The sequence below is a fragment of the Ranitomeya imitator genome, chromosome 2, assembly GCF_032444005.1.
Source record: "Ranitomeya imitator isolate aRanImi1 chromosome 2, aRanImi1.pri, whole genome shotgun sequence".
In the NCBI taxonomy this organism is placed as follows: Eukaryota; Metazoa; Chordata; class Amphibia; order Anura; family Dendrobatidae; genus Ranitomeya; species Ranitomeya imitator.
Window position 1 is genome coordinate 39,734,039 of NC_091283.1, and position 72,089 is coordinate 39,806,127.

General features: G+C 45.8%; 3 protein-coding genes across 4 annotated transcripts; 1 reads left to right on the plus strand and 2 right to left on the minus strand.

The window, feature by feature from the left end:
- Positions 1–3,448: 3,448 nt before the first annotated feature.
- Positions 3,449–11,434, plus strand: LOC138667161 (cytochrome c oxidase subunit 7A1, mitochondrial-like). The gene is made up of 4 exons (XM_069755457.1): positions 3,449–3,587; positions 5,757–5,846; positions 7,285–7,369; positions 11,305–11,434. Exons 1-4 carry the CDS (start codon positions 3,573–3,575, stop codon positions 11,358–11,360), a joined length of 246 nt encoding a protein of 81 aa, XP_069611558.1. The 5' UTR covers positions 3,449–3,572; the 3' UTR covers positions 11,361–11,434.
- A 1,980-nt stretch (positions 11,435–13,414) lies between these two features.
- On the minus strand, positions 13,415–43,893 carry LOC138667162 (synaptosomal-associated protein 25-like). Its single transcript, XM_069755458.1, has 8 exons — positions 43,781–43,893; positions 36,365–36,467; positions 36,099–36,140; positions 27,023–27,071; positions 22,311–22,422; positions 21,780–21,905; positions 14,790–14,934; positions 13,415–14,711 (listed from the first exon to the last, which is right to left on the minus strand). The coding sequence occupies exons 2-8, from the start codon at positions 36,431–36,433 to the stop codon at positions 14,643–14,645; spliced, it is 612 nt and encodes a 203-aa protein (XP_069611559.1). The 5' UTR covers positions 36,434–36,467; positions 43,781–43,893; the 3' UTR covers positions 13,415–14,642.
- A 4,260-nt stretch (positions 43,894–48,153) lies between these two features.
- Positions 48,154–65,190, minus strand: CAPNS1 (calpain small subunit 1). 2 transcript variants are annotated; one of them, XM_069746510.1, is made up of 11 exons: positions 65,085–65,190; positions 60,541–60,666; positions 60,123–60,156; positions 57,913–58,002; positions 57,054–57,111; positions 54,882–54,946; positions 54,233–54,301; positions 53,155–53,233; positions 52,601–52,717; positions 52,164–52,222; positions 48,154–48,441 (listed from the first exon to the last, which is right to left on the minus strand). In XM_069746510.1, the coding sequence occupies exons 2-11, from the start codon at positions 60,651–60,653 to the stop codon at positions 48,415–48,417; spliced, it is 711 nt and encodes a 236-aa protein (XP_069602611.1). In that variant the 5' UTR covers positions 60,654–60,666; positions 65,085–65,190; the 3' UTR covers positions 48,154–48,414. The 2 variants fall into 2 exon arrangements, with proteins under 2 accessions (XP_069602611.1, XP_069602612.1); XM_069746511.1 differs by having other exon boundaries at positions 60,541–60,662; positions 65,085–65,180.
- Positions 65,191–72,089: the final 6,899 nt, after the last annotated feature.

Below are 72,089 nucleotides of genomic sequence, written 5' to 3' on the forward strand. Positions count from 1 at the left end.
CGTTGTATGTTTATTCTGCATGCCGTTGTGGGATTCACCAACAAGGGTATTTATACATCTTCTGCAGAGCACGGATTATCTTTCATTTCATGTTCCGTTTGGGCAATTTGCACATATAGCGTATGGTACTGTGGTTATTTAACCGATATGCTGTCCATATAGGTGTCCAATCCAAGGGTAATTGTTTAGGTGTATTTGTATGTCCTATGAGTTAGGCGCGGGTTATAGCTTTATTACAGGCTTAGTTTTGTGCATACGGTGTTCGTATGAAACCTTTTTAATGTTTTTAATGTGTTTAAATGTAAGTGTCTTGTGAGTTTAACTTCAATAAAAGCTGTGTATATTTTTGCTCAATCCTTGTCCATGGTGGTCCCCGTTTTATGGCCTATTCTCGTTTGGCTAAGTATGGAACGTAAAACAGTACGTAAAAAATCTGTCCAGCATTAATAAGGCCCAGGGCACAGGGACATGTTATTACTGCAAATGTCAGAAAGGGGTTAATTGTTCAATATTACACATCTTTTCTGGCCAATTAAAGAGTTGTCGTTAACGGGGTGGTCACGGTGGCAGAGACCCGGTCCGTGGCCCTGGGCGCCCAAGTAAAAGGGATAGTTTTTAAAGGGATTTGTAAAGCAATAAAAGTTTGTGACACCACATGTGGTACTCGGTCAGGGGTGACTGACGCTGCATAAAGGGGTACTCTGGGGGTGATGGTACAGCAGCAAGATAGTATTGCTTCCCACAGGTGAAGCTGGCTCCCCAGGGCCCCCGGTGTGCTGTGCAAGGATGGTGTGGTGGATGCTGGCAAATAAATGGAGGACACAGGGTTGTAACATCTTTACCTGGTTAACTAGTTGGATCAGGCCACAGTCCAGGGTACCAGCCACAGGTGGTGATGTGGCTCCCTGACAAAGTCTTCTCTCTCCTGTCCTGGGACAGTTACCTGTATGGTGGGCACTGCAGTGCGAGCCTTTTTATACGGTTTCTATCACGAACTGGGCTCTTCATGTACTGCTATATCTTCAGGTGTGGGTGCGGGCAAAACACATAAAGTTCTTTGCCCTCCGGTTCTGCTGTGTGACCTGGAGTACAACACAACCTCAGGCTCCCGGTGCCCGGTTCCTGCACTTCGGCTCAGAGGGTGTCCGGTCACAGTTCCCCTACAAGCTTTTTCCTTCTCCTTTGCTCCTTTCCTCAGATGCTCACTACATTCCAAACCTTCAGGTTATCTTACTTTCCTGAAACTGCAGCTCACACGTGGCTGCACGACCCCACTCTCTGCTCTCCTTTTCTGTCTCTGCACTCTCCTCCAGTGAGCTGACTAACTCCTCCTCCAGACCAGAATATATATATATATCTTGGGGAAGCTCCCCTGAATACGGGTTTAGAGCTCCCCCTTCTGGCCTGGATTCAGAATGTCTTGTATGTAGGTGCTTTACCTAATAAAGGGAATCCTCCTTGCCTCCAAGCATGACATCACACTCACCGGAAGGAAGGCAACATCACTGTAACAATCGGTTACCTGGGGTGTTATATACACAGCAGGGGAACATTTATAAGATTATCTCAGCACAGGAACATTTTATTTAATCACATCCAATTGTGGAACTTATTATTATTCCAAGATCTATTGATTAAAATGAATCTTCTGTTCATGGGAAAACCCCTTTCAGTTTTACAGCCAGATGTTTTAACCCCTTCTCACAGACGCCAATTTATATTTTGCACTTACGCAACTTTGCAATATATCTTACAAAACAAATCTGCTTCTTTCTCCTCCTCCTCCTCCTCCTCAACTGATCTTTCATTCTCAAAATTCTCAATTCCTGGGAAAATATGTATTCAGTGAAGACAGATTTTTACATTATTGAGATAGGAGATGACAGTTGGTGCTTAAAAGGAACCTGTCACCCCCCAAAATGGAAGTTGAGCTAATCCCACCGGCATTGGGGGCTTATCTATAGCATTCTGTAATGCTGTAGATAAGCCCCCGATGTAACCTGAAAGATGAGAAAAAGAGGTTAGATTATACTCACCCAGGGGCGTTCCCGCCGCGGTCCGGTCCGATGGGCGTCGCGGTCCAGCGCCTCCCACCTTCTTACGATAACGTCCTCTTCTTGTCTTCACGCCGCGGCTCCGGCACAGGCGTACTTTGTCTGCCCTGTTGAGGGCAGAGCAAAGTACTGCAGTGCGCAAGCGCCGGGCCTCTCTGACCTTTCAAGGTGCCTGCGCACTGTAGTACTTTGCTCTGCCCTCAACAGGGCAGACAAAGTACGCCTGCGCCGGAGCCGCGGCAAGAAGACAAGAAGAGGACGTTATCCTATGAAGATGGGAGGCCCCGGACCGGACCGCAACGCCATTTCACTGAAGACAGATTTTATCCAGGAATTGAGAATTTTGAGAATGAAAGATCAGTCCGCGAGGAGAAAGAAGCCGATTTCTCGGATAAGATTTTTTTGCGCGCGTACTATTGATTTGTATAATAAGAATGGGAGTGACAGTTACTCTTTAAGCCCTCGGCATAGCCGTATAAGAGCTTGGGTTTATTGCCAGGGGAATTTTAGTTTTCAATCACAGCATTCATTTTACCATATAATATCAGGCAGAAAAAAAGGGGAAAAAATTCAAGTGCAGCAAAATGGTGAAAAAAAAAACTTAATTTCTCCCATTTTTTTTTTTTTTTTCTCTGTTCATTGTGCAGTAGAAATGATCTTTCATTATCATTTTTTAAGGTCAGTATAATTTTACAGAGATACCAGACTGAGTATTTTTTTTTCTACTTAAGTGATGGGGAAAAAAAATCAGCACTTTGAAAAGAAAACTTAAAAAAATAGAGAATTCTGAAAAATCGTTTTCTGAGATTTGTAACATTTTTACTTTATGCCAGGACCCTGAGACTGCACCAAACATGGGAACCCAACATAGGATGTACTACGACGCTCTATATCGGGAGTATTTTGTTGTTTGGTTTTTTTTGTATGTATTTTTCACCTTCCCATATTATGAGGATTTCTTTCCTTTTTTTTTTTCATATGTATGCAAACACACGGTGTAGGCTAAATTTGGAGCATCGTTAAAAAAAAAAAAACAAGAGAAATTGTAAATGGAGTGAAAAAAAAAAACAGCAGGAACTTCAGACAGAAGACAGATTTTTTTGGGGTGGCGGGGGGGGGGGTCTTGAAATAGAAAACATCACGATTGTTGATGACGTTTTGTTAAGAACCTGAAGGCGTAAATTAAGCTGGTTGCAAAGGAGATAAATCGCACGCCATGAAGAATCTGAATATCCTTCGTTGTGGTCTGCGGCGATGGGGCGACGTCATGTCAGGTGCGATAGTAGAGCCTAAAACTTTTCCGTAACTTTCTCAGTCCAAGGGTTTTATTTGTTCCCTACGATCCCTCCCCTCCTGGTACTCCCCCCTTTCCAGCGTCACGGTTGCAGAATGTAACATGCAGACATTTTTGGCTGCCCTGCTTCGTCTATTTCTGGCAGGGAAGATCATCTGTGCGCGTCCTTGTCAGATGACCCAGAAAGGACGAGTGAAGCACAGATCAGGACGACTGTCGGCACCATGAGGAATTACCTGGTAGGTGGAAATCTCCCTTAATGTGACTTCTAGAAGTTACCCAAAAGTTCTATTAACCCTTGTACCATCCTACTTATAGTCGAAACGCACTCGGAGCAGATTTGCTGCAGACTTTTCGCCAGCTTTTCCATAATAAAATCCACTTCATACATGAGGACCTCGCTGCGGATTTTCTTACGGATTTCTCGCAGATTTGAATTCCATCTACTTTAGCTGGTTCCGTATTATGCTGTGGATTTTCCATACAACAACCCTTGAGAAAATCCACCGCAGATATGTAACGTATGTTTCCCTCCCCGTTTTTCTTAGCATAGCTACAAATGGGGAAAATTTATACAAACTTTTCATGGACTAAGTCCCAAACCAAAATCCCCCCCGGAGCACGCCTCTTCATAAACGGGCCGCATCTTCGGGCTGTCCACACGTACATCATAGAAAAATTGTTGTGGACGGTTGATCACACAACCTTCTGATAAGCCCTGCCTGTTTTGTTTTTGTTTTGTTTTTGTTTTTTAGAAAAGTGATGAGGTCTTCGCAAAGTGGCAAAAAGTTATAAAAGTTTGCAGGAGGGGGGCACTTAACTCAGTTTTCTTTTTCTTTTTTGTCTTGTGGTTTGGTTTTTTTGCAACAAATTCTTGAATTTTGCAAAAAATCAAAAATGTTTTTTTATTTTTTGTCTTTAATGAAGCATTTTTTTTAATTAGATGTGTGTATATGTGCATGTAATGTAGTGTAAGTGTAAGAATATACTCACCTACCGCTGCTCTCTCCGGTGCCCAGCGCCGTTCTTCTCCTCTTCTCAGTGACGTCACCGTAATTGGGACTATCCGGATCACTGTATACGCTACGCCTGAGCTGGAAGTCTCTTTTACAATGAAAGTCTATGGAGTTTCGCCCTGCTGCTTCATAGGCTTAAATTGTAAAAGTGACTTCCAGGTCACGTGGAGCGCAACGTGACCCGCGGAGTTTGCAGAGCGGCGACGTCAGTCAGAAGAGGAGAACATCGTTATGTGAATATGTTAACACACTCATACTACATTACATACACATATACACACATTTAATAAAAAAATATAGATAGCAGTGCTTTTTTACCCTATCTTGCAACCATGAAACATCATATATTAAACTAAAATTTGTCAAAATTTGTACAAAAATTTCGGTAGTATGTAAAATTAGACCAAAGAGGGACTGGAGGGTATTTGCATAAAAATAGTTGTGATTTTTCAAAAAGCTGAAAATATCAGTTACAAAAATCTGAAAGCCACAAACCCCAATCACATCATTAAACATAAAAAAAAACAGAAAAACAGACAAAGACATATAAATTCGACTTTTAAAGAGAAGAATTAGGCAGAAATGAAAAATAAACAAAAACACTGAAAACGAAACAAAAAAAGGTGCAAATGCAAGAATGGATCAGGCCTCTATTGACCACATTGTGGTAAAGCCAAACCATTGGCTGGCCTTCAGGCCTTCGTAGGAGACCATCATTTTCAATATTTACTGCCATTCTATAGTATTTAGTATAACCAATCTAACAATCGCAATTTCAAGTCCCCTAGGAAGACTAAAAACACAGGAATAAGTTTTTTGTTTTTTTTTAAAAGCATAAAAATTTGACTGACCTATATTTAAAAATAATCAAATTTAATAAAATGTTGATAGAAACAAATAATAATTTGGTGTCCGCAAAGGTCCTATCTATCAAACTATAAAACGATCTAACCTGTAAAATAAACAAATAAACTTAAAGAATGAAAAATTGCCTTTTTTGTGGTGCGCACACATTTCCACGCACTTAGATTTTTCTTCCTGTTTTTCAGTGCATTATAAGGTAAAGCGAAAGGTGTCATTCAAAACAACTCAACCCAAATAAAATAAGTCATGTATTGTAGTATTTTCTGATTAAAATCCATACAAAGCCTCAATAACAAAACCAATCACCTGAAGGGAATCCGGACACATGTTAGCTTCAGAATTTCTCTGTAGTGCAACCTCAGGCTTTGGACCTTTGAACCTTTAACTACAAGTGATCATACTTCAATATAGAAGTAACATATAGACTGTATAATGAGGGCCTCCACAAGTGTCTGGACTTAGTGTTTGTATCTCATGACTTGTGATGATCCGTAGGAACTCTGATAGAACTTTTTGAACCCTCTACAGGTTTTGGGACAGAGGATCTCACGGGCCTTCACCACATCTAGTCGTGCACAGATGCAAAACCGCGTCCCAGAGAAACAGAAAATATTCCAGGTATTGTTCCTTCAACAGCTCAGTTTTCATTAAATATTGTACAATACAAAGTCATTAATGACCAAGGGTCACAGTCACCGGGCAAAAGCAGCTTTCAAACCGATCGCTAGAAATTGAGTGTGAATTGATTGTTTATTTGTTAATGGCCTACAGGTTTTTTTTTCTTAATTTAATAAGAATTTATTTGAAACCCAAAGGGACTGTCACAACAGAGCAGCATTTCACCCATGTGTTTGGTTACAGCTACGCCCTACCCTTAAATCTTTGATGATCTCAATTGATCCCAGCTAAGATTAGGTTGTAGAACTCTTTCACATTTGAGTTCTAGCCTCAATGAGACAAGATGGGAAACTGATTCTTCACTTTAAACAAAGACAATGCCACCAAAATAGACAGAGAGGATGCCACTGACTTGCTTCAGATTATTCCAAGACAGAGATGATGCCATTAGGAAGACAGAGTTGATGACACCACATAGATGGAAGTGATTACACCAAGAATAAAAGAGATGTTGCCACCCAGTAGATCTAGATTATTCCACCAAGATTGAGATGATGCTCCAAACAGGCATAGATAATGGTACAAAATAGACTGAGATGATTACACCAAGTAGACACCAAGCAGATCAATATGATTCCACCAAGTTGAGCTACACTAAGCAGGGAGAGAAGATACCACCAACTAGATCAAGATGATTCCACCAAGACAGAGACAGATGATACCACCAAATAGGGGGAGATTATGCCACATAGTAGATCTAGATTGTACCAAGTTGACCAGATTACTCTAATTAGGCAGAGAAGATACCACCAACACAGATATGATGGACCTAGGTAGAGAGATTATGACACCTAGTAGATCTAGATTACAGCAGGTTGAGCTACACTAAGCAGGCATAGGAGATACCACCAACCAGCTCAAGATGATTCCACCAAGAGAGTGAGAGATGATATCATCAAATAAGAGGAGAAGATGTCACCTAGTAGATCTAGATTACACCTAGTTGACCAGTTGATTACTCTAAGTAGGCAGAGAAGATACCACCAACACAGATATGATGGCCCTAGGTATAGAGATTATGCCACCTAGTAGATCTAGATTATTACACTAAGAGATGATGCTACCAAGACATATATCAAGATGTTTCCACAAACTAGGCAGAGATGATACTTCTGAGATGATTCCACCAAGGAAACAGAGATAATGGCTTTAAGTAGATTGACATGATTCCTCCAAGTAGATTTAGATGTCATTAAGTGCACAGAGGTGATGCTACTAAGTAAATTGAGATGATTCCACTAAATAGACACAAATGATCCCATCAAGTAGATCACTCTGTCTACTTGTTGGAATAATCTCCACGTTGCCAAGTTGTCACTTGATTACTTTACATTTCCAATGCACAGTGTACAATTAATGATTTCCTTGCCTTTTCTAGGCTGACAATGACTTGCCGGTTCACCTGAAAGGAGGCTCAGGAGACCTCATCCTCTACCGAATCACAATGGGCATCACCATTGCAGGTATAATATATAAGCAATGACTAATGACCGTGGCCAAAATGGAATTTAGCAGCCACTGCATAAATATACAATTTATTTGATTATAATCTCATAGATTTTATGACTAATTGGGCACAAATTCCCACAGACATTTGCCAAAATTTTGGGGAATATCTTCAATGAATAGTGATGACTAAAGGGAATCCAACTCCATATTAATCCCCTACGTCAGTGTTTCTCAACTCCAGTCCTCAAGACCCCACAACAGGCCATGTTTTCAGGATTTCCTTAGTATTGCACAAGTGATAATTGCATCACCTGCTCAAGCATTAATTCCATCGCCTATGCAATACTAAGGAAATACTGAAAACATGACCTGCTGGTGGGTCTTGAGGACTTTAGTTTAGAAACACTGCCCTACGTCTTGATATGGGATGTCATCAGGCCCACATTGCTGTGATGGTCAGGTGTCCAAATACTTTTGGATATATAAAGAATGATTTATTGTTAGTTTTCCACCTAAATTGTGATGTTATTTATGGAAAATAAATGACTGATAACACCTCTATATACAGTAGATAACACAGGCTCCACCATTCACAATAGGTGATGTCACAGCTCACCTCCTCCTCCTGTACAATGACTGATAACTGCTCCATATACAGTAGATAACACAGGATCCACCATTCACAATAGATGATGTCACAGCTCACCTCCTCCTCCTGTACAATGACTGATAACACCGCTATATACAGTAGATAACACAGGATCCACCGTTCACAATAGGTGATGTCACAGCTCACCTCCTCCTCCTGTACAATGACTGATAACACCTCTATATACAGTAGATAACACAGGATCCACCATTCACGATAGGGGATGTCACAGCTCACCTCCTCCTCCTGTACAATGACTGATAACACCTCTATATACAGTAGATGACACAGGATCCACCATTCACAATAGGTGATGTCACAGCTCACTTCCTCCTCCTGTACAATGACTGATAACACCTCTATATACAGTAGATAACACAGAATCCACCATCCACAATAGGTGATGTCACAGCTCACCTCCTCCTCCCGTATAATGACTGATAACACCTCTATATACAGTAGATAACACAGGATCCACCATTCACAATAGGCGATGTCACAGCTCACCTCCTCCTCCTGTACAATGACTGATAACACCTCTATATACAGTAGATAACACAGGATCCACCATTCACAATAGGTGATGTCACAGCTCACCTCCCCCTCCTGTACAATGACTGATAACACCTCTATATACAGTAGATAACACAGGATCCATCATTCACAATAGGTGATGTCACAGCTCACCTCCTCCTCCTGTACAATGACTGATAACACCTCTATATACAGTAGATGACACAGGATCCACCATTCACAATAGGTGATGTCACAGCTCACCTCCTCCTGTACAATGACTGATAACACCTCTATATACAGTAGATAACACAGAATCCACCATCCACAATAGGTGATGTCACAGCTCACCTCCTCCTCCTGTACAAGGACTGATAACACCTCTATATACAGTAGATAACACAGGATCCACCATTCACAATAGACGATGTCACAGCTCACCTCCTCCTCCTGTACAATGACTGATAACACCTCAATATACAGTAGATAACACACAGGGGCGGACACAGACTGCAGAGGGCCCCTGTGCAAGAAATCTTCCTTGGCCCCCCCCCCATACCACAACATATAATGCTCCATACAATTCATTATTGAATATCGCCCCATAGATGCTCCCTATAAAGCTGTGCCATATATAAATGCTGCTGCTGCAATAAAATAAAAAAAATTACATACTCACCTCTCGTCTCTGCCCGCTGGTCCTCACCGTCCCGTCTCTCCGCACTGACTGTTCAGGCAGAGGGTGGTGCGCACACTAGTACAGTACGTCATCGCGCCCTCTGACCTGCACAGTTACAGCAGAGGACGCGGAAGATGGAGCGGCGCCCGGCGTGTGGATCGTGGACAGGTAAATATGATACTCACCTGCTCCCGGCTCCTTTTCCCGGATTGTGGACAGATGGTCTCCGCAGACTCCGGGCACGGCAGCTTCTTCACCAGCGGTCACTGGGTACCGCGGCGCTCATTACAGGATTACAGGTATCACAACAATGCCGTGTATGTCCGTCGCCGTGGGGGCCCCCTCTCCTGCTCTGGGCCCCCCTCCCGCTCTGGGCCCCGGTGCGATTGCACCGGTTGAACCGGCGGTATGTCCGCCCCTGCTAACACAGGATCCACCATTCACAATAGGTGATGTCACAGTTCACCTCCTCCTCCTCCTGTACAATGACTGATAACAACTCTATATACAGTAGATAACACAGGATCCACCATACACAATAGGTGATGTCACAGCTCACCTCCTCCTCCTGTACAATGACTGATAACACCTCTATATACAGTAGATAACACAGGATCCACCATTCACAATAGGTGATGTCACAGTTCACCTCCTCCTCCTGTACAATGACTGACAACAACTCTATATACAGTAGATAACACAGGATCCACCATACACAATAGGTGATGTCACAGCTCACCTCCTCCTCCTGTACAATGACTGATAACACCTCTATATACAGTAGATGACACAGGATCCACCATCCACAATAGGTGATGTCACAGCTCACCTCCTCCTCCTGTACAATGACTGACAACAACTCTATATACAGTAGATAACACAGGATCCACCATACACAATAGGTGATGTCACAGCTCACCTCCTCCTCCTGTACAATGACTGATAACACCTCTATATACAGTAGATGACACAGGATCCACCATCCACAATTGGTGATGTCACAGCTCACCTCCTCCTCCTGTACAATGACTGATAACACCTCTATATATAGAAGATAACACAGGATCCACCATTCACAATAGGTGATGTCACAGCTCACCTCCTCCTCCTGTACAATGACTGATAACACCTCTATATACAGTAGATGACACAGGATCCACCATCCACAATAGGTGATGTCACAGCTCACCTCCTCCTCCTGTACAATGACTGATAACACCTCTATATACAGAAGATAACACAGGATCCACCATTCACAATAGGTGATATCACAGCTCTCCTCCTCCTCCTATATATTGAGTGATAACACCTCTATATACAGTAGATAACACAGAATCCACCATCCACAATAGGTGATGTCACAGCTCACCTCCTCCTCCTGTATAATGACTGATAACACCTCTATATACAGTAGATAACACAGGATCCGCCATACACAATAGGTAATATCACAGCTCACCTCCTGCTCCTGTATAATGACTGATAACACCTCTATATAGAGTAGATAACACAGGATCCGCCATACAGAATAGGTGATGTCACAGCTCACCTCCTCCTCCTGTACAATGACTGATAACACTTCTATACACAGTAGATAACACAGGATCAGCCATACACCATAGGTGATGTCACAGCTCACCTCCTCCTCCTGTACAATGACTGATAACACCTCTATATACAGTAGATAACACAGGATCCGCCATACACAATAGGTGATGTCACAGCTCACCTCCTCCTCCTGTACAATGACTGATAACACTTCTATATACAGTAGATAACACAGGATCAGCTATACACCATAGGTGATGTCACAGCTCACCTCCTCCTCCTGTACAATGACTGATAACACCTCTATATACAGTAGATAACACAGGATCAGCCATACACCATAGGTGATGTCACAGCTCACCTCCTCAGTGTAATATTAGGCCTAATGGCCAATATAAAAATTACAAGAATGAAAAAAAAATCATTAATGTAAAAAAATTACATCAACATAAAAGGCCTTTCTCTTTAATGCCTCCTGTGTTATGGCTAGAGGGTAATGATGGGGTCACTTTCTTTCCACCACAAGGCAAAAAGTACCAATAATCCGCTTTGTATTGCAGGGAGCCTCCTGGCCTTCGGTAATATTGTCATGGCATCTTTACCGCACAAGAAGTGACTGTGACGAGAACTTCTGCAACATTCGAGAGCCGGACAGACAATTATGTTTCATTAAAAGTTGTAACGTGTTCACCATTTGTCACTGTCTTACTGTCGTCGATGTAAGATAATTCCGTATTTATTCTACAAAATCAGAAAAATGGACATTACCCAGGACTGACACATCTACAAAGATATTGAATCTCCCCGCCTTATCATTTCTACCAAGTAACAGAAGTTACAGGGTTTTCTAACGTCAGACATTCATGGCAGGTCAATCGGTGACACCAGTGGTGGTCAACAAGCTGCAAACCTACTTTCTTAAGAAAGAGAATGCCTCAGTCATTCTCAAAGCAAGACAATGGTTTCTGGTTTAAAGACTAACCATCATTTTAATTTTTATTCCATTAATCAATAGTACACATGAAATTAAGCAACTTTGTAATAGATCTTATCAGCGAAATCTGCTTCTTTCTCCTTCTGGACTGATGTCAAAATTCTCAAATGACAGCTAAAATGTGTCTTCTGCAAATACAGAGTCAGGAGAAGACAGTTGGAGCTCGTATAGTTCTATGGAACTTCCAGTAGAATGATGGCCGGCCTCCGGCTCCTCCTCCCTCTGTAGAATTTTACAAGCACCAAATGTCATCTTCTATCTCAGTAATTGGAAAATGTGTCTTCGCTGAAACCAGATTTTACCCATGAATTGAGAATGAAAGATCAGTCCAGGAGGAGAAAAAAACTGATTTCTCTGATAAGATATATTACAAAGTTCCTTATTTTCATATCTACTATTGATTTATGAAATAAAAATTAAAGTGAGTTACTCTTTAAGACTGTTAGGACTTGTTAGCCAGTCAAGGGTCAAGGAAGCTGCCGAACCTTTGGGACATTACAGTATTTCCCAAGGGCTGATGGCCAACTGCACACTACACTTTTGGGCCAATGTTCGGGAAGAATTCAGGATCCCTCCGTTTGTTACAACCCAGAGCAGAACCTGCAAAGAAAATGTGATGAGTCCCTCAAACCCAGAGTAATAAAGTGTTGTCCAATAACTGATGGCCTGTTCATTAGATAGGAGATCAATATTAGGTCGGTGGTGGTCCAATTCTCGGTACCGTTGCCAATCAGTTTTTTTGTAGGGGACATGGCGTTCTCACCAATCTAATATTCATGATGAGAGGCTTAATGGCCCAGATACTTATAACATTTCGATTATCTTTGAAAACTATATTAGATTTTCTTCTATTTCAAACAGACCCATCAACGAGAATTGAGCAAGAAGATTCACGTTGTCTTGGTCCTCTGTGGCAGCCGGACCAGGACAGTCTTCATTTCTGCACCCGACCTCCTAGGCGCCTTTTACATTTACTTGGCACCACAATTTTAAGATTTTGCATATGGCATAGTGACTGGTCTTCAGAGGACGACATGACATTGCAGGGTCTAGTAAACCCAAGGATCGCCAAGGATGCCGGTGGAGAGGGTCAGGTGCAGAAGTGACGGCTGCTCTGGTCCAGCTTCCACGGAGGACCAAGCCATCGGAAATTGTTTGGTTCAACTGTACCATCAACCATTTCAGCACAGAAAAAAATAAAAATGATGATTAAAAAAAGAAGAAAGAGACGTAAATGCTAAAAAGAGATTGGATGAAGGAGGAACAGGTGATGGGTCATTTCCGACCAATCCGGTACAAAGAGTCGGCTCCCTTTTGTGAATAATTCCCAAGAAGAGCCACTGGTAGATTATGAATGGTTCTCACTTGGGGTAAAATTACCCTGTTCGGATTCTGATGAGAAAGGTTTCAACCTCATCGGACCATCGAGAGAACACATATTTAATAGGGATCCAAAAAAAGGACGGTTCTTTTTGGTGAGCAGAGCCAAATGATCCAGATCACCAAAAAGAGCCGGACTGCCCAACAATAACTTACTGAGGCACAACCAGCTCACCGGATCATAAGACATGTAATGAAATACAGCCATTAATATTGCACATTACCGCCCAATATATACTACAGGCGCGGCTTGGTTTCCCACCGCAAACAGAAGAGGGAGGCGTCTCCACTCCAAGAACGGCAAAATGGACAATTTATTTTTCTGCATACAGTTGATTGTGACAGAAATTAATACCATGCCGAAAACCGTACAATTTATTTTTCAATAGGAAAAAAATACAACAAACTCTGGGACGTGATCACTATGATGCCATAAAAGTATGTGCACCCCCTGTCTACACATAAGTAAATGGCATACACCCACAAGGCACAAGCAATAAAGTGAATAGTTCAGACTAGACCCAAGATGGCGCCGGGCCACAATATCAAGAATGACCTCAAGGTTTGGGCCAGGGAGAAGAAGACAAGCTAAAGGCAACCAAAACTAGAGATGTTCGATCCACAGTCAGCGTTAGAGGTGAGCGAATCGATTCATAACAAATTAAGCGTGTTACAAATTTCCTGAAAATTTCCGAATTTGCCAGAATCTGAAATTTTTGGGATTCGATTTGTACGAATCAGACGAAGTGGTAGGCAGCTGTCATTTTTTTTTTTTGATGGAGTCTTTTGAGGGCCAGAAAGAGGTTAATAAACCATAAAGGGCTATGCTCCCATGTCTTAGGCTTGCCCCTCGCCTGTTCTGCTGCCGCAGCTTCCCTTCTGGTCCTCCTCCAGCTCTTGGATCTTCCGATACGGACTAGTTCTTGTGATCAGGTGCACCATAAGGCAAAGCAAATCATTGACATGCCTTGTTCTCCAGGTGACTCCTTCAGGTCTAGTAAGCACCAGAAGATCCAAAGATCGGAGGAAGCGAGCAGAGAACCGGGTGAGGACAGGTGTGTATAATCTTTTGTTATTTTTAATTCCTCCCTCCCTTCTGTGTATTGGGGTATTGAGAGACCTTCGAGCATAATAAATGTCCTCTCGGGGCACGTTAGATTCAGACCGAATCGAATCTGTTCACCGATTCAAGCAAGTCTGTGTGAAACAAACTCACAGGAGAATATACAGACCACCTCTCGGATTCATAGATCACAGCAGGTGTAATAGTGCTAGGAACCCAATGCATGCCTGACCATTAACTTCTGGACGATTATCCACTTTACCCAATTATTGTACCAGGATAACGTTAAAATGGGTCAAATATGTTACTATACAGAAGGGGAGATGTTTTAGTGTAAGCCTCAACATTCCCTAGAAACAAAGGTTTCCAACATTATGGGGCCATGACCCAAGATGTTTGGCGACATAAAGACACTCCAGGATTCTCTAGCAGATGGCCCCACATAGAAGCCACATGACGGATCACACGCTCTTCAGAATCTTCTTAGCCTTAGTATTCGCATCCTGTATTCGATCTTGATTCACTGCAACCTGGAAAGGAAATAACATATTTTTTTAGAAGTTCCCAAAACTAAAGGCCCTTGACCCACCCAGCTGTCTCCATCTCACCTTTTCCACGATTTTGTCAACTTGTCTGTTCTGCGTATCGATTTCATTTCCAACATCCAGCGCCATGCTACGGAGATTTCCCAGAATGCTTCCAACTTGACTTAGGTTTTCCTCCATTTCATCTTCTCGAGAATCTCTTGTTATCCTACAGTAAAAAAAAAAATTGGAAGGTTGAAAAGTTTCTCCAGGAATAGAAAGAAAAAACAATAGAAGGAAGGAAGCTCTGCTGCCATTACCTAGAGATAACCTACAATGTCATGCTGTCTTCAGATTACAACAGCTACTCACCATCCCGAAAGCAATGGTGGACAGCAGTGTGAACAGCCTCTTCTTACCTCAGCAATCCTGGAATTTCTAGTATTAAATTTGATAGACATGATGAACAACAGTGTGAGCAGCTTCTTCTTTCCTCAGCAATCCTGGTATCACTGGTATTATATTAGATATACAGGGTGGACAGCAGTGTGAGCAGCCTCTTCTTACCTCAGCAATCCTGGTATCTCTGGTATTATATTAGATATACAGGGTGGACAGCAGTGTGAGCAGCTTCTTCTTACCTCAGCTATCCTGATATCTCTGGTATTATATTAGGCTAGTTTCACAATAGCGTTTTGAGGAGCTGCAGAGGGCTGCAGACTTCCTCCGTGAAGCCCCGCCCTCGGCTGCACCTCCGCCGCTAGCTCCGCCTATTTCTGCATGCGGACTGCATGCGACCTGCGTACCTATCTTTAACATTAGATATGCAGGTCGTGTGGCTGTATGCGGATGCTTCCGCATGCATCGTTTTGACGATGCGGAGAAAAAAAGAAATTGCTACCGGCTGCGTCCTACGCTGGTCGCCGCATCGTCAAAACGACGCATGTGGAAGCATCCGCATACAACGGCACGACCTGCGTACCTAATGTTAAAGATAGGTACGCAGGCCGTATGCAGGCTGCATGCAGAAGTAGGCGGAGCTAGCGGCGGAGGTGCGGCCGAGGGCAGGGCTTCACGGAGGCAAAACGCTAATGTGAAACCAGCCTTAGATATACAGGGTAGACAGCAGTGTGAGCAGCTTCTTCTTACCTCAGCACTCCTGATATCTCTAGTATTATATTAGATATACAGGGTGGACAACAGTGTGAGCAGCCTGGTCTGACCTCAGCACCCCCGGTATCTCCAGTATTAGATCAGATATACAGGTTGGACAGCAGTGTGAGCAGCCTCGTCTTACCTGAGCACTCCTGGTATCTCCAGTATTAGATCAGATATACAGGTTGGACAGCAGTGTGAGCAGCCTCGTCTTACCTCAGCACCCCTGGTATCTCCAGTATTAGATCAGATATACAGGGTGGACAGCAGTGTGAGCAGCCGCATCTTACCTCAGCACCCCTGGTATCTCCAGTATTAGATCAGATATAGAGGGTGGACAGCAGTGTGAGCAGCTTTGTCTTACCTGAGCACTCCTGGTATCTCCGGTATTAGATCAGATATAGAGGGTGGACAGCAGTGTTAGTAGCCTTGTCTTACCTGAGCACTCCTGGTATCTCCGGTATTAGATCAGATATACAGGGTGGACAGCAGTGTGAGCAGCCTTGTCTTACCTCAGCACCCCCGGTATCTCCAGTATTAGATCAGATATACAGGTTGGACAGCAGTGTGAGCAGCCTCGTCTTACCTGAGCACTCCTGGTATCTCCAGTATTAGATCAGATATACAGGTTGGACAGCAGTGTGAGCAGCCTCGTCTTACCTCAGCACCCCTGGTATCTCCAGTATTAGATCAGATATACAGGGTGGACAGCAGTGTGAGCAGCCGCATCTTACCTCAGCACCCCTGGTATCTCCAGTATTAGATCAGATATAGAGGGTGGACAGCAGTGTGAGCAGCTTTGTCTTACCTGAGCACTCCTGGTATCTCCGGTATTAGATCAGATATAGAGGGTGGACAGCAGTGTGAGCAGCCTTGTCTTACCTGAGCACTCCTGGTATCTCCGGTATTAGATCAGATATACAGGGTGGACAGCAGAATGAGCAGCCTCGTCTTACCTCAGCACCCCTGGTATATCCGGTATTAGATCAGATATACAGGGTTGGCAGCAGTGTGAGCAGCCTTGTCTTACCTCAGCACCCCCGGTATCTCCAGTATTAGATCAGATATACAGGGTGGACAGCGGTGTGAGCAGCCTCTTCTTACCTCAGCACCCCTGGTATCTCCAGTATTAGATCAGATATACAGGGAGGACAGCAGTGTGAGCAGCCTCGTCTTACCTCAGCACTACTGGCAGCAACCACAGAAGGAGGAATCAGGCCTTGATTTAATTATTGTAGCCATGAATGTTTTACTCTGAAACCCTGCAGCATTTCAGAAAAAAACATTCTTTGAAAAGTCCACTAGAAACTATGTGGCTCGGATCACTATTCTGAGAAGGTCCTAGTGGCTTCTCCCTGCCCCGCTCCTGATGACTAAAAGGTTTTTCTAAAGTGCTGAAGAGTTTCAGAGTAAAACATACTGTATACGGCGGCAATAACACAGTCATTTCTCCTGTCCATGGTTCAGGCAGCATTAATCCGTGGAAAGATTCCATTTCCATTAATGCGTGGAGCGCCTTCTCATGGCTGTAACAGTCTGCAGGACTCCTAATGTGATCCACAGCTAGAAAATGGTGGAAGTAGAATAATTTTTGCCTAAGGCCCCCTTCACACGTCCTGATATTTCCCGTATTGGAAAAAAACAGTATCAGTGCTATCCAAATCTGGGTGTAGAATCTGTGTGCTATCCGTGTACCGTCCATGTGCACCATCAGTGTGACACACACGGGAATAGAATGCAGAATAGAAATGACAGATGGTTAGGGGCTAGATGTGCAAAGATAGAAGATAAATATCATGTATGAAAAGCAGAAAGCACTCCAAAAAATTCAGGGAAAAAAAGGGACTTTATTAAAGGTACCTTCACACTCAGCGATGCTGCAGCGATACCGACAACGATGTCGATCGCTGCAGCGTCGCTGTGTGGTCGCTGGAGAGCTGTCACACAGACCGCTCTCCAGCGACCAACGATCCCGTGGTCCCCGGGTAACCAGGGTAAACATCGGGTTACTAAGCGCAGGGCCGCGCTTAGTAACCCGATGTTTACCCTGGTTACCAGCGTAAAAGTAAAAAAAACAAACACTACATACTTACCTTCCGCTGTCTGTTCCCCGGCGCTCTGCTTCTCTGCACTGGCTGTGAGCACAGCGGCCGGAAAGCAGAGCGGTGACGTCACCGCTGTGCTTTCCGGCTGGCCGGCGCTCACAGCCAGTGCAGAGAAGCAGAGCGCCGGGGGACAGACAGTGGAAGGTAAGTATGTAGTGTTTGTTTTTTTTACGTTTACGCTGGTAACCAGGGTAAACATCGGGTTACTAAGCGTGGCCCTGCGCTTAGTAACCCGATGTTTACCCTGGTTACCAGTGAAGACATCGCTGAATCGGCGTCACACACGCCGATTCAGCGATATCTGCAGGGAGATCCAGCGACGAAATAAAGTTCTGGACTTTCTGCAGCGACCAACGACATCACAGCAGGATCCAGATCGCTGCTGTGTGTCAAACTGAACGATATCGCTAGCCAGGACACTGCAACGTCACGGATCGCTAGCGATATCGTTCAGTGTGACGGTACCTTAACCCATAGGGTGTTGCAATGTTTCGGCTGTGAATAGCCTTTCTCAAGCTTGACAAAGGCTGTTTACAGCCGAAAAGTTGCCTCACCAGATGGGTTAATAAAGTCCCCTTTTTTTCCCCTGAATTTTTTGGAGTGCTTCCTTCTTTTCTTACATGATATTTATATAACAATGGGATGGTTGTCTGGGATGCCTTGCACACATCTGTGGCTTACTTGGTGCTGTTATTTTGGTATTTTTATGATAGATAGAGAGATAATAGATAAAGATAGATAGATAGATAGATAGATAGATAGATAGATAGATAGATAGATCATAGATAGATAGATAGATAGATAATAGATAGATAGATAGATAGATAGATAGATAGATAGATAGATAGATAGATAGATCATAGATAGATAGATAGATAGATCATAGATAGATAGATAGATAGATAGATAGATAGATCATAGATAGATAGATAGATAGATAGATAGATAGATAGATAGATAGATAGATAGATAGATCATAGATAGATAGATAGATAGATCATAGATAGATAGATAGATAGATAGATAGATCATAGATAGATAGATAGATAGATAGATAGATAGATAGATAGATAGATAGATAGATAGATAGATCATAGATAGATAATAGATAGATAGATAATAGATAGATAGATAGATAGATAGATAGATAGATAGATAGATAGATAGATAGATAATAGATAGATAGATAGATAGATAGATAGATAGATAGATAGATAGATCATAGATAGATAGATAGATAGATAGATAGATAGATAGATAGATAGATCATAGATAGATAGATAGATAGATAGATCATAGATAGATAGATAGATAGATAGATCATAGATAGATAGATAGATAGATAGATAGATCATAGATAGATAGATAGATAGATAGATAGATAGATAGATAGATAGATCATAGATAGATAGATAGATAGATAGATAGATAGATAGATAGATAGGTAGATAGATAGATCATAGATAGATAGATCATAGATAGATAGATAGATAGATCATAGATAGATAGATCATAGATAGATAGATCATAGATAGATAGATAATAGATAGATAGATAGATAGATAGATAGATCATAGATAGATAGATAGATAGATAATAGATAGATCATAGATAGATAGATCATAGATAGATAGATCATAGATAGATAGATAATAGATAGATAGATAGATCATAGATAGATAGATAGATAGATAGATAGATAGATAGATAGATCATAGATAGATAGATAGATAGATAGATAGATAGATAGATCATAGATAGATAGATAGATAGATAGATAGATAGATCATAGATAGATAGATAGATAGATAGATAGATAGATAGATAGATAGGTAGATAGATAGATCATAGATAGATAGATCATAGATAGATAGATAGATAGATAGATCATAGATAGATAGATCATAGATAGATAGATAATAGATAGATAGATAGATCATAGATAGATAGATAGATAGATAGATAGATAGATAGATAGATAATAGATAGATAGATAGATAGATAGATAGATAGATAGATAGATCATAGATAGATAGATAGATAGATAATAGATAGATAGATAGATAGATAGATAGATCATAGATAGATAGATAATAGATAGATCATAGATAGATAGATAGATAGATAGATGATAGATGATAGATAGATAGATCATAGATAGATAGATAGATAGATAGATAGATAATAGATAGATAGATAGATAGATAGATAGATAGATAGATAGATAGATAGATAGATAGATCATAGATAGATAGATAATAGATAGATAGATAATAGATAGATAGATAGATAGATAGATAGATCATAGATAGATAGATAATAGATAGATCATAGATAGATAGATAGATCATAGATAGATAGATAGATAGATAGATAATAGATAGATATTATTTAGCTAATAGTTAAATAAATGAATTAACAAATAATATTAATAAACAGCATGGGGTTCCCCTTATTTTTAATAACCAGCTGAGGGAAAGCAGACAGCAATGAGCTGGTGTGATTATTCTGGGAAGGGGCCAATATCCATGGAGGTTCTCAGCCTATTAAAAACAGCTCAGAGCTGTCTGAGTATACTTTCCTGGTTATTAAAAAGGGGGTCCTATCTACTATGGATAATGGCCCCCTCCCAGACTAATAACACCAGCCCTCAGCCACTCCACACATGGCGCATCCATTAGATGCGCCAATTGTGACACTTAGCGTCGGCTCTTTGCAATGGCCCTGGTGCGTTGGCAATTGCGGTAATGGTTTTGGGACTAATGTCAGCTGTGTAATATCCGTGGACATCACAGCTGATCACACAAAGGTTGCCGTGAGAACTGCTGACAGTGACCTGCGGTGTCACCACTCGCCACTACAGCTGGGTTCTCATGCTATTCTCGCGGTGTTCTGGCCTCCGTGGTGAGTGGTCATGCCAATGATGTCACCGCACATCACTGCCTTCGGATGTAGAAGAGCCGGAGATCATCGTGGGACCTCCTTATTATGGATTTACAGCGGATCCTTATGGATTACTCCTATTTTTAGTAATAAATGGGTAACGAGAGTAATTGTTGAGGAGTGCTTTTTACAATTAAAGTACTTTTCTGTGTGTGTGTACTTATTTCTTTTCACTACAGGGTTAGTAATGGGAGTATCTGACTGACACCTCTCCATTACTAACCCCAGGGCTGGATAGCAGCTGTGATTTTTGACCAATCACAGCTGTCATTAAACTCATATATTACCCCGATTGCCTCTGCACATGGGCATTGGGATAAACTGGGTAAAGTGCCAGAATTGGCACATCTAACGTGATGTGTTAGTTCTGGGGCAGCTGCGGGCTGGGTCATTAACCATGGCTGATAATATAGCTGTCTGCTTTATCTGTGCTGGTTTTAAAATATAGGGGTATAATTATTTATTTAAAGCACTGACTATAACTATTATCAGCGTCGCCTGTTCTCGCTCATCACAGGGAGATCACGCGAAGAAGTCTCCAAACTGGAGACTTCACCAAAACGAAGTGTTCACCTAAGGTTCTTTGACATGAGATTGTTGATTTTTGGGGTCTTCCAGCGACAGAGGTCTTGAGCACCTGAAGATTCTATTGTTGGCCCAGGTTATGTCACAATATTACAGTGTAGCATGCGGCTGTGCAGGGAAAACCCAATTGTAGATCACTTGGAGCTGAAGTTTATGACCTGGGTCCTCAGAATCATGAATGGTCCATATTAAATAGATCATAAATGGGTCAACGTAGACTACTGGTGGCAGCGGTGAAGAAGTGAGCTTGTACAGCGACTGATAGAGAAGTATTCTCAAACTTTACCTCCGGACATAACTTCCGCTCATCATCATCCTTTCTCTTTCATCGGCAACGCGGGACGGCTGAGCAGAGACAACGTCGTCGTTCGATTTACCCCAAGCGGATCTGGACGTTGCGCTGCTCGTCAACCTGCGGAATCGGAAACGTAACTGTCCGGGACCATCATTAGCAATACTTCATCTCTTTTTAACAGTTTCTTTGTTTTAGGTTTGGTTATAACTCAGGAGGTCACCAATTCTGGCCGCAAAGGCCGAACATCTACTATGTATGGGGCGTCCCGTAATTGGCTGCTGGATTGGAACGTGTCTAATCATATATCAGGGAAGATAAACTTTCACCAGAGGGGCTGACAGCGGCTGACACCATCCTACCCATCCAGAATACATGCACGCCCAGCCGTCCGAGGGTGCGCGTGCACATTGAGGGTCCGGAGGAAGGTCTAGAGCTCTACATTGAATAACCAACTTTACAGAATCGGTTGCAGAATATCAGCCCCATAAAAAAACAAGCAAGTACCAGACAGGGGCGACTCACCTGTCGCAGGAGCACAGGCCGCAGCATTTACTCATATCCGTTAGGTTCTTTTCTGCTTCTCTCATATCCTGATTGATTTGGTTCAAACCTTTGTCAATCCGCTCCAGCTGCTCTGAATGCATAAAATTAAAAAAAAAATAGATTTAGTCAACTGTGGCAGGTTTTTGGAGCATATCCCGGGTTGATCTGTATCTGCATCTTTGGGACGTAGATACAGCTAAGTGCAATGCTGGAGAAGAGAGCCGTCAGCTCCCTGCTCCACCATCCAGGCTGTCTGCGGCTCCCTGCAGGAAGCACAATGACAGCACTACAGTGTCCGCAGTTCCAAGCTTCACACGGTGCAGGTCTAGGCCACAGGCAGAGGTACTGAGCTCATCTGTTTGTACTGTTGGCAGTTCCTGTAGTTATGCTTTATTGTGCATGGAGGATTGTAGAATTGGTCATATACCAAACCCCAGTCCAACTTATTACGAATATCTACAGAATATGTCAGAAACACCCACTCTGGGGATTATTTGCCAAGCTCTGTTTCTTCTAATAATTGGACAATCAGTACAGTTTGTAGGTATGGCAGCGTTACCCAAAAAATGGAGTCAGAAATTGACACATTTTGACCTAAATTGCTAAATTCAACACCATAATGGGGGTACCTGTTAATCTATCTTTGCTATTGGGCCCTCTATGTTACACAACTGGTCCATCATGACAACTTGGTATGTTAAGATAATATAGCAGGCTTATCCGCTTGATACCCATAGACTGAACATCATGATCTCATTAAGTATTATGCCAAGAAACAAGTTCAGCTCTGCTGCATCTGTTTCAAATCGAACAGTAGGTGCAATCTATATTTCCACCAGTAGAGGACACTGCAGAGTAACATGTTATACTAGAGTAGGTGTAATCAGGGCTGCCACTAGAAATTTTGGGGCCCCATACTGGCAAAATTTTCGGGGCCCCCTTGAGACTCCGCCCAGGCTCCACCCCAGCCCCGCCTCCAGGCTCCACCCCTCGAACTGTCCACAGTCCCACCACTCTCTCTTGGAAAATCTCCACTTCTCACCTATCACACATTAACAGTTCCCATCACCAGATCACACATATAGCCGGCAGCTTTTGTTTTGGCCAAAAGATTTTTTAAGCCGCCACCAGAACACGGTAGACACTTTTGGCCGGGCCCTACTCTACTGTAACCTATTAAATATTTGTTAAAATATGCAATACAATTTAGGTATATTTTTATTTATTTTTCAATTTTTAAAATGCCCAATAATATCACATAGAAGGAACAAATACCACAACACCATGACCAGACGACATATTACCACCACAGTGATCGAATAATATCACATACAAGGAACAAATACCACAACACCATGTCCAGACCACATATTACCACCACATAGTGACTGAATACTACAATTCTGATCAGTAATTTTTAAAAAAGCACCATACTATCACCATAAGTGCCATTATACACAGGAGATCTGTACTTAGTATGCAGTGTCTGTGTACAGATAATATAGTGATCACTAGTGAAATTATACACAGGAGCTCTGTATACAGTGTATAGTGTCAGTGTATAGGTAACACACTGACTCACCAGTGACGTCTCTAGGTGAAGTCCTTCATCTTTCATCCAGCACAGACCGCCATCATTTCATCCAGCCAGGACTTCTCTCTGCAGGAAATAACACAGTTATCTCGAGCTCCGCTTGCAGAACACATTACTTAATTTTTCACAACTTCTACATTACACCACATGAAGAAGGCGACATAGTATCACTCTATACAGTAACAGGACCGCCCCCCATTTAAAACAGTATACTCAAAAAATAAAATTAATACATCACTGCAGTAATAATATCCCTAAATTAGCCCCTATGGTATTAATAATATCACCCAGCCTGGCCCCGTGTGTCTCATTCCTGGCGTCAGCCAGATATTCTCCCATCCTGCCCTCATGAGTATCCATTCTGCCCCATATGATCTCCTTATCCTGCCCCATCTGTCTCCATCATATCCATTCTGCCCCATGATCCTGCACGATCTGTCTCCAATTCTGCCCCCAGTGTCTCCAATCATGCCCCATGTCTCCATTCTGCCCCCTATGTCTCCAACCATGCCCCCATGTCTGCAATCCTGACACTTGTCTCCAATCATGCCCCCTGTGTCTCCATTCTGCCCCATCTGTCTCCAATCCTGCCCCCATGTCTTTCATCCTGCCCCGTGTCTCCAATCATGCCCCGTATCTCCATTCTGCCCCGTGTCTCGCATTCTGCCCCTGGGTCTCACAGTCTGCCCCTGTGTCCAGCATTCTGCCCCTGTCACTGTGTCCAGCATTTCTGCCCCACTGTGTCCAGCATTCTGCCCCACTGTGTCCACCATTCTGCCCCACTGTGTCCGGCATTTCTGCCCCTGTGTCACTGTGTCCAGCATTCTGCCCCACTGTGTCCACCATTCTGCCCCTGTGTGTCCACCATTCTGTCCCACTGTGTCCAGCATTTCTGCCCCACTGTGTCCAGCATTTCTGCCCCACTGTGTCCAGCATTCTGCCCCACTGTGTCCACCATTCTGCCCCACTGTGTCCGGCATTTCTGCCCCTGTGTGTCCAGCATTCTGCCCAAATGTGTCCACCATTCTGCCCCTGTGTGTCCACCATTCTGCCCCACTGTGTCCAGCATTTCTGCCCCACTGTGTCCAGCATTTCTGCCCCTGTGTGTCCAGCATTCTGCCCTACTGTGTCCACCATTCTGTCCCACTGTGTCCAGCATTTCTGCCCCACTGTGTCCAGCATTTCTGCCCCTGTGTGTCCACCATTCTGCCCCACTGTGTCCACCATTCTGCCCCACTGTGTCCGGCATTTCTGCCCCTGTGTGTCCAGCATTCTGCCCAAATGTGTCCACCATTCTGCCCCTGTGTGTCCACCATTCTGCCCCACTGTGTCCAGCATTTCTGCCCCACTGTGTCCAGCATTTCTGCCCCACTGTGTCCAGCATTTCTGCCCCTGTGTGTCCAGCATTTCTGCCCCACTGTGTCCAGCATTTCTGCCCCACTGTGTCCAGCATTTCTGCCCCACTGTGTCCAGCATTTCTGCCCCTGTGTGTCCACCATTCTGCCCCACTGTGTCCAGCATTTCTGCCCCACTGTGTCCAGCATTTCTGCCCCACTGTGTCCAGCATTTCTGCCCCTGTGTGTCCAGCATTCTGCCCCACTGTGTCCACCATTCTGCCCCTGTGTGTCCACCATTCTGCCCCTGTGTGTCCACCATTCTGCCCCTGTGTGTCCACCATTCTGCCCCACTGTGTCCACCATTCTGCCCCACTGTGTCCAGCATTTCTGCCCCTGTGTGTCCACCATTCTGCCCCTGTGTGTCCACCATTCTGCCCCTGTGTGTCCACCATTCTGCCCCTGTGTGTCCACCATTCTGCCCCACTGTGTCCACCATTCTGCCCCACTGTGTCCACCATTCTGCCCCACTGTGTCCAGCATTTCTGCCCCTGTGTGCCCACCATTCTGCCCCTGTGTGTCCAGCATTTCTGCCCCTGTGTGTCCATCATCCTGCCCCCCGGGCCCCCCTGGATCGCAGCAGCTCTCAAAGAAAAAAAAAAAACACAACTTCTTACCTGGCCAAGCTCCAGCGCCGGGTGAAGCTCCCTCTCCAGGCTCCACACAGACGCACTCGCCGCCGGGCCTGGCGGCTGACAATGACGTCAGACGCCGGCGGCGGCGAGTGCGCACTGCGGCCCTATTCAGCCGCCAGCCTCAGACTGGCTGGCGGCTGTTAACTATTGACGTGCGGGCGCGGGCCCGCACGTCAATAGTGTGCCGCTGCCGCAGTGCCTGCAGGGGGGGCCCGGTGACCAGATGAGACGGGGCCCGATGCGGGCCCCCTCTGCTCACCGGGCCCCATACGCCAGTCACGGCTGTCATGCCCTGATGGCGGCCCTGGGTGTAATCAATGTTTTCACCACTAGAGGTCACTGTAGGGTAACATGATATACTAGTTGGGTGATGTACAATAACAAATTGTATTGTGGTACCGTGTTAGCCAGAAAAATCGATGTGAATACTTTTCTGCCCAATGATGACAGAAGTATTCTGGGAGTGATACCTTTATTAGCTATCCAGAGGTATCTGAGGTATATTCGGATCTGTTCAGACAGCAAAGACAGGGAACTACAGCTGCGGTCACTGAGGAATACATTCCTACAACAAGGATACCAGCAAACATATTATTTTCTGGTTAGCCAATAAAGGTATCACTCCTAGAATACCTCTGTCATCATTGGGCAGAAAAATATTCACATCGATACTAGTTGGGTGTAATCTATTTTTTCACCACCAGAGGACATTGTAGAGTAACACATACCAGTAGGTGCAATCAATGTTTTCACCACCGGAGGTCACTGTAGGGTAACATGTTATACTAGTTGGGTGTAATCTATTTTTTCACCACCAGAGGACATTGTAGAGTAACACATACCAGCAGGTGCAATCATTGTTTTTACCACTGGAGGTCACTGTAGGGTAACATGTTTTACCAGCTGACAGTTGTACAGGAACTTTGGGGAAACTTTGGTTGTTACTTTTCTGTGCTCCTCAATATTGGAAGTTATATAAGAGCTATAGATTGGGATGGAGAATAGAGTGAGGGGGTTTATAAGACACTGAGTAAATTAAAATGAACCATTGACTGTAGTCAGCCTTACCTCCTTGCTCATCCAGCATCACCAGGGTCCTTATCCCAGCATCCTTACTCTGTCCCATAATAGAATGACAGGTAAAGAAAAATATATAAAGGTTACTTGTTTAACTCTATAATTTGTTACATATTGCTGCTATTATAGTTATAGATCCATTTAGAACAATGGGACCGGGATAACTTGGATTATCAGACATTCTGGATTATTGGACTTTGTTAGGAAATATTCATAAATAAAACCTAATACACCATAAGGGTGTTTTTATTTCACCTGCAGGAACAGGACATTTTCCGGACAAAATCCTTTGTACGTAGAGACAGGTGGCAGCGCTATGAGCACCTAAATCATTTGCAAGGAGAGTCATCAAGGCGTATTATGTGGGAGATACAAGGAAGAAGCACTATCTGTTCCTACATCATGGACAGAAACGTGGAAGCTGTGCTATTTGTACCTACATAATTTACAAGATGAGATAGGACAGCAGTATTACATTTGCCTACATCATTTACAAGGATAGACAAAGAGATAGTACGATCTGTACCAACATATTTTACAGGGTAAAAACAGGGAGGCAGTACTAAATGTGAGAGAGACAGGGAAGCAGCACTATCTGTACCTACATCATTTACAGGGAGAGACTAGGAAGCAGCACAAACTCTACATATATCAATAAAGGGAAACACAGGGAGGCAGCATTATCTGTGAGAGAGACAGGGAGGCAGCATTATCTGTGAGATAGACAGGGAGGCAGCACTATCTGTGAGAGAGACAAGGAGTCAACACAACCTATACCTACATAATTTACAGGGAGAGACGGTGAGGCAGCAATATCTGTACGTACATCATTTATAGGCAGGCAACACTATCTGTACCTACAACATTTACCTCTACCTACATCAATAAAGGGAAACACAGGGAGGCAGCACTATCTGTAAAAGAGACAAGGAGGCAACACAACCTGTACCTATATCATTTACAAGGAGAGGATGAGCCAGCATTATTTGTACTTACATCATTTACAGGGAGAGACGGTGAGGCAGCACTATCTGTAGCTACATAATTTCCAGGGAAAGACAGGGAGGAAGCACTATCTATAACTATATCATTTACAGGGAGAGACAAGGAGGCAGCACTATCTGTACCTACATCATTTACAGGGAGAGACGGTGAGGCAGCACTATCTGTATCTACATCATTTACAGGGAGAGACGGTGAGGCAGCACTGTCTGTATCTACATAATTTCCAGGGAAAGACAGGGAGGCAGCACTATCTATAACTATATCATTTACAGGGAGAGACAAGGAGGCAGCACTATCTGTACTTATCCGCACACCGCTTACAGGGAGAGACAGCACTATCTGTACCTTCCCATAGCTCCCAACCATCCTGGATTCCGATTCTCTCTGTTCAGTGCATAAATTAAATTATATATTCACTGCTTCTCCCTCCTGTATTCAGTCTCAATCTTCATGTTCGCAAACAGCAGCTCAACCAAGGAGCCCCAGCTTATAATGATATAGATAGCAGAATTTGGTAATCTGAACCTCTATTGCAGTGAACAAAGAAGCAGGTTATACATGTCCATAGAGATACATTGCATATCTAAAAATGTATTTCTATTGCCCCTGTTCACTGAGGTGAAGAAAAATATTTTTGTTCCTATAAAAGTACATTGCTAAAAAAAAATGAAAGGAACGTTGGAACACTTAAACAACACAATGTAACTCCAAAGTCAAACCAAATCAACATGTCCAGGTATAAAGTAACACTGATTGTGAATCAATTTCTCCTGCTGTTGTGCAAATGGAACAGACAACAGGTAGAAATTACAGGCAATTATGAAGATAACCCCTATAAAAGGAGTGGTTTCTTCAGGAGGTGACCACAGACCAGTTCTCTGTTCTCATCCTTTTTGGCTATTGTTTTCATCACTTTTGCATTTTGTTATTGCTCTCATCCCTAGGGACACTGTATAGTAGCATGAGATGGACTCTACAATCCACAGAAGTTGCTCATGTAGTGCAGCTCATCCAGGATGGCTCATCAATGCGAGCTGTGGCAAAAAGGGTAGCTGTGTCTGTCAGCACAGTGTCCAGAACACGGAGCAGATACCAGGAGACAGGACATGACACCAGGAGATGTGGAGGGGGCTGTAGGAGGGCAACAACCTAGCAGCAGGACCGCTACCTCAGCCTTTGTGCAAGGAGGAACAGGAGGAGCACTGCCAGAGCCCTGCAAAATGACCTCCAGCAGGCCACTAACATCCATGTGTCTGCTCAAACTGTCAGAAACAGATTCCATGAAGGTGGTATGAGGGCCCAAAGTCCGCAAGTGGGTGCTGTGCTTACAGCCCAACACCGTGCAGAGCGATTGGCATGACATGACAGAGTCTGGAGACACCGTGGAGAGCGATCTGCTGCCTGCAACATCCTTCAGCATGACCGGTTTGGCAGTGGGTCAGTAATGGTGTGGGGTGGCATTTCTTTGGAGGTCCGCACAGCCCTCCATGTGCTCTCCAGAGGTAGCCTGACTGCCATTAGGTACAGAGATGAGATCCTCAGACCCCTTGTGAGACCATATGCTGGTGCGGTTGGCCCTGGGTTCCTCCTAATGCAGGACAATGCCAGACCTCATGTGGCTGGAGTGTGTCAGCAGTTCCTGCAAGATGAAGGCATTGAAGCTATGGAGTGGCCCGCCCGTTCCCCAGACCAGAAATCCGATTGAACACATCTAGGACATCATGTCTCTCTCCATCCACCAACATCACATTGCACCACAGACTTCCAGGAGTTGGCGGATGCTTCAGTCCAGGTCTGGGAGGAGATCCCTCAGGAGACCATCTGCCCCCTCATCAGGAGCATGCCCAGGCATTGTAGGGAGATCATACAGGCACGTGGAGCCCACACACAATACTGAGCATCATTTCCTTGTCATGAGGCATTTCCACTGAAGTTGGATCAGCCTGCATTTTGATTTTCCACTTTGATTTTGAGCATCATTCCAACTCCACACCTCCGTGGGATATTAATTATTATTACATTGATCATTTTTGTCTTTTGTGCGCACTCCACTATGTAATGAATAGAGATTTGCAACTGGAATATTTCAGTAATATCTAGGATGTGGGATTTTAGTGTTCCCTTTAATTTTTCTTTTTTTGCAGTGTAGTAAAAATAATAAGCAGCAAATTCAAAAATGACATTTTCTCTATTTTGGTAAATTTCCCCAGCTCCTGAACCCACAAAGTCAACATTATAGGCAGGAGCCTGAGCTACTGAGCCACAAGCTCTGATAACATCATGGGGGGAATTTTGTGTAATTGATCTTTATTGCAGGCTCTGACTCCACAGGCAGATTATACTGAGACATACATTGTACACAACAGTGGATTTATATGTATTTGTATTCTAGAGAATAGTAGCTTTTTTTTCAGCCTATAAAATTACTAAAAAAAATGAAAAACACTTCATAATGAAAAAAATAATGTAATTTTTAATGTTTTTTTTTTTTTTTTTTAAATAATAGACATCCCAAGTCAGCAAATAACGCGGACATATTTTGGTGTCCCTGTAATCGTAACGACCCACACAACACAGCGATAAGATTATTTATGGGAACCGGGAAATGACGTAAAAAAAATGTCAGGGTTGATATTTCTCTATTAAACCCATAAAAAATGTAATAAAACTGTAATGTTGAGGCCGTGTTCACATGTAGCGTAAATTCTGAATTATTTTGGCTGCTTTTTTTCTGCAGATGTCCTCACTACACAATGCAATAACAATCTTCTCCAATTATTGCGTGTTTGCTGAGTTCCTTTTATGCGTTTTCCCGCTTATTTGATGCGATTTTGGTGCATAAATGAAGCAGAGTTTTTAACACTTTTTAATAGTACAGAAAAGCTTTGGTTCTGCACTACCAAACAGGAAATATCTGCATGTGTTACGGCTGTCGAACAGCGGTAGGAACTCGAACACATTTTCCGAGCACACCGAAGTCACTCGGTTAGCACACCAGCATGCTCAGATAACACCTTATCCCAGCACGCTCGCTCATCACTACTGTTCACCAGAGGAAACCTTCTAACTTGAAGGAGCTGGAGCAGCACTCCTGGACCTTGAGGAATGAGCAAAAATCCCAGTGGTCAGATGTGGAAAACTCATAGAGACTTGTCCAAAGCGACTTGCATCTGTAGTTGCCGCAAGAGGAGGTTCTACAAAGTACTGACTTTAGGAGGGTGAATAGTTATGCACACTGAAGTTTTCAGTTATTTTGTCCTATTTGTTATTTGCTTCACAATAAAATGAAAACCAAATGTTCACAGTTGTCGGTATGTTCTTCACATGAACTGATGCAAAGCCTCAGAAAAACAGAGTGAAATTCCAAGTTGTGACATAGCAAAACGCGAAAAATGCCAATACTTTTGCAAGACAATGTACATCATTTACAGGGAGTGACAGGGAGGCAGCACTATCTCTACCTACATCATTTAGAGAGAACTATCTGTACCTACATCATTTACAGGGAGAGATTATGGAGGATGCACTATTTGTACCTACATCATTTACAGGGAGAGACAGGGATGCAGCACTATCTGTACCTACATCATTTACAGGGAGAGACAGGGATGCAGCACTATCTGTACCTACATCATTTACAGGGAGAGACAGGGATGCAGCACTATCTGTACCTACATCATTTACAGGGAGAGACAGGGATGCAGCACTATCTGTACCTACATCATTTACAGGGAGAGACAGACATGCAGCACTATCTGTACCTACATCATTTACAGGGAGAGATTATGGAGGCAGCACTATCTGTACCTACATCATTTACAGGGAGAGATTATGGAGGCAGCACTATCTGTACCTACATCATTTACAGGGAGAGACAGGGATGCAGCACTATCTGTACCTACATCATTTACAGGGAGAGATTATGGAGGCAGCACTATCTGTACCTACATCATTTACAGGGAGAGACAGGGATGCAGCACTATCTGTACCTACATCATTTACAGGAAGAGATTATGGAGGCAGCACTATCTGTACCTACATCATTTACAGGGAGAGACAGGGATGCAGCACTATCTGTACCTACATCATTTACAGGAAGAGATTATGGATGCAGCACTATTTGTACCTACATCATTTACAGGGAGAGAATAAGCATTGGTCAATCCTTAAAACTGAACCGGTCATTGGTGATTTACTCCCCGAGAGATCCATTCTGACAGCAAGGAGGAGTAATAACTTGAGAGACTTGCTAGTTAGGAGCCATTATGTGGCAACTCCCTCCCTTCCATTCTATACGGGGAAACCACGTCAGGGATGTTTCCCATGCGGCTCTTGTAAAGCCTGTCGCAATACTGTGCGGGCGGTGGATTTTCAGTCATCAGATGGTAGGAAGACTTTTAAGATTAGGGAATATATATCTTGCAGCAGCGACTTCGTGGTCTACTATGCCACTTGTCCCTGCGGCCTGATATATATCGGTCTTACCTCGAGGGAACTACGTATAAGAACACAGGAGCATGTGAGGGACATTTTGGCGGCCCGGTCCTCTGCTGATGTGGCCTCCTTGAAAACGATCCCCCGGCACTTCAGGCTGCGCCATGCATGCAATCCAGACTTACTTAAAGTCCGTGGGATTGACCGTGTACATGGTGGCATCAGAGGTGGTGACCTAAAACGTGGGTTGGTGCAGCTTGAGTGTCGGTGGATCGTTACGTTAGACACTATGACCCCTTCTGGGTTGAATGAACAAATTAGTTTTTCCCCCTTTTTATGATTTCCAGCGTCTGCGTTGGAGCGCCCTGTGCCATATTAGCAATGTTTTCACTGGTGTTTCTTTGCAGTCCGTGTTTTTAATTTGTGTGGTTTTTTTTGTGTCTTTTTTAATTTCTTCACTAGAATTTTGCAATACTGGACTATGTGCATATGTTTCGATATCATGCCACATGCTGCTCATCAAAAATCGTCTCATGGAACATTGACATCTCTTTGGCATATCTCCGGCCCTTATGTGTCTCTATTCAAGAATGGACCGTGGACTCGTGCCAGCGCTAATAATCAACTATCCTGTTATTGTGCTGTATTAATGTTGTCCACACTGTACTATGTATGTAATTGCATGTACTTTGATACCGCCATTATGATTATGCGTGGTCGTGTAGGGATCACTGTCGCTACTGCGCTGTGTCCTGGTCTGTTGCCCTTATTTAAGATGGCGCCGGAGCCCTTCCGGCCGTGCTATGCGCATGTGCGCGGCTGTCTCCTCCTCCCTGCATTGTGTCCGGCGTCTATACGCGGCGATGCTTACCATCTCCATGGGGATGGTTTTCCCCATGGTGCATTGCCTCGTGACGCCGCACGGGATGCTGGGGATTGGGGCGGCCCCGCCTGTTATGACCTAGTGGTCAGGACAACAATGGACCTAGTGGTTAAGAGCACACGGAATGACCTGATAGTTACTAATAATAAGGACGAGCTCTGAGACGTGGGAACTCTGCTGACTGCAATCCCTAATCCTATCAAACACACTAGAAATAGCCGTGGATTGCGCCTAACGCTCCCTATGCAACTCGGCACAGCCTAAGGAACTAGCTAGCCCTGAAGATAGAAAAATAAAGCCTGCCTTGCCTCAGAGAAATTCCCCAAAGGAAAAGGCAGCCCCCCACATATAATGACTGTGAGTAAAGATGAAAATACAAACACAGAGATGAAATAGATTTAGCAAAGTGAGGCCCGACTTACTGAACAGACCGAGGATAGGAAAGGTTACTTTGCGGTCAGCACAAAAACCTACAAAAAGACCACGCAGAGGGCGCAAAAAGACCCTCCGCACCGACTCACGGTGCGGAGGCGCTCCCTCTGCGTCCCAGAGCTTCCAGCAAGCAAGACAACAATAAAAAATAGCAAGCTGGACAGAAAAATAGCAAACCAAAGAAATACAAACTGGAACTTAGCTTCTGCTGGGAAGACAGGACACAAGAACGATCCAGGAGAGAACTAGACCAATACTGGAACATTGACAGGTGGCATGGAGCAAAGATCTAAGTGGAGTTAAATAGAGCAGCCAGCTAACGAATTAACCTCGTCACCTGTGGAAGGAAACTCAGAAACACCCACCAGAGGAAGTCCATGGACAGAACCAGCCGAAGTACCATTCATGACCACAGGAGGGAGCCCGACAACAGAATTCACAACACCCGCCCACATGCGCTCTGCAGCTGCGGCCGGATTTGCTCATGGGGATTCTAGGTAATTGGCTCCTTTTTTTTTTGGTTTTGAGCGGCATATATAAATCTGTGGTCGGGCACTTACTACACACTGCTCCCTGAAGAAGCGGAAGCGAAACACGTGTTGGGGTGTGTGCGGTGTTCAGTGCTGTCCTATGGGTGAGAAATTCCTTATCCAGCATCTGCTCCTGACTTACTTTTGATCTGTATGGATAATGGGGACATAATGTGCGGTTACTATACCTATTTACTTAGATTGTCCTGAGAGCAGGCTGGTGGCTATATATTCCTCTCACCCATTTATGTACTCTTACAGTTGGGGTTACTTATATATGTATTGTTAGACACTGTTATCAGATGATGTTACGGTTAGAGTACCCCTGTACTTTGGATAGCCGGTCACTGCCTATATGCATCATTTCTTAGATTACCTGTCCAGTCATTTTGGATTTTATTGTGTGTTTCTATATTTATGTATTATGTGGTAATAAAGTTTTGTACTTTTTTCTAAATCAGTTTATCCTTTTGATATTTGTTATCATTTATTTGATTTGCAGTTGGGAATTGTAACTCTTTTTTTCTTATGGTTACTGCATTGCTCTTTAGAGTTTTCCCCTAATATGGTCCTTACATATTATCAGTTCTGGTATATGTATATAGGCAGCACTATTTGTACCTACATCATTTACAGGGAGAGACAGGGATGCAACACGATCTGTACCTATATCATTTATAGGGAGAGACAGAGATGCAGCACTATCTGTACCTACATCATTTACAGTGAGAGACAGGGATGCAACACGATCTGTACCTACATCATTTATAGGGAGAGACAGAGATGCAACACGATCTGTACCTACATCATTTATAGGGAGAGACAGAGATGCAGCACTATCTGTACCTACATCATTTACAGGGAGAGACAGGGATGCAGCACTATCTGTACCTACATCATTTATAGGGAGAGACAGAGATGCAGCACTATCTGTACCTACATCATTTACAGGGAGAGACAGGGATGCGCACTATCTGTACCTACATCATTTACAGGGAGAAACAGGGAGGCAGCACTATCTGTACCTACATCATTTACAGGGAGAGACAGGGATGCAACACGATCTGTACCTACATCAATTATAGGGAGAGACAGAGATGCCGCACTATCTGTACCTACATCATTTACAGGGAGAGACAGGGATGCAACACGATCTGTACCTACATCATTTACAGGGAGAGACAGGGATGCAGCACTATCTGTACCTACCTAATTTACAGGGAGAGACAGGGATGCAACACGATCTGTACCTACATCATTTACAGAGAGAGACAGGGATGCAACACGATCTGTACCTACATCATTTACAGGGAGAGACAAGGATGCAGCACTATCTGTACCTACATCATTTACAAGCAGAGACAGGGAGGCACTATCTGTATCTAAATTATTTACAGGGAGAGATTATGGAGGCAGCACTATTTGTACCTACATCATTTACAGGGAGAGACGGGGATGCAGCACTATCTGTACCTACATCATTTACAAGGAGAGATTATGGAGGCAGCACTATTTGTAACTACATCAATTACAGGGAGAGACAGGAAGGCAGCATTATCTGTACCTACATCATTTACAGAGAGAGACAAGGATGCAGCACTATCTGTACCTACATCATTTACAGAGAGAGACAAGGATGCAGCACTATCTGTACCTACTCTACAGTATATGCACAATATTATTACTATTTTGTTTCAGAATTTTAGGAAAAAAAAGTGACCACAAACAAATGAACAGAAATGGCATAAATGTGGCATCAAATGTTTGTCTTTCGTTCTCTCACCTCTTCCACCAGTTGCACCATGCGGCGGGTAATGTCCAGAGACTATAAGAGAGAGTAGAAGGGTGATAACTCAGCCACCTGCATAATGGATCTCCAGCAGATCCTACGATCACGTTAGTCCTTACTAGAGATGACCATGAATACGGGCAGGTTCCAAGGAGACACCTCAGACCCAGCTGCCCCATCACCCCTTGTATCGCCCTCCGGAGACTGTCCCGGGCGCCGCTCCTCCGTACAGACATAGGTGTGATCTGTGATCCGCTCACCTCATCGGTCACCTGGTCCACGCGCCTCTTCAGCTGTAAATCATTATCACATCGGCCCTTATTCTCCATCTTATGGGTTCGCAGCCTGGAGAAGTGCGGATCACTGCAGACAGGGGCAGGTAGAATACAATCATGGTTCCTGAGTATCAATAACATCATCATCAGGCCACCTACATTTCACGATATTGATAAGGATTTTTAACTTTTGATAAATCTCCCTTTATTGAGGTGGGGTGTTATTTAAAGGGCTTTTTTTCCCAAAAAGGGCTCCACTCCTGCCCACAGGTTGAGTCTGGTATTGCAGCTGAACCTTATTGATGAGACCTGGGATGACGTCTTCTGTCCATAAGTTGCGTTTAAATTAAGGAAAGGTTTTAGCACAACGGCCAAGAGAAGGGAAGCAGGGGACCCCCGTAACGTTAGGATAAATGTGGAGGGAGAGATATAGAGAAAGGGGGCCGCACATAATGTAATCAACAGAGGAGCACAAGAGATAAAGGGTCTGCAAGAACCAGGCAAATAGCAGAGAATAGCGCAATCCTGGGGAAGAAGTATGGAAGGTGAGAAAGAAGCCCCGGACTACGAGGATAAAGGAACGTCACTAGACTAGAAGCATGCCAGGGAACAGAGTATTCTGACTGGAGAGGAAGTCAATAAGAAAGCTGCACTGCACTAAGGGGATAGTAGAGAAGGGGACAGCACAGTACTAGGGGGATAGTAGAGAAGGGGACAGCAATGTACTAGGGGGATAGTAGAGAAGGGGACAGCACAGTACTAGGAGGATAGTAGAGAAGGGGACAGCACTGTACTGGGAGGATAGTAGAGAAGGGGACAGCACTGCACTAGGAGGATAGTAGAGAAGGGGACAGCACTGCACTAGGATAGTAGAGAAGGGGACATCACTGTACTAGGATAGTAGAGAAGGGGACAGCACTGTACTAGGAGGATAGTAGAGAAGGGGACAGCACTGCACTAGGAGGATAGTAGAGAAGGGGACAGCACTGTACAAGGAGGATAGTAGAGAAGGGGACAGCACTGCACTAGGAGGATAGTAGAGAAGGGGACAGCACTGCACTAGGTTAGTAGAGAAAGGGACAGCACTGTACTAGGATAGTAGAGAAGGGGACAGCACTGTACTAGGAGGATAGTAGACAAGGGGACAGCACTGTACTAGGAGGATAGTAGAGAAGGGGACAGCACTGCACTAGGATGGTAGAGAAGGGGACAGCACTGTACTAGGATAGTAGAGAAGGGGACAGCACTGCACTAGGATGGTAGAGAAGGGGACAGCACTGTACTAGGATAGTAGAGAAGGGGACAGCACTGCACTAAGGGGATAGTAGAGAAGGGGACAGCACTGTACTAGGATAGTAGAGAAGGGGACAGCACTGTACTAGGAGGATAGTAGAGAAGGGGACAGCACTGCACTAGGATGGTAGAGAAGGGGACAGCACTGTACTAGGGGGATAGTAGAGAAGGGGACAGCACTGCACTAAGGGGATAGTAGACAAGGGGACAGCACTGTACTAGGATAGTAGAGAAGGGGACAGCACTGTACTAGGAGGATAGTAGACAAGGGGACAGCACTGTACTAGGAGGATAGTAGAGAAGGGGACAGCACTGTACTAGGATAGTAGAGAAGGGGACAGCACTGTACTAGGAGGATAGTAGAGAAGGGGACAGCACTGTACTAGGATGGTAGAGAAGGGGACAGCACTGTACTAGGATAGTAGAGAAGGGGACAGCACTGCACTAAGGGGATAGTAGAGAAGGGGACAGCACTGTACTAGGAGGATAGTAGGGAAGGGGACAGCACTGCACTAGGAGGATAGTAGAGAAGGGGACAGCACTGTACTAGGATAGTAGAGAAGGGGACAGCACTGTACTAGGATAGTAGAGAAGGGGACAGCACTGCACTAAGGGGATAGTAGAGAAGGGGACAGCACTGTACTAGGATAGTAGAGAAGGGGACAGCACTGTACTAGGAGGATAGTAGAGAAGGGGACAGCACTGCACTAGGATGGTAGAGAAGGGGAGAGCACTGCACTAGGAGGATAGTAGAGAAGGGGACAGCACTGCACTAGGATAGTAGAGAAGGGGACAGCATTGTACTAGGATAGTAGAGAAGGGGACAGCACTGTACTAGGATAGTAGAGAAGGGGACAGCACTGTACTAGGGGGATAGTAGAGAAGGGGACAACACTGCACTAGGAGGATAGTAGAGAAGGGGACAGCACTGCACTAGGAGGATAGTAGAGAAGGGGACAGCAATGTACAAGGAGGATAGTAGAGAAGGGGACAGCACTGCACTTTGGGGATAGTAGAGAAGGGGACAACACTGCACTAGGGGGATAGTAGAGAAGGGGACAGCACTGCACTAGGGGGATAGTAGAGAAGGGGACAGCACTGCACTATGGGGATAGAAGAGAAGGGGGCAGCACTGTACTAGGGGGATAGTAGAGAAGGGGACAGCACTGCACTAGGGGGATAGCAGAGAAGGGGACAGCACTGTACTGGGAGGATAGTAGAGAAGGGGACAGCACTGCCCTAGGAGGATAGTAGAGAAGGGGACAGCACAGCACTAGAGGGATAGTAGAAAAGGGGACAGCACTGCACTAGGAGAATAGTAGAGAAGGGGGAAGCACTGTACTAGGAGGATAGTAGAGAAGGGGACAGCACTGCACTAGGGGGATAGTAGAGAAGGGGACAGCACTGCACTAGGATAGTAGAGAAGGGGACAGCACTGCACTAGGATAGTAGAGAAGGGGAAGCACTGTACTAGGAGGATAGTAGAGAAGGGGAGAGCACTGTACTAGGAGGATAGTAGAGGAGGGGACTGCACTGTACTAGGAGGATAGTAGAGAAAGGGACAGCACTGTACTAGGAGGATAGTAGAGAAGGGGACAGCACTGCACTAGGATAGTAGAGAAGGGGACAGCACTGTACTAGGGGGATAGTAGAGAAGGGTACAGCACTGTACTAGTGGGATAGTAGAGAAGGGGACAGCACTGTACTAGGGGGATAGTAGAGAAGGGTACAGCACTGCACTAGGGGGATAGTAGAGAAGGGGACAGCACTGTACTAAGAGGACAGTAGAGAAGGAGAAGAACTACTAGGATAGTAGAGAAGGGGACAGCACTGTACTAGGAGGATAGTAGAGAAGGGGGAAGCATTAGTACTAGGATAGTAGAGAAGGGGGAAGCACTGTACTCGGAGGATTGTAGAGAAGGGGACAGCACTGCACTAGGATAGTAGAGAAGGGGAAGCACTGTACTAGGGGGATAGTAGAGAAGCGGACACCACTGTACTAGGATAGTAGAGAAGGGGAAGCACTGTACTAGGAGGATAGTAGAGAAGGGGACAGCACTGTACTAGGAGGATAGTATAGAAGGGGACAGCACTGCACTAGTATAGTAGAGAAGGGGACAGCACTGTACTAGGAGGATAGTAGAGAAGCGGACAGCACTGTACTAGGGGGATAGTAGAGAAGGGGACAGCACTGTACTAGGGGGATAGTAGAGAAGCGGACAGCACTGTACTAGGGGGATAGTAGAGAAGGGGACAGCACTGTACTAGGAGGATAGTAGAGAAGGGGACAGCACTGTACTAAGAGGACAGTAGGGAAGGGGAAGCACTGTACTAGGATAGTAGAGAAGGGGAAGCACTGTACTAGGATAGTAGAGAAGGGGACAGCACTGTACTAGGAGGATAGTAGAGAAGGGGACAGCACTGCACTAGGATAGTAGAGAAGGGGAAGCACTGTACTAGGGGGATAGTAGAGAAGGGGGAAGCATTAGTACTAGGATAGTAGAGAAGGGGAAGCACTGTACTAGGGGGATAGTAGAGAAGCGGACACCACTGTACTAGGATAGTAGAAAAGGGGAAGCACTGTACTAGGAGGATAGTAGAGAAGGGGACAGCACTGTACTAGGAGGATAGTAGAGAAGGGGACAGCACTGCACTAGGATAGTAGAGAAGGGGACAGCACTGTACTAGGAGGATAGTAGAGAAGGGGGAAGCATTAGTACTAGGATAGTAGAGAAGGGGGAAGCACTGTACTCGGAGGATTGTAGAGAAGGGGACAGCACTGCACTAGGATAGTAGAGAAGGGGAAGCACTGTACTAGGGGGATAGTAGAGAAGCGGACACCACTGTACTAGGATAGTAGAGAAGGGGAAGCACTGTACTAGGAGGATAGTAGAGAAGGGGACAGCACTGTACTAGGAGGATAGTAGAGAAGGGGACAGCACTGCACTAGGATAGTAGAGAAGGGGAAGCACTGTACTAGGAGGATAGTAGAGAAGCAGACAGCACTGCACTAGGATAGTAGAGAAGGGGACAGCACTGTACTAGGAGGATAGTAGAGAAGGGGACAGCACTGTACTAGGAGGATAGTAGAGAAGGGGACAGCACTGCACTAGGAGGATAGTAGAGAAGGGGACATCACTGTACTAGGATAGTAGAGAAGGGGACAGCACTGTACTAGGAGGATAGTAGAGAAGGGGACAGCACTGTACTAGGAGGATAGTAGAGAAGGGGACAGCACTGTACTAGGAGGATAGTAGAGAAGGGGACAGCACTGCACTAGGAGGATAGTAGAGAAGGGGACAGCACTGTACTAGGAGGATAGTAGAGAAGGGGACAACACTGTACTAGGATAGTAGAGAAGAGGACAGCACAGTACTAGGAGGATAGTAGAGAAGGGGACAGCACTGTACTAGGGGGATAGTATAGAAGGGGACAGCACTGTACTAGGAGGATAGTAGAGAAGGGGACAGCACTGCACTAGGATAGTAGAGAAGGGGAAGCACTGTACTAGGAGGATAGTAGAGAAGGGGACAGCACTGTACTAGGAGGATAGTAGAGAAGGGGACAGCACTGCACTAGGATAGTAGAGAAGGGGAAGCACTGTACTAGGAGGATAGTAGAGAAGGGGACAGCACTGTACTAGGAGGATAGTAGAGAAGGGGACAGCACTGTACTAGGAGGATAGTAGAGAAGGGGACAGCACTGCACTAGGAGGATAGTAGAGAAGGGGACAGCACTGCACTAGGAGGATAGTAGAGAAGGGGACAGCACTGCACTAGGAGGATAGTAGAGAAGGGGACAGCACTGTACTAGGAGGATAGTAGAGAAGGGGACAGCACTGTACTAGGAGGATAGTAGAGAAGGGGACAGCACTGTACTAGGAGGATAGTAGAGAAGGGGACAGTACTGCACTAGGAGGATAGTAGAGAAGGGGACAGCACTGTACTAGGATAGTATAGAAGAGGACAGCACAGTACTAGGAGGATAGTAGAGAAGGGGACAGCACTGTACTAGGGGGATAATAGAGAAGGGGACAGCACTGTACTAGGAGGATAATAGAGAAGGGGACAGCACTGTACTAGGAGGATAGTAGAGAAGGGGACAGCACAGTACTAGGAGGATAGTAGAGAAGGGGACAGCACTGTACTAGGGGGATAGTAGAGAAGGGGACAGCACAGTACTAGGAGGATAGTAGAGAAGGGGACAGCACTGTACTCGGAGGATTGTAGAGAAGGGGCCAGCACTGCACTAGGAGGATAATAGAGAAGGGGACAGCACTGTACTAGGAGGATAATAGAGAAGGGGACAGCACTGTACTAGGAGGATAGTATAGAAGGGGCCAGCACTGTACTAGGGGGATAGTAGAGAAGGGGACAGCACAGTACTAGGAGGATAGTAGAGAAGGGGACAGCACTGTACTCGGAGGATTGTAGAGAAGGGGCCAGCACTGTACTAGGAGGATAATAGAGAAGGGGACAGCACTGTACTAGGAGGATAATAGAGAAGGGGACAGCACTGTACTCGGAGGATTGTAGAGAAGGGGCCAGCACTGTACTAGGAGGATAATAGAGAAGGGGACAGCACTGTACTAGGAGGATAGTAGAGAAGGGGACAGCACTGTACTAGGAGGATAATAGAGAAGGGGACAGCACTGTACTAGGAGGATAGTAGAGAAGGGGGAAGCACTGTACTAGGAGGATAGTAGAGAAGGGGACAGCACTGTACTAGGAGGATTGTAGAGAAGGGGACAGCACAGTACTCGGAGGATTGTAGAGAAGGGGCCAGCACTGTACTAGGATAGTAGAGAAGAGGACAGCACAGTACTAGGAGGATAGTAGAGAAGGGGACAGCACAGTACTAGGGGGATAGTAGAGAAGGGGACAGCACTGTACTAGGGGGATAGTAGAGAAGGGGACAGCACTGTACTAGGAGGATAATAGAGAAGGGGACAGCACAGTACTCGGAGGATTGTAGAGAAGGGGCCAGCACTGTACTAGGAGGATAATAGAGAAGGGGACAGCACTGTACTAGGAGGATAATAGAGAAGGGGACAGCACTGTACTAGTAGGATAGTATAGAAGGGGCCAGCACTGTACTAGGAGGATAATAGAGAAGGGGACAGCACAGTACTCGGAGGATTGTAGAGAAGGGGCCAGCACTGTACTAGGAGGATAATAGAGAAGGGGACAGCACTGTACTAGGAGGATAATAGAGAAGGGGACAGCACTGTACTAGGAGGATAGTATAGAAGGGGCCAGCACTGTACTAGGAGGATAATAGAGAAGGGGACAGCACAGTACTCGGAGGATTGTAGAGAAGGGGCCAGCACTGTACTAGGAGGATAATAGAGAAGGGGACAGCACTGTACTAGGGGGATAATAGAGAAGGGGCCAGCACTGTACTAGGAGGATAATAGAGAAGGGGACAGCACTGTACTAGGAGGATAATAGAGAAGGGGGAAGCACTGTACTAGGGGGATAATAGAGAAGGGGACAGCACTGTACTAGGAGGATAATAGAGAAGGGGACAGCACTGTACTAGGAGGATAGTATAGAAGGGGCCAGCACATGATAAGGAAGTAAGCTGGGTGAGCAGCTGGAGTGGTGGTTGGTGCGAACAACTCATTTTGGCTACAGGACTGTTCTGGTGAGCGTCAGAATAAAGCTCAGCCTATGAATAAGGGTCAGGAAGAACTGAAGAGAACAGCATGGCAGCTGGGGAGGGAGACGTAAATCCATGGAGAGATGGGAAGAGGACGGTGGCGAAGTATGACATTGAATGAGTTATCCTTGGGGAGGTGGATGATGGGGACATAACACTGGATTGCAAGCTGCCGATAATGGGAAAATCAGTTTATTTAAAAAAAAAAACAGGCAATCCAAAAATGGGGCAAGAACGTAATGAAGGTATTGGGGGCAGGGACTGCACAGGAATGAGACGGTAGAAGGACGGTGAAATCTGCCATTAGAGTTACATGGAAGTACATACAGCACACACACAGTGACATCATGTTGTGACATGACACAGTGATGACATAACGTGTAACGTCACAATCCACGTTTCTGTCTCGTGACATTTTGACATGGTGACAGAGGACAGACACCTCACCTGTGTCGCCAGCACCGGTCGTCTTGCTGTGAGCACGGCGCCGTGCCCCGCTGGCAGTGGCGGCAGCTTCTATATGTTGTGATTGGCAACCACAGGAAACTTGCCAACCAATAATTCTCACGCTGTAGAACGCAGCTGGCTACCATGGAGACATCTTAGTAACTTCACCATGGAAACGGCTATCTCCGCAAAGGGCGGGAAAGGACAGTGACAGCGGAGCATGATGGCTAGTTATCTTGTACACCGGGGTGGGCCGGAGGGGGATTATATTTAGAAGAAATCATATTTTGGCTGAGAGGAGCAGAGTTATCCTACATAAATGTATGGCTTATTCTCGTCCTCCTCTCAGTAAGTTTTCATGGAGAGGATATACAGACTGTGACTAGTAATCTCAGGTCACCATGCTCTTCAATAATAAAGCCAGCTGCTGTGTGGCATTTTCTGGAATTGTCCTCGTCTAACATCCCCAGATAAACTTCTCTTTATACTATTCACATGTTAGGCCGCGGCCCCCCAACCATTCTGGATCCAGTGGGTCAGACCTGGTTTGGGGGGCGAGGTAGGCAGCATGTCTTTAGGACGCAGATACAGTTGAGTATCTCGGTGGAGCATGGAGTGTCAGCTCCCCGCTCCACCATTCACATGTGCTCTGAGGCTGGAGTGGAAAAACTCTACATAGGGAGACTATGAGGTCATCATACTGTGTGTGGGGGGGGAATACTGACATCATCATATTGTGTGAGGGAAATACTGAGGTCATCATACTGTGTATGGAGGAATACTGGGGTCATCATACTGTGTGAGGGAAATACTAAGGTCATCATACTGTGTGAGGGGGAATACTGAGATCATCATACTGTGTGAGGGGGATTACTGAGATCATCATACTGTGTGAGGGGAAACACTGAGGTCATCATACTGTGTGAGGGGGATTACTGAGATCATCATACTGTGTGAGGGGAAACACTGAGGTCATCATACTGTGTGAGGGGGAATACTGAGGTCATCATACTGTGTGAGGGGGAATACTGAGGTCATCATACTGTGTGAGGATTACTCACATCATCATACTGTGTGAGGGGAAACACTGAGGTCATCATACTGTGTGAGGGGGAATACTGAGGTCATCATACTGTGTGAGGGGAATACTGAGGTCATCATACTGTGTGAGGGGAAACACTGAGGTCATCATACTGTGTGAGGGGGAATACTGAGGTCATCATACTGTGTGAGGGAAATACTGAGGTCATCGTACTGTGTGAGGGGAATACTAAGGTCATCATACTGTGTGAGGGGGAATACTGGGGTCATCATACTGTGTGAGGGGGATTACTGAGATCATCATACTGTGTGAGGGGAAACACTGAGGTCATCATACTGTGTGAGGGGGAATACTGAGGTCATCATACTGTGTGAGGGGAATACTGAGGTCATCATACTGTGTGAGGGGAAACACTGAGGTCATACTGTGTGAGGGGGAATACTGAGGTCATCATACTGTGTGAGGGAAATACTGAGGTCATCGTACTGTGTGAGGGGAATACTAAGGTCATCATACTGTGTGAGGGGGAATACTGGGGTCAGCATACTGTGTGAGGGGGATTACTGAGATCATCATACTGTGTGAGGGGGAATACTGAGGTCATCATACTGTGTGAGGGGAATACTGAGGTCATCATACTGCGTGAGGGGAAACACTGAGGTCATCTTACTGTGTGAGGGGGAATACTGAGGTCATCATACTGTCATCTATAACCCTGTATGTAACCCCTTTCTCATGTACAGCACCATGAAATTAATGGTGCTATATAAATAAATAATAATAATAGTGTGAGGGGAATACTGAGGTCATCATACTGTGTGAGGGGAAACACTGAGGTCATCATACTGTGTGAGGGGGAATACTGAGGTCATCATACTGTGTGAGGGAAATACTGGAGGTCATCATACTGTGTGAGGGGAATACTGAGGTCATCATACTGTGTGAGGGGGATTACTGAAGTCATCATACTGTGTGAGGGGGATTACTGAAGTCATCATACTGTGTGAGGTTTACTGAGGTCGTCATACTGTGTGAGGGGAATACTGAGGTCATCATACTGTGTGAGGGGGATTACTGAAGTCATCATACTGTGTGAGGGGGATTACTGAAGTCATCATACTGTGTGAGGTTTACTGAGGTCGTCATACTGTGTGAGGGAAATACTGAGGTCATCATACTGTGTGAGGGGGAATACTGAGGTCATCATACTGTGTGAGGGGGAATACTGAGGTCATCATACTGTGTGAAGGGCAATACTGAGGTCATCATACTGTGTGAGGGGGATTCTAAGGTCATCATACTGTGTGAGGGGCAATACGGAGGTCATCATACTGTGTGAGGGAAATACTGAGGTCATCATACTGTGTGAGGGGGATTCTAAGGTCATCATACTTTGTTGGGGGCACTATGGGAGCATCACACTGTGTGAGGGGACATACTGCATCAGAATGTGTGGGGAACAAAACTGTTTAGAGGGACACTGGAGGTATCATACCGTGTGCTGAGCACTGTTGTGGCATTTTGTGTTCCAGGAGGGTTCACTGGGGATTACCTACTGTATTGGAGGCGCTGTGTGGGTATCACACTGTGTAAGAGGAATACTGGGTGAATCAATCATACAGCACGGTGTCATTATACTGTGTGGGGACACTGAGGGTACCATACTTTTTGAGAGGCAATGTGGTGGCATCATTCTGTGTTGCCAGGTCACTGGAAGTTTCACACCATGTGGGGGACACGTGGAAACATGCGGCCGCGGGGACTCCAACATGTCACCCGGGCACCCTAGGAAAACTCCAGTAACAAGCATTTGCGCTCATCACTGGTTATACCAACATATAGGCCATAAAAATAGGTATTCTACCATATGGGAGCACAGTGGTTCAGTGGTTAGCACTGCAGCCTTGCAGCGCTGGAGTCCTGGGTTCAAATCCCATCAAGGACAACATCTATAAAGAGTTTGCATGTTCTCCCCGTGTTTGCGTGGGTTTCCTCCGGGTACTCCGCTTTCCTCCCAAATTCCAAAGACATTCTGATCGGGATTCTAGATAGTGAGCCCCATCGGGGACAGCGATGATAATGTGCGCAAACTGTAAAGCGCTGCGGAATATGTTAGCGCTATATAAAAATAATTATTATACGGGACCTCATAAGAACTTCATTAGCGCCATTATTTTTATGTACACGTAAAGGATTGGGCAGTCATAGGGGTGTGGCTTAGATGTAAAAAAAAAAAAAAATTGAAGCAGCAAATTGCGTGTGCTGCAAAGACATATGTATGTTTCCCATTTTTCAGAATTGGGGCGCTATGGTTTTGGCCAATGGTTAAAAATGGGTTCGCTACCCTTTTACAAATATCACAGTGCGTGCTGCACATGTCTAATACGTGCGCAGTGTGTGAGATGTGAGCGGTGTGGGCAATATGGAAGTATCACAATATTTTTATTTATTTTTTTAACAGAACGAGAAGTAATTTTGAATAACACCATTCACTTTAGAATGGAAAAGTGATGAAATTGTGGGTAAAAAAAAAACCAAAATACGAAAACCTATATTCCACCAATTGTTTCATATATGAAGATTGGTAGGTCATTTTTTTTTACCACTCAACAGACCAGTACGATTAAGGCGAAACCATTGTTTAACTTTATTATATTGGGTATAAAAAAAAAATTAGAAATCGTGAAAATAGTTTTTGTGGCCATTTTTTGGGAGGTGGAAAAACAGTGACTGAAAAGCAGAAATTCATTAATTCACTACAAACATTTATACATTTGATTTTTATGGATAAAACAATGCCAAATATGACTTATTCGTTATAAATTGGGAAAAGTGGTGCGGATTCAAACTTTTATATATTTTATTATAATTTTTTTTTTCTGTTTTTTTTTTTTTAGAAACATTTTTAACTTGAATCTGTCTGTCGATACTTGGTGCACAAACCATGGACAGCGCGAATCGGAGCCTGGATGCACGATTACAGCCAGGTATATTTTTTGCTCTGGAGTTTCAGAGAAAATATAGATTAAGGATCCGACCGGGAACCATAGTCGGAAACAATACTAGCCCAGCTTTCCCCCTATAGCTCTAGGCGAAAGTATTCTCCCGTGTGTGAAGATCTGTCAATCACCTAGAGCAGCGCTGGGAATAGCCGGCCAGGGACAGCTCCAGCTTAATCTCGTCTCTGCCTATGGTGGGATAAATTACGGTCCCAATGACTTCTATGAGCACCGTACTATGGCGCTGTCCAGTTCTCCAGGCATGGTCGATCAGCTAAATCGCAGGGCAGGTCGCTTGTGATGGACGGCGTACAAATAAATCATTGCAGAAATGAACTGGTTGGATTTATTGTCATTCACCTGGCATTACAAGAGAGCATATAAGAGCAGAAGCATCACACAGAACATGGTGCCAGCAGGTCCGGTGCCAACCGCCGCCGACCACCCAGCTCACAGATTCCAATATTAAAGTTAAACTTTTTTTTTTTTCCCTAAAGTTTTATAAAGGTAAGGAGTGTAAAAAACAGGCATGTACACAGCTGGGACAGAGGGGAGAGTCCTTCACAGCTCCATAGCGCGGCTCTTCTCCTGGTTCATGAATACATGGTCAGCTGCAGCCACTACAAAAAAATATATATATATATCAGAAGTGTGAAGCCGCTGTCATACTGCACAGGATCACAAATTAATGAGAATAAAAGCGTTTGTCCAGGTTTAAAAAATGCAAAGTCATACAATAAGTCGTGTGCAGAATTATGGCTCGGAATCATTCGCTGCACTGGAAATTAGCTGCAATACCAGACACAGCCACAGATAGTGGTGGCGCTGTTCTCGGTTTCTTGACAAGCCATTTAAGAGTCGCTAGTATATTACGACATATGGTCTTAGTCTGAAGATTACGGTTCACCTTTCTTGAAATCATTCTTTCAATTGTTTTCTATTTACTTATCTGCTCACAACCGAAGTGATCGGACATTGAGCCAGCAGCATAGCGTGGGGAGGAGGATAGGGTCCAGACAGTAAATCAAATGATCGGCCTTGACAGGCGCTGCTTGCTCTTAGAACAGCACAATGAATGCCTGTCTGCCCAGTGCTGGCTATGTAAAGCGCAGCAGGCGAGATTAGATTGTCAACAGCTGCTGCGCTTTGCATAGACGGCCAGCGAGAGGACAGAAGATGAGCAGCTAATGAATGGAGACAAGTGCAGTGCCCATAATTCAATATGGTCTTCAATCATTATTAAGTGCTGCTCGTAGGGACAGGGCTACGACCCGAGGTGGGAAGGGACAGGGCTACGACCCGAGGTGGGAAGGGACAGGGCTACGACCCGAGGTGGGAAGGGACAGGGCTACGACCCGAGGTGGGAAGGGACAGGGCTACGACCCGAGGTGGGAAGGGACAGGGCTACGACCCGAGGTGGGAAGGGACAGGGCTACGACCCGAGGTGGGAAGGGACAGGGCTACGACCCGAGGTGGGAAGGGACAGGGCTACGACCCGAGGTGGGAAGGGACAGGGCTACGACCCGAGGTGGGAAGGAACAGGGCTACGACCCGAGGGAGGCAGGGACAGGGCTACGACCCGAGGGAGGCAGGGACAGGGCTACGACCCGAGGGAGGCAGGGACAGGGCTACGACCCGAGGGAGGCAGGGACAGGGCTACGACCCGAGGGAGGCAGGGACAGGGCTACGACCCGAGGGAGGCAGGGACAGGGCTACGACCCGAGGGAGGCAGGGACAGGGCTACGACCCGAGGTGGGAAGGGACAGGGCTACGACCCGAGGTGGGAAGGGACAGGGCTACGACCCGAGGGAGGCAGGGACAGGGCTACGACCCGAGGGAGGCAGGGACAGGGCTACGACCCGAGGGAGGCAGGGACAGGGCTACGACCCGAGGGAGGCAGGGACAGGGCTACGACCCGAGGGAGGCAGGGACAGGGCTACGACCCGAGGGAGGCAGGGACAGGGCTACGACCCGAGGGAGGCAGGGACAGGGCTACGACCCGAGGGAGGCAGGGACAGGGCTACGACCCGAGAGAGGCAGGGACAGGGCTACGACCCGAGGGAGGCGGGACAGGGCTACGATTTGAGGTAGGGATAGGGATAGGAACGGAGGTAGGGATAGGGCTTGAGGTAGGCTTGATAGGCCTAGGACTTGAGGTAGGGATAGGACGTATGTCTCATTTCAGCAAAAAGCAGAAAATATTAGAGTACCAAATTGGAAACTAAGTTCACGCATAATTTCCTCAAATACAATCCATGCGATAAGTAATAAGATGTTCAATACTGGACTGATGGAAGGGACTCCGGAGATCCAGGAATAAGAAGGCAGAATAGTTACCTTGCCCCGGCAATCCAAGCTACTCCATTACCTACAGCAACATTTTATCAGCACATGAGTAAAAATGCAGTGTATTAGGTCTGTCAGTGTTAGGCTGTGTGCACACGCTGCGGATTTTGCTGCAGATCCGCAGCGGATTTGGCCGCTGCGGATCTGCAGCAGTTTTCCCAAAGTTTACAGTACAATGTAAACCTATGGGAAAAAAAACCCGCTGTGCACATGCTGCGGAAAAAGCCACGCAGAAACGCTGCGGATTATTTTCCGCAGCATGTCAATTGTTTGTGTGGATTCCGCAGCGGGTTTCAACCAGCACCAATAGGAAAGTGCTGGTGAAAACCTGCAGAAGACTTCGCAGAAGAAACCGCAAGAAAATCCACAGTGAAAACCGCAGTGGTTTTGCACTGCGGATTTTCCAAATCCGCAGCGTGGGCACATACCCTTATACTAAGAGGCAGCCTATTAGACCCTGCCTTCAGTTAAATGAGGAAACAGGAACACATGGGCTACTTGCACAGTGAACAAGTCTGTATGATCATGTTCACACACCACCAAGAAACCTGAAGACACAAAAGAGAATAGTAAAACCAAAAACACTCAGTTTGAAAAAATGTTGCAGTAATCCGCAAGTGCTAGTAAAAGATGTAAAAAACAGGGTATTTGGTTGATACGTTTTTTGCAAAAAATGTATACTAAGCTGCTCTACCAATCTTCACGGTATACCCATATCAGAGCAGTCCTAACTAATGTATGCAATCCCTATCTGATGTATTTAAAAACCTGATCATCTGTATATAACCTGTGTGAACAGGGTTCAGAGAGGAAAAATCCATGTGTGCATACAGGGTAGAACAGCTTTTGTGCAGATAGCCCAAGAGGAGTGGTGGAACTCCCCAGTCTTGTAGACACAAGAGAACAATTGTGGAAACAGGAACACATGGGCTACTTGCACAGTGAACAAGTCTGTATGATCATGTTCACACACCACCAAGAAACCTGAAGACACAAAAGAGAATAGTAAAACCAAAAACACTCAGTTTGAAAGGGTATACCGTGAAGATTGGTAGAGCAGCTTAGTATACATTTTTTGCAAAAAACGTATCAACCAAATACCCTGTTTTTTACATCTTTTACTAGCACTTGCGGATTACTGCAACATTTTTTCAAACTGAGTGTTTTTGGTTTTACTATTCTCTTTTGTGTCTTCAGTTAAATGACCAGGATTGGAGCATTCTGGCACATGGACTGGGGTGTCAGCCGTGCCTCTGCAACCTCTAGCAGATCCTGAGAACAGAATTCTCTTTGACATCTTTCACGTGGTTGGTACTGTAAGACAGCCCCATGCAAGTGAATGGGTCTGTGCAGGTCAAAGTGGTGGATTGGAGGGAAAAGTTAAAAAAAATAAAAAATGTTGCTGTCCTAGAAATTACCTTGAAAGTGCGGATAACCTTTCATTATGGGGTTTATCAGGGGGCCCACCAATCTGTGAGCAATGGCGAATCCCAGCTCTACTTTCTGTTATAGGAGAAACCACCCCCTTAAAGGGTTATTAGCAGAATTGGAGGCTAATCCTACGTCATAGGACAGAGGATAATGTACTGGTGGCTGGGACTCTCAGTAATCAGCGACTAATTGGAGTAGATGTGCGTATGCTCGATATTCACGCCATTCATTGTCTATAGGACTGCCAGAGAAAGCAGAGTAGAGCGCTCTGCCATTACCAGCGTCCTGCAGGCGAGGAGGTTGAGCATGCACATCTTTGTTCCATTCACCCTGATGACTGAGCCCCGTCCTTGGGATTGCTGGGGGCCCAGCAGTCAGGATCAGTAACTGAGTGGGGGGGGGGGGGGGGGGGTGTAATATTAAATTCAGGGAATACCCCTTACATCATTAAATTCCGCAAGGACACCTTCAGCTGCAGAACCCTGGTGAACTCTGAACGTGTGCAGATTGCAGAAACACCCATATCCGCAGCCTCCGAAATCACCAAAACATGACAAGCGCTCACCTCCTGAATGGTCACCCTGATCTTCCCATCTCCATCTTTATCCAAAGCTTTAAAAGCCCCTGGAAAACAAGAAAGTGCGGTGTGAATACAGGCGGCCATCGCCCTCCTCCAGAAAAGGGGGACACTGATGGACTCCCACCACTTGTGTTTTGGAGTTTCATTTTCATGACATTTTATTTCTTTCTTTACCTTATGGATTACATATATTTATATTTTCATAAATCGGTCTTATACAGACAGGCAATATCAAATAAGGGGCGAGAGTCAAATTTATACTTTAGACATTATAAAACAGACACTATGCGGTAAAGGAGCGCTCCAAGCCCCTATCCAGAAATGGCAGAGGATGGCCGCTGGCGTCACCCATCGTATACACCAAACACAGGGTGGCACAGTTGTCCCAATTGTGAACGCCCCTTTAACTCGTTATTACTTACGGAACATGGCGTCGAGCCGCACCAGACAGCCGATGTAGTTGTCGAAGTCCATGTCCCCTTTCTCGTCGGAATAACGGCGGCTGATCATCTGGTACAACTGGCCGTTCAGCTGGAATCCTAAGGGAAGGGAAGGACGATATATCTGTAATAATGGAGGGTCTCCATGATGATCGCTGCCACCTGGGCCCGTTCATGCTGCCCGCTCCACATACCTGGCTGACAAAGGAGCTAGACTGACTCCGAAACGCGTAGCAACAAGGTTTTTATGCCATTACCCCAGTGGGACATCACTTCATGTCCTGTGGCAGCGCTGAGCACAGCCACCATTGTCCTCCCTTCCTGGGATCTCCATCAGGACCTCCACACAGTCCAGCAGCCATTTGGACTGACCCCGTTAATCCTCAGTGTTGTGCCCGACATCGCACAGCAGGCTCAGGAGAGAACCTCCAACAATGAGGTTTATTCGCCATTATGATCTGAGCAAGATGCGCTTCCCTTTCTCTTTCAACTACAAGAAATGTGAGAGGGTAGGAGTTGTAGTAACTACCACCCACCTGCTGCTTGGAACGCCCCCGGGAGCTCATTGCCATTAATCGTTCCTGATCGGTCAGCGTCATATCTCTTGTAGATCGCCTGGAAAAGTAGAAGTGGAAAAGAGTTATATTAGACACCTCAGCAGCTGCAGAACCTCATAATACACACCCCATAGCCACTGCAGAACCTCATAATACACAGCCCTCAGCCACTGCACAACCTCATAATACACCTCAATTGCTGCAGAACGTCATAAGACACCTCAGCCGCTGAAGAACCTCATAAGACACCTCAGCTGCTGCAGAACCTCATTAGACACCTCAGCTTATTCAGAACCTCATTAGCAACACCTCAGCCGCTGCAGAACCTCGTTAGACACCTCAGCCGCTACAGAACCTTATAAGACACTTCAACTGCTGCTGAACTTCATAATACACAGCCCTCAGCCGCTGCAGAACCTCATAAGACACCTCAGATGCTGCAGAACCTCATAAGACACCTCAGCCGCTGCAGAACCTCATTAGAGACACATCGGCCGCTACAGAACCTCATTAGACACCTCAGCTGCTGCAGAACCTCGATAGAGACACCACGGCCACTGCAGAACCTCGATAGAGACACCACGGCCACTGCAGAACCTCAGAGTCACCTCGGCAGCTACAGAATCGCATTATAGACACCTCAGCCACTGCAGAACCTAATTAGACACCTCAGCTGCTGCAGAACCGCATTATAGACACCTCAGCTGCTGCAGAACCGCATTCTAGACACCTCAGCTGCTGCAGAACCGCATTCTAGACACCTCAGCTGCTGCAGAACCTCAGACACCTCAGCTGCTGCAGAACCGCATTGACACCTCAGCTGCTGCAGAATTGCATTATAGACACTTCAGCTGCTACAGAACCTCATAATACACAGTCCTCAGCCACTGCAGAACCTCATAATACGATAAATGAGCTCAATGTGCACAGGAACCTGTCTTTGCTGATCCTTCCCATCAGTCCTCACACTGCGCTCGCTACTGCCCCCTACAATCACTGGATGGGGCAGAGTACCCGCCCGCTGTGCTGTCGTCTTACATTTTGCAGTTTCCGTTACCTGCCATTTCTTGATGTTGTTCCACAAGTACTTGAATTCCTCAAACCCCAGCTTTCCGGTGCTGTCGCTCTGTACGGAGGAGTTAAGGAGCAAACATCTCACCCATCGCCACTGCCTCAGTGTACGATACAGTACGAGGACGATGGGGTAAGGAAAGTCATTATACGGACGTCCAGACTATCGTCACCAGGATTTTGCGTCTGGTTTTGCAGCTCAGCTCCCTTGAAGAAATTGGAGATTGTCTGCACTACCGGACACAACCTGAGAACAGGTGTGGCGCTGTTTGTGGAAGAAAGCACTGTATAAATCCCAGAGAGTGAGAACGCTGCTCCGTTGATTTTGTATATTATGTTGTATCAACAGCGCTGCAGCCAATCACTGATCTCTGACAATGTGGATGGAACAAGGAGCTGAACTCAGAGATCGTCCCCGAAAAAACAAAACAAAAACATAAGCCCTGATATGGTGATGTCGGCAAAAAATACAAGTTATGGCTCTTGGAAAAAGTGGGTAGATAAAAAGAAATTAAATAAAAAAATTAAAAGTGACTGATGTGTGTGGGAGAGAAGGATCGGCCATGTTGAATCTAAGGGCCTCAGGAGAGATGGCCGTCACCGGAGCCAGAACACGGGACGCTACGTAAGGATACGTCCATCACGGCCACCATACTGCGACATGAATCGATGCTGAAGCCGTCCGTCTTCAGGTCCTGATCTGGAAGAACAGAGGATCACAGCGTCACCATTAAGAGCCGACATTTACATGAGGACAAACAGGATTTACATGAGGCTCAGCCTGGGGCCAGCCGAAATATGAGAGGGGCATTCCCATTACCAGGACATGAGATTACTGTATCTAAGGGGGTCTCACCCGCTGATCCCGAGAATAACGAGCGCACAATGCTGACAAGACTTCCCTGTAGAGTGGTCCTGTTCCCTGGCATGGCCGGGCAACCATCCTGCAGGAAAGGACTACAAAGGAGCATAATGGCGCCTCCATTTTCAGAATCATTGGGGCCTGAGAGGTTGGACCTTCACACAGAGTGATGACATATCTTAGCATGACAGATGGTGGTCCTACTGCTAGAATCCGCAACCATCTCAAGAACAGAAAGTATGCTGGACATGGGTCTCAGAGGTAGGACCACCATTCATCTCCTGATCAGAAGCTTTGACCGATGATGGTCACACAGCAGGATCCATTGCTCATCTCGAGAAGAGAAATGAAGACAATTGGTGGTCCTACTGCTGGTCTGGAGAACAGAAAGTGTGCTGGATGTGGGTCCCTGCAGTAGGACCACCATCCATCTCCAGAAGAGAAGCTTTGGCTAATGGTGGTCCCACAACAGGACCCCCTTGTTCATTTCGAGAAGAGAAAGGATGACAATTGGTGGTCCCATATCTCTTTCCTCATGTTCAGGCATTGCAGGACCTTAGGTATCCATGGTTACGACCACGGATATAGTGACAGATAGTTGCTAGTGGTCGTACCTATAGATACCCAAGTCCTGCAATGCCTGCACATGAGGAAAAAGACACAGCGAGTCAGAGAAACTATACTACATATCTAATTGGAGGCATTTGCTAGTATTAATATTACACCAACTACATAATGGGATGGGAAGACCCCTCTAACTCTACTCCCTGCAACCCTGTTTGTTGTTATATGCTATGGACTAGGAGGTTGATGGTGACCAGGGGTGGCAGTCATGAGACACCTTGACTGTTGTGGAGGCCGAACCAATAAGCGGAAATTAATTCTGCTCAATATTAAACATATTAATTATAATTATTTATGAGTTTCAATTGTATCACTTAATATTGAGCAGAATTAAGTATGCACATAGCCTCCAGGTACGTACACTATGAGCCTCCCCCACATAGCCTCCACGTACATAAACAGTGTGAGCCCCCCCACATAGCCTCCACGTACATACACAGTGTGAGCCCCCCCCACATAGCCTCCACGTACATACAGTGTGAGCCCCCCACATAGCCTCCACGTACATACACAGTGTGAGCCCCCCCACATAGCCTCCACGTACCTACAGTGTGAAGCCCCCACACAGCCTCCACGTACGTAGTGAGCCCTCACATACATACACAGTGTGAGCCCCCACACAGCCTCCACGTACGTAGTGAGCCCCCACATATACACAGTGTGAGCCCCGTGCATACATACACAGTGTGAGCCCCGCGCATACATACACAGTGTGAGCCCCGCGCATACATACACAGTGTGAGCCCCGCGCATACATACACAGTGTGAGCCCCGCGCATACATACACAGTGTGAGCCCCGCGCATACATACACAGTGTGAGCCCCGCGCATACATACACAGTGTGAGCCCCGCGCATACATACACAGTGTGAGCCCCGCGCATACATACACAGTGTGAGCCCCGCGCATACATACACAGTGTGAGCCCCGCGCATACATACACAGTGTGAGCCCCGCGCATACATACACAGTGTGAGCCCCGCGCATACATACACAGTGAGCCCCGCACATACATACACAGTGAGCCCCGCACATACGCCGATTGGTGGAAGATGGTGCCGGCAGTCCTAACCTCCACTAATGTATTCGACACCATCTGCACATAGCGGTGCCAGAAAGCAGTGGCGGATGGACGGCGGGCGGGCGCGGTGCCGTCCGTGGGCCACTGGTTCAGCCCTTCGATTATCTCAGTCCGCGGGCCAGAGTGGAACAGCCAGGGGGCCGGATGTGGCCCGCAGGCCGGAGCTTTCCCAGGTCTGATATAGGCTGATCGCTAATAGTGATCCCCTAATTGTCACCACTGACTCCTTCCAATACTCACGTCGTGAAATCACTTTGTTGAGAATTCCCATCAATTCGGTGGCGCTGACCTCCATGTCCTGGAGAAACAGGAGCGGACATTAAACATTGTGCAGCACCGAGCATCCTCCCTATAACAACACACACAATGCCAACTCTGGAAGACGTGCCAATGTGTGCCCGTGACTGAGGATAAAGCAGCGGGCACCACCCTATAATACAGGGATCAACCTGCTGCACACTAGGTGACATAGTACTAAACAGAAGGACGCAAAAACAGGGGTCACCTAAAAGTAAGATATCGGACCATCACAACAAGCCAAAAGACAGCATAAAACCAATTATAAAGCCCACGGCTCTGAAGAACTGACCAAACAACCTGCAACAGAGCTGCGGTCTACCCTAACCCACCATACAGTCAATAAGAGGAATGCAAAGTGCTGCCTCAATCAATAACAATAATCCACGATAGTGGAGCAAAATAATAAATATACCATATAATACTAAATAACAGCATGTTTGCCCCTGAGGAAGCTTTTTAGTGTGGCGATACGCATGGGATCTGGCCTTTTGATAGGCACGAGTCCCTTAGTCCCTCTACCACCGTGTATAGCCTCACAATCATTTCTTACTGGGTTTTTCCATTCATTTTTTTTCTTCTCTTAATATTTGTTTTCTTCCATGTGTGCGCATTATGCTGGAGGATACTGTCTGTTCCTTATAATTATATACGGCTAGGATCTGTTTGCTCCGCTATAGTGGATTACTGTTACAACTTCTTGATTGAGGCAGCAATTTTCTGTATATATCATTGCATACATTTAATTTACTGTATGGCTGGTGAGGGTAGACCACAACCCTGACGCGCGCCCGAGACTTACATCTCCGGCCAGCTGGCTGAAGAGCCGACGGAACTGCCGATCCTCCTCGCTCTCATTGGCCTGAACGACTGAAATGTGGGTCCGCGGGGGCTGCGGAGAGAGAAGAAGAATTAGGAACTCATGGACCTGTCCTACTCCACCTAATCGGCTGCGTAGAAGAACATGATCTCTAGCTTTCTGTTATCAGGTTCTTCCATTAAGAAGTCCCTGTTCCACAACACACATGGTGGGGTCTCAGAAGGGGTTTTCCATGGAAGCTAGATCGGTGATAACTTGCTGGCTGCTGGGGGCCCCCATCGTTTAAAACGGAGCAATGCTCAGACATGCACACCACCATTGTCCAAAGACCATGAACCTAATCATAAAGTGCATAGGTAACCATCTATGTACTGCAATGGTGCATTCCAGAACCAGATATCATGGTAAATGGTTGTCAAGGTGGCGGGACCCCCAGAGTATCATCCTACAGCCGGAGCTTAGCTGGCAATAACAGCCCACCTCCGATCGCTGATCATTGGGGCGATCATCATTATGTAATCATTCATTAAAGGGTCACTAAACACTCACTGGACCCACAATATTCGTGGCGTGTTGGCAGAGTTATGCCAGGTCCCAAACATCTATGACTGCTAGTTATGAGGGGGCCTTGTACAACCCCTGGAAAAAATTATGGAATCGCCAGCCTTGGAGGATGTTCATTCAGTTGTTTAATTTTGTAGAAAAAAAAAAAAAAAAAAAAAAGCAGATTACAGACACGGCACAAAACTAAAAAGTCATTTTAAATGGCAACGTTCTGGCTTTAAGAAACACTAAAAGAAATCAAGAACTAAAAATGTGGTAGTCGGTAATGGTTACTTTTTTAACCAAGCATAGGGGAAAAATTATGGAATCACTCAATTCTGAGGAAAAAATTATGGAATCAGTCAATTCTGAGGAAAAAGTTATGGAATCACCCTCTAAATTTCAATTCCCCAAACTAACACCTGCATCAAATTAGATCTGCTCGTTAGTCTGCATCTAAATAGAAGCGATCACACCTTGGAGAGTTGTTGCACCAAGTGGACTGACATGATTCCTGGCTCCAACACGAGAGATGTCAATTGAAATAAAGGAGAGGATTATCAAACTATTAAAGGAAGGTAAATCATCACGCAATGTTGCAAAAGATGTTGGTTGTTCATAGTCAGCTGTGTCTAAAATCTGGACCAAATACAAACAACATGGGAAGGTTGTTAAAGGCAAACATACTGGTAGACCAAGGAAGACATCAAAGCGTCAAGACCGGAAACTTAAAGCAATATGTCTCCAAAACAGGAAGTGCACAACAAAACAAATGAGGAACGAATGGGTGGAAACTGGAGTCAACGTCTGTGACCGAACGGTAAGAAACCGCCTAAAGGAAATGGGATTTACATACAGAAAAGCTAAACGAAAGCCATCATTAACACCTAAACAGGAAAAAACAAGGTTACAATGGGCTAAGGAAAAGCAATCGTGGACTGTGGATGATTGGATGAAAGTCATATTCAGTGATGAATCGCGAATCTGCATTGGGCGAGGTGATGATGCTGGAACTTTTGTTTGGTGCCGTTCCAATGAGATTTATAAAGATGACTGCCTGAAGAGAACATGCAAATTTCCACAGTCATTGATGATTTGGGGCTGCATGTCAGGTAAAGGCACTGGGGAGATGGCTGTCATTACATCTTCAATAAATGCACAAGCTTATGTTGATATTTTGGACACTTTTCTTATCCCATCAATTGAAAGGATGTTTGGGGATGATGAAATCATTTTTCAAGATGATAATGCATCCTGCCATAGAGCAAAAACTGTGCAAACATTCCTCAAGAAAAGACACATAAGGTCAATGTCATGGCCTGCAAATAGTCCGGATCTCAATCCTATTGAAAATCTTTGGTGGAAGTTGAAGAAAATGGTCCAAGACAAGAATCCAACCTGCAAAGCGGATCTGGCGACAGCAATCAGGGAAAGATGGAGCCAGATGGATGGAGAGTCCTGTGTGACCCTCATTAGTCCAGGCCTCAGAGACTGCAAGCTGTAATAAAAGCCAGAGGTGGTGCAACAAAATACTAGTGATGTGTTGGAGGGTTTTTTGTTTGTTTGTTTTTCATGATTCCATAATTTTTGCCAGGGGTTGTATAGGAGACCACCTTGGTATAAATCTGGGAATGTAGATGATTACTCACCGGTGGTGTTGGGTTGTAGTTTGCAGCTGCGTCACTGTAAAAAAAAAAAAAAAACAGAACCTCATTACTAGATCTATGTGAATGTAGGGTGATGGGACACGAGAGGAACCCATCTCGTACAAATCCCTTCCGCCGGCTAGACTTCATGGCGTACAAAGATGGCAGTGATGGGGTATTCAGTAGACCCCCGTCCGCCATGGTAACGCATCAGAACCTCATGCTCACACTGTGGGGGAGCGGAGGAGTTGTAGAATGCGACCAACGACAATGGAACCATTTAATGCTGCCGTCAGGGATTCAGAACGACATCTAAACGATTAAAGAGCAGCGATCGGAGCTGCGTACCGTCCTGGGATCCATCCTTAGGTCCGAGAAGAAAGTGAAATTTACACCACGGTCAATCACAATGAAGGTTCACCTGAGAACGTTGAGAATCCCTCCGAAGAGTCCCCCGCCTCCTCCAGCGCCAAAGTAACTTCCACCGCCACCTCTTCCGCCACCGCCTCCCATGTACTGATTGATCAGGAACATTGCTGCAATCTAGCTAAAAGAGAAAAAAAAAACCCTAAAAGGTCTGCATGAGAGCTGTGTACTCAAAACGGTTAGAGAAATGTAATGAGCATGATCACTAGCAAAGTTTAATTTTTATTGATCTTGAGTGTCCTCCTAACAGGACCTATCCAGAGGACTAGGTTAGGGTTAGGTTAGGTTGCAATACCCCTTAAAAAGGGGTTTACAAAACATTACATTAAATTAACCAACAGTTTTAGCCCTTATTGTTTTCTGCTGCTCCCACGAGCACAGTTTTTTTTATTTTTTAATCTGCCATACGGTTCTAGAGATATGAGCCTTTTATGTTGCTCACAGGCTCCTCAGGGGCGTGGCTATAGGCTGATCTGCATAATTACCCTGTGAGCCACGCCTCCTTGGTAAAGACCATAAAAATCAGTGTTAAATAAAAGGCTCATATCTCTGCAACCGTTTGTCAGATTTAAAAAATAAAAGAATCGGCATAAATAGGAGAATAACGGGAATAGAATAGGGCAAGAAGTGGCAACTTCTGACCTTCTGACCTCTTTAAAGGGAGCCTGTCACCAGAATTTCCCCATATAATATACGGCCAGCACCTTTCAGGCAGACATACAGGGAACAGACATACAGTAAACTAGAGTGCTGTAACATGGGGCTGAAAGAAAGATGCTGGCAGCCCTCAATGATCTTAAAGGGACCGTCTGCATTGAATGACTGTTCAAACCAAGCACAGGTGCTCGGTGCACCTTCCACCGACTTGTCTTCCATCTTTTTTCACTTTCCTCCAGCTTAATAAATCCAAAGCTTTCAAAGCAGAGCCGAGTGTACGTGTGTATGGTAGGAACGGGGCTCGTGTATGGTCCCCTTACTTGCAGAGATATCTAACAGAACCAATCAAAAGTGGCCGTTTGTAAATCTGATCAATTTTCATCATCAAGCTGATTGTTGGTGACCCCGATCCGTGGATTTATGGAGACAATATAGGCGTGATGCTTCTGCCATCGCCGTGTTGACACGGACCCCTCCCTCCCCATTACGTCTGCGCCCCAGTACAGTAAATACAGTACGCTCGCTGGAGGAACCGGTCCGACAGGTCTGTGATTCAGAGAAGTAAAATCTGCCCGGCGGCCATGAGCAGTCTGCCGCTGATCCCGGGGCAGTGCAGGCGCCGCTGATCCCCACCCTGCATATACACGGAAGCTATAATATGACACACACAGCACCGGTCCGGCTGGTTTGTAAGGAATGTGCAGATGTAACCACACCCTGATGAATGACAGACCCCCACCCCCTTGTCACAAATCAGCCCCACTCTCCCCCGGGGGGATAGCATTCCCACACACTGCAATGTATAGAAGAACTGGAAGCTTCACCTGATAAAACATGAATGACCAGTGCGGAGAGTAGGGGTGGTAGTACACTGCGGCTGACTGCCAGGATCTCACTAGTCCTCAGTGATTTCTAGGAACGGGGGAAGTGACAGCTGCAATCTGCACAGGATGCCAGCACTCGGCGGGGCGCGGTGACTGCAGGCCGGGGGCGAGGGCAGAGGAGGGCACGCTGCAGTTATAACAGCCAGCGGAGATCAGGGGCGGCCGGGGGCTGCGGTGACGCTTATCTGCAAGTGTAGACAGAGCACACAGTGAAATCCACCGGCGACATTAATCTAATGCATACAGCGGCTCAGAGCGGGGGCCGCCCCATGCCCATCTCATGACTATGGTGGAGGTCAGTGCCCCCTCAACAGCGGCTCAGAGCGGGGGCCGCCCCATGCCCATCTCATGACTATGGTGGAGGTCAGTCCCCCCTCAACAGCGGCTCAGAGCGGGGGCCGCCCCATGCCCATCTCATGACTATGGTGGAGGTCAGTGCCCCCTCAACAGCGGCTCAGAGCGGGGGCCGCCCCATGCCCATCTCATGACTATGGTGGAGTCAGTCTCCCCTCAACAGCGGCTCAGAGCGGGGGCCGCCCCATGCCCATCTCATGACTATGGTGGAGGTCAGTGCCCCCTCAACAGCGGCTCAGAGCGGGGGCCGCCCCATGCCCATCTCATGACTATGGTGGAGGTCAGTCTCCCCTCAACAGCGGCTCAGAGCGGGGGCCGCCCCATGCCCATCTCATGACTATGGTGGAGTCAGTCCCCCCTCAACAGCGGCTCAGAGCGGGGGCCGCCCCATGCCCATCTCATGACTATGGTAGAGTCAGTGCCCCCTCAACAGCGGCTCAGAGCGGGGGCCGCCCCATGCCCATCTCATGACTATGGTAGAGTCAGTCTCCCCTCAACAGCGGCTCAGAGCGGGGGCCGCCCCATGCCCATCTCATGACTATGGTAGAGTCAGTCTCCCCTCAACAGCGGCTCAGAGCGGGGGCCGCCCCATGCCCATCTCATGACTATGGTGGAGGTCAGTCTCCCCTCAACAGCGGCTCAGAGCGGGGGCCGCCCCATGCCCATCTCATGACTATGGTGGAGGTCAGTGCCCCCTCAACAGCGGCTCAGAGCGGGAGCCGCCCCATGCCCATCTCATGACTATGGTGGAGGTCAGTCTCCCCTCAACAGCGGCTCAGAGCGGGGGCCGTCCCATGCCCATCTCATGACTATGGTGGAGTCAGTCCCCCCTCAACAGCGGCTCAGAGCGGGGGCCGCCCCATGCCCATCTCATGACTATGGTGGAGGTCAGTCTCCCCTCAACAGCGGCTCAGAGCGGGGGCCGCCCCATGCCCATCTCATGACTATGGTGGAGGTCAGTGCCCCCTCAACAGCGGCTCAGAGCGGGGGCCGCCCCATGCCCATCTCATGACTATGGTGGAGGTCAGTGCCCCCTCAACAGCGGCTCAGAGCGGGGGCCGCCCCATGCCCATCTCATGACTATGGTGGAGGTCAGTCTCCCCTCAACAGCGGCTCAGAGCGCGGGCCGCCCCATGCCCATCTCATGACTATGGTGGAGTCAGTCTCCCCTCAACAGCGGCTCAGAGCGCGGGCCGCCCCATGCCCATCTCATGACTATGGTGGAGGTCTGTCCCCCCTCAACAGCGGCTCAGAGCGGGGGCCGCCCCATGCCCATCTCATGACTATGGTGGGGTCTGTCCCCCCTCAACAGCGGCTCAGAGCGCGGGCAGCCCCATGCCCATCTCATGACTATGGTGGAGGTCAGTGCCCCCTCAACAGCAGCTCAGAGCGGGGGCCGCCCCATGCCCATCTCATGACTATGGTGGAGTCAGTCCCCCCTCAACAGCAGCTCAGAGCGGGGGCCGCCCCATGCCCATCTCATGACTATGGTGGAGTCAGTGCCCCCTCAACTGGTATAAGTCTTATGTGCATCATTGGGGGTAAAAATCCAAAACACCTCCACAAAGTGGATGAGAAGTATCTGGGGGGGGAGATTATTTAAGAATGAGCCCCCATACTGTTTGGAAGCTAAAATCACTGATGTCATTGTGCAGTGCGGGGGCTCGCAGGGGTCCTGGGTTCTAATCCCACCGAGGGCGACATCTACGTGGAGTGTGTTTGGTGGGTTTCCCCTGGGTTCTCCGGTTTCCTCCCACACTCCAGAGACATACTGATAGGGAACCTAGACGGTGAGCCCCGATGGGGACAGCGATGATGATGTGAGTAAACCGCTGCGGAATTAATGATGCTATATAGGCGAGTAATATAAATGGTGGCGCAGCACCTGGTGCATTCACATGTATGATCCTACCCGAAAAAGAGGTGTAGAAATATGATAGTGGAATGCACCAGAGGCCAAACAGAAGAGGCCACGCGCCCCAGCAGGGGAACACAGCGCCTGCTACACTGTAACGACACTCCTCCATGATCAGGAATTGCTGCGGGGTTGATGCAGGGTCCAACCCGTAATGGCCCGATGTGACAGCACAGTGGAGGGGATTTCTAGAAATGTCCATGTCCACTGTGTGGACCCACGGCGTGCCCATCACGGCCGCAGCATGTCCACTCCTGATCGTGGCACCCAGCCTAATAAGTGCTGCACACACATCAATGGCAGCGCACAAGGCACGGGCGACAACGACCAGTCACTGTATTCCCATATAACGGGGGTCCGCCACACATACACTGTACACACGTATCATCCATCACATGTACAAGAAGCGGGGATTACAGGGGGGATCCAGTTTTAGAAACCCACCCATTCAGGAAGCTCGATGATCGGCTGCAGCGCTGCAGACAATATCAGGCACCGGGAGCGGCGGTGGAGACTCAGCAATGGACCGGGGGAGGGCTAGTAATGGACAGAATGCTTTGTAAAATATATCAGGGCGGGATGGGGGGTTTCTGAGACTGGAAAACCCCTTTAAATTATGTGAGTATACACAATGTGAGTATATATGCCTGTACTGGTTATATGGAGCGCTGTATACAGGTATGCCCCGGGTCCCTCCGCTCTCTATCCGCACTATCCCGGTCCTCTCACCTCCCGTCCGCGGTTCCGGGCTCCTCTCTCCTCCTCGGTTCCGGACAGGGCGCGGCCGCGGCAGGACTGATTCACTGACGCTTCTGACAGCGGCGGACACGCCCACACGTATGGCCACGCCCACAAGCCCCTCCTGCTAACAGTGGCTACAGCTCCGCCGCCGCCATCTTTGCGGAGACCAATGTTGTGTACTGGGCAGACATGATAGTCTTCCACAACATGGCCGCGGACTGCAGACCCTTGTGTGTGATGTTTGCTCTGGGCGTTGCTGCAGTGATACTGTGGGGAGAGATGAGAGAGGAGCGCTGCCGGCTTCACACCCTCACTTTCCGCCATCTCACCTTTAACCCTTTACAACACAGCTCATTTCCGTTTTTGCCTTTTCATTTTTTCCTCCCCTTCTTCCCAGCTCCATCACTTTGTTATTTTTCTGTGCACACAGACACGTGAGGGCTTGTTTATTGCAGGTTGAGTTGTACTTTTGAATGACACCACATGGTGTGGAGAAATTATGAGAAAAAAAACAAAACGATTTTTACATTTTTGGGGAATGGTTTTTACGGTGTGCAGTTTGTGATACCAATTACCTCACACTATGATTCTCCTCATAAATATGATGATGGCGATACCCAACATGGACAGTTTTTTTAAATTATTTTAGGCTTATGTGCACACGTTCAGGATTTCTTGCAGAAAATTCCTGAGAAGAACCTGAAATTTTCTGCAAGAAATCTGCGTGCGTTTTTGACGCATTTTTGCAGCTTTTTTGATGCGTTTTTTTTCCCCAGACATTTCCCAATGCGTTTTATAGTGTGTTGTCGCAGGTCTCGACCTACTCTCTGATGAGTCCACCGTAGAGGTGACGTCACGGCACCGGAGAGATAAGACACAACGCACCAGGGCTGTATCGGAAATATCTCTAGTTTTATTAACCCCTTTACCCCCAAGGGTGGTTTGCACGTTAATGACCGGGCCAATTTTTACAATTCTGACCACTGTCCCTTTATGAGGTTATAACTCTGGAACGCTTCAACGGATCCTGGTGATTCTGACAATGTTTTCTCGTGACATATTGTACTTCATGATAGTGGTAAAATTTATTTGATATTACCTGCGTTTATTTGTGAAAAAAATGGAAATTTGGCGAAAATTATGAAAATTTCGCAATTTTCCAACTTTGAATTTTTATGCAATTAAATCACAGAGATATGTCACACAAAATACTTAATAAGTAACATTTCCCACATGTCTACTTTACATCAGCACAATTTTGGAACCAAATTTTTTTTTTGTTAGGGAGTTATAAGGGTTAAAAGTTGACCAGCAATTTCTCATTTCTACAACACCATTTTATTTTAGGGACCACATCTCATTTAAAGTCATTTTGAGGGGTCTATATGATATAAAATACCCAAGTGTGACACCATTCTAAAAACTGCACCCCTCAAGGTGCTCAAAACCATATTCAAGAAGTTTATTAACCCTTCTGGTGCTTCACAGGAATTTTTTGAATGTTTAAATAAAAATGAACATTTAACTTTTTTTCACAAAAAATTTAATTCAGCTCCAATTTGTTTTATTTTACCAAGGGTAACAGGAGAAAATGGACCCCAAACATTGTTGTACAATTTGTCCAGAGTATGCCAATACCCCACATGTGGGGGTAAACCACTGTTTGGGCGCATGGCAGAGCTCGGAAGCGAAGGAGTGCCATTTGACTTTTCAATGCAAAATTGACTGGAATTGAGATGGGACGCCATGTTTCGTTTGGAGAGCCCCTGATGTGGCTAAACATTGAAACCCCCCACAAGTGACACCATTTTGGAAAGTAGACCCCCTAAGGAACTTATCTAGAGGTGTGGTGAGCACTTTGACCCAACAAGTGCTTCACAGAAGTTTATAATGTAGAACCGTAAAAATAAAAAATCATATTTTTTCACAAAAATTATCTTTTTGCCCCCAATTTTTTATTTTCCCAAGGGTAAGAGAAGAAATTGGACCCCAAAAGTTGTTGTACAATTTGTCCTGAGTACGCGGATACCCCATATGTGGGGGTAAACCACTGTTTGGGTGGATGGGAGAGCTCGGAAGGGAAGGAGCGCCGTTTGACTTTTCAAAGCAAAATTGACAGGAATTGAGATGGGACGCCATGTTGCGTTTGAAGAGCCACTGATGTGCCTAAACATTGAAACCCCCCACAAATGACACCATTTTGGAAAGTAGACCCCCTAAGGAACTTATCTAGAGGTGTGGTGAGCACTTTGACCCACCAAGTGCTTCACAGAAGTTATTAATGCAGAGCCGTAAAAATAAAACAAAATTTTTTTCCCACAAAAATTATTTTTTTAGCCCCCAGTTTTGTATTTTCCTGAGGGTAACAGGAGAAATTGGACCCCAAAATTTGTTGTCCAATTTGTCCTGAGTGCGCTGATACCCCATATGTGGGGGGGAACCACTGTTTGGGCGCATGGGAGGGCTCGGAAGGGAAGGAGCTCCATTTGGAATGAGGACTTAGATGGAATGGTCTGCAGGTGTCACATTGCATTTGCAGAGCCCCTAATGTACCTAAACAGTAGAAACCTCCCACAAGTGACACCATTTTGGAAACTAGACCCCCTAAGGAACTCATCTAGATGTGTTGTGATAGCTTTGAACCCCCAAGTGTTTCACTACAGTTTGTAACGCAGAGCCGTGAAAATTAAAAAAAAAATCTTTCCCCCCAAAATTATATTTTAGCCCCCAGTTTTGTATTTTCCCGAGGGTAAGAGGAGAAATTCGACCCCAAAAGTTGTTGTCCAATTTGTCCTGAGTACGCTGATATCCCGTATGTTGGGGGAAACCACCGTTTGAGCGCATGGCAGAGCTCGGAAGGGAAGGAGCGCCATTTGGAATGCAGACTTAGATGGAATGGTCTGCAGACGTCACATTGCGTTTGCAGAACCCCTAATGTACCTAAACAGTAGAAACCCCCCACAAGTGACCCCATATTGGAAACTAGACCCCCCAGGGAACTAATCTAGATGTGTTGTGAGAACTTTGAACCCCCAAGTGTTTCACTACAGTTTATAACGCAGAGCCGTGAAAATAAAAAATCTTTTTTTTTCCCCACAAAAAATATGTTTTAGCCCCGAGTTTTGTATTTTCCCAAAGGAGAAAAAAAAGTTGTTGTCCTATTTGTCCTGAGTACGCTGATACCCCATATGTTGGGGTAAACCCCTGTTTGGGCACACGGGAGAGCTCGGAAGGGAAGAAGCACTGTTTTACTTTTTCAACGCAGAATTGGCTGGAATTGAGATCGGACGCCATGTCGCGTTTGGAGAGCCCCTGATGTGCCTAAACAGTGGAAACCCCCCAATTATAACTGAAACCCTAATCCAAACACATCCCTAACCCTAATCCCAACAGTAACCCTAACCACACCTCTAACCCTGACACACCCCTAACCCTAATCCCAACCCTATTCCCAACCGTAAATGTAATCTAAACCCTAACTGTAACTTTAGCCCCAACCCAAACTGTAGCCCTAGCCCTAACCCTAGCCCTAATCCTAACCCTAGCCCTAACCCTAACCCTAGCCCTAACCCTAGCCCTAACCCTAGCCCTAACCCTAGCCCTAACCCTAACCCTAGCCCTAACCCTAGCCCTAACCCTAGCCCTAACCCTAGCCCTAACCCTAACCCTAGCCCTAACTCTAACCCTAGCCCTAATGGGAAAATGGAAATAAATACATTTTTTTAATTTTTCCCTAACTAAGGGGGTGATGAAGGGGGGTTTGATTTACTTTTATAGCGGGTTTTTTAGCGGATTTTTATGATTGGCAGCCGTCACACACTGAAAGACGCTTTTTATTGCAAAAAATATTTTTCGCGTTACCACATTTTGAGAGCTATAATTTTTCTATATTCTGGTCCACAGAGTCATGTGAGGTCTTGTTTTTTGCGGGACGAGTTGATGTTTTTATTGGTAACATTTTCGGGCACGTGACATTTTTTGATCACTTTTTATTCCGATTTTTGTGAGGCAGAATGACCAAAAACCAGCTATTCATGAATTTCTTTTGGGGGAGGCGTTTATACCGTTCCGCGTTTGGTAAAATTGATGAAGCAGTTTTATTCTTCGGGTCAGTACGATTACAGCGACACCTCATTTATATCATTTTTTTATGTTTTGGCGCTTTTATACGATAAAAACTATTTTATAGAAAAAATAATTATTTTTGCATCGCTTTATTCTCAGGACTATAACTTTTTTATTTTTTTGCTGATGATCCTGTATGGCGGCTCGTTTTTTGCGGGACAAGATGACGTTTTCAGCGGTACCATGGTTAGTTATATCTGTCTTTTTGATCGCGTGTTATTCCACTTTTTGTTCGGCGGTATGATAATAAAGCGTTGTTTTTTGCCTCGTTTTTTTTTTTTTTTTTTTCTTACGGTGTTTACTGAAGGGGTTAACTAGTGGGCCAGTTTTATAGGTCGGGCCGTTACGGACGCGGCGATACTAAATATGTGTACTTTTATTGTTTTTTTTTTTTTATTTAGATAAAGAAATGTATTTATGGGAATAATATTTTTATTTTTTTTTTCATTATTTTGGAATATTTTTTTTTATTTTTTTTTACACATTTGAAATTTTTTTTTTTTACTTTTTTACTTTGTCCCAGGGGGGGGGACATCACAGATCAGTGATCTGACAGTTTGCACAGCACTCTGTCAGATCACTGATCTGATAGGAGTGCAGGCTGCTTCACAGTGCCTGCTCTGAGCAGGCTCTGTGAAGCCACCTCCCTCCCTGCAGGACCCGGATCCGCGGCCATCTTGGATCCGGGGCTGGAGGGAGCAGGGAGGGAGGTGAGGAGACCCTCGCAGCAACGCGATCACATCGCGTTGCTGCGGGGGGCTCAGGGAAGCCCGCAGGGAGCCCCCTCCCTGCGCGGTGCTTCCCTGTACCGCCGGCACATCGCGATCATCTTTGATCGCGGTGTGCCGGGGGTTAATGTGCCGGGGGCGGTCCGTGACCGCTCCTGGCACATAGTGCCGGATGTCAGCTGCGATAAACAGCTGACACCCGGCCGCGATCGGCGGCGCTCCCCCCGTGAGCGCTGCCGATCGCATATGACGTACTATTGCGTCCTTGGGAACTAAAGCCCACCCCACATGGACGCAATAGTACGTCTAATGGCAGAAAGGGGTTAAGCTTACACACACTTTTTATGCATTCTTGTGTCGGAGGCGGATTCTCCATATTATGGGCTAAGCGTCGGAGTGTATTACTCCCTTGCCTCCCTATGGTTTCGCAAACATATTTTTACACAGTACATTATTCGTTATTTTACCAAGGCCATTCCCTGCTACAATCTGCAATAACAGCTAAAATGAAGAATAGTGAATAACAACGTGTTTATCTGACCTATAATAACACTTACACAAAATGGAGGCAAGCAGGATAAAATGGATCCTGCTATAAAAAATTCCCCCATTTTATTCACTATTCTTCATAAACTGTACTGGCCGTAGGATTTGTTAGTATATATCATCATCAGCTGTGTGAGTGCAGAATTTCCCAGTACATACAGAGATACACTTAAAAACTCTTTTGAACACTACAGTATATATGCAATAAGGACAATCGCAGCAATATGCAATAACCTTTGTAAACTCCCAACTACCCAGCCCCTGATCCCCTTAAACCAATTGGCTGGGTTTAGGAAAGAGAAAGTATCGGACCACCAGCTGTCCTTAGTGCGATCATTATCTTTGTCATATTGGTCTCTGAGTCTTTGAACATCTTCTAACTTTAGTTTCATCTTTATAGTACTACTAGCTGAAGAACCCGGCGTTGCCTGGGCATAGTAAATATCTGTGGTTAGTTATAGCCCCTCACTTCTCTTATTTTCCCATCACGCCTCTCATTTTCCCCCTCACATCTCTCATTTTCTCCCTCACACCTCTCAATTTCTCCCTCACTCCTCTCATTCCCCCCAACACTTGTCATTTCGACCTCACATCTGTCATTTTCCAATCACTACACTATTTTCCCTCACTCCTCTCATTTTGCACTCACACCTTTTCATTTTCACCTCACACCTCTCATTTTCACCTCAGTATATACATGTTTGTCATCTCCCTTATATATAGTATACACCTGTATGTCATCTCCTGTATATAGTATATACCTGTATGTCATCTCCCCTGTATATAGTATATATCTGTGTGTCATCTCCCCTGTATATAGTATATACCTGTGTGATCTCCTGTATTAGACCTCGTTCACACGTTATTTGCTCAGTATTTTTACCTCAGTATTTGTAAGATAAATTGGCAGCCTGATAAATCCCCAGCCAACAGGAAGCCCTCCCCCTGGCAGTATATATTAGCTCACACATACACATAATAGACAGGTCATGTGACTGACAGCTGCCGTATTTCCTATATCGTACATTTGTTGCTCTTGTAGTTTGTCTGCTTATTAATCAGATTTTTATTTTTGAAGGCTAATACCAGACTTGTGTGTGTTTTAGGGCGAGTTTCGTCTGTCAAGTTGTGTGTGTTGAGTTGTGTGTGGCGACATGCATGTAGCGACTTTTGTGAGATGAGTTTTGTGTGGCGACATGCATGTAGCAACTTTTTGTGTGTCGAGTTGCATGTAACAGGTTAGTGTAGCAAGTTGTGTGCAGCAAGTTTTGCGCATGGCGAGTTTTGCGCGTGGTGAGTTTTATGTCTGGTGCCTTTTGAGTATGTGCAAGTTTTGTGTGAGGCAACTTTTGCATGTGTTGCAAATTTTGTGCATGTGGCAATTTTTCCGCGTGTGCAAGTTTTGCGTGTGGCGAGTTTTCCATGAGGTGAGTTTTGCACTTGTGGCGAGTTTTGCGTGAGCCTAGTTTTTGCATGTGGCGAGTTTTGCGCGTGGCGAGTTTTGAGCGGCGACTTTTGTGTTTCAACTTTTATGTGGCGAGGTTGGTGTATGTGTGGTGAAATGTGTGCTGAGGGTGGTATATGTGTTCAAGCA

What these genes read in the sequence shown, in the direction of transcription:
- LOC138667161 (XM_069755457.1), top strand. An exon ending in AGAAACAGAAAATATTCCAG is followed by an intron (nt 5,847 to 7,284) that starts GTATTGTTCCTT and finishes TGCCTTTTCTAG; the next exon opens with GCTGACAATGACTTGCCGGT. An exon ending in AATGGGCATCACCATTGCAG is followed by an intron (nt 7,370 to 11,304) that starts GTATAATATATA and finishes TTTGTATTGCAG; the next exon opens with GGAGCCTCCTGGCCTTCGGT.
- LOC138667162 (XM_069755458.1), bottom strand. Translation starts at nt 36,433, where the DNA reads ATGGAGAATAAGGGCCGATGTGATAATGATTTACAGCTGAAGAGGCGC. An exon ending in GGCCTGTGCTCCTGCGACAG is followed by an intron (nt 21,906 to 22,310) that starts GTGAGTCGCCCC and finishes CCGATTCCGCAG; the next exon opens with GTTGACGAGCAGCGCAACGT. An exon ending in TTGACAAAATCGTGGAAAAG is followed by an intron (nt 14,712 to 14,789) that starts GTGAGATGGAGA and finishes TTTCCTTTCCAG; the next exon opens with GTTGCAGTGAATCAAGATCG.
- CAPNS1 (XM_069746510.1), bottom strand. Translation starts at nt 60,653, where the DNA reads ATGTTCCTGATCAATCAGTACATGGGAGGCGGTGGCGGAAGAGGTGGC. An exon ending in TCAGCCAGCTGGCCGGAGAT is followed by an intron (nt 57,112 to 57,912) that starts GTAAGTCTCGGG and finishes CTGTTTCTCCAG; the next exon opens with GACATGGAGGTCAGCGCCAC. An exon ending in GTATGGTGGCCGTGATGGAC is followed by an intron (nt 54,302 to 54,881) that starts GTATCCTTACGT and finishes TCCTCCGTACAG; the next exon opens with AGCGACAGCACCGGAAAGCT.